The following is a 64243-nucleotide window of genomic DNA, read 5'->3' as shown; positions in this document are numbered from 1 at the left end:
GCAGATGCCATGTATACGGGATTATTCATTTGGCTTCGGGCATGTGTACAAAAATTCGAATTGTTCCAGAAATCTAATTTGCCATTTCCAATGGGATAACTACCCGCATGTATTACGTGTTTCCAGGGATTTCAAATAATCCATATCTTTAGCGCAGATATCGCTCGTATAACTGATATCAATATACTGAATTTGTCTTTTTAATGTGACAAGATATACCACTTAATCCCATCTAGGCCCGGAGTGGTGCCTGGAGTGTGTTTATGTTGAGTTCAAGTATACAAATAGAGTTTGTTTTCCTTTTCGGAGAAAATCTGAAAATAAGATTGAATGAAAACCGCACCTGCTAGCTCACCATGCATGTACATGGACAATAACTTGTTATTGCTCAGTGTTATGGGACCCCTCTTTTACGGTTTTATTTTCACGCTCTTGCCTGCTTGCCATTTTTGGTTCTATTGTCGACCGTTTACTTGCCCTTTTATCGCTAAGCAAGGCCAAACAAGCCATTTCAATGCACTTATGAGTTCATTTACTATCAACCGAGATAAGCAAATGTCAAACTACGTAATGCCATTCTTTGGTTGTTGTTTTTGGCCCATTAGCCTGGACCATGTTAAAGCTATGGGTGCTAATTGAACTCGCCACAGCGACCGAATCATCGGGATCTGTCTGAGTCTTACTGTTTTATTCTGTTGAAGTAAAACTCTTTATGTGTGCTTTGTAAATACAACCAAGTATGACCTTTATTTGTCCTTTAAAACCCAGGTAGCGTTACCTCTGGTATACAATTTTTATTCTTGATATGACATTCGTCAAATCAAGTTGCAAACGGTATGTTCGGCAGGTCTCTTGACACGGTTGATTCTGGTTTTTGTACTGCATATTTCAAAACAAATCGAACTCATAACGACTTCAGTAACAGATGTGGAATAGTCAAAATAAAATGGATATTTAGAAGGAATGGAGTTTGTTTTTATTCTGTTTAGTCAAGGGGTCATAAACCTTTTCAAAGATGAGAGCTTCTATTTTATTTTTTACTAATAAGTGCAAAGGGCGGTTAGTTTGATATGCATTTCTAAAATATGTTATTTCTATGTTAGCATTATGTGAGTTTACGGATCCTTTAACCACCTCGGCCATTTCCTGTGGTGTGTTCTGGGCAGGGTTGGGTAGGGGTACTTTAACTGGATTACTTTCAATTACTTTTGGATTACTCCAATACCAAATATGCTAATAAAAGACAAGAGAAACTAAATATGAATAAAATTACTAAATTTTGTGCAGGCTTGGGGAGTAACTGAATACATGGAACGGTAAAAATGATGTTGGCAAGCTGTTTGGATTTATTTTCATTTTGTTTCTGTCACATTTTATGTTAGTTTTGCCAGAGATCAAAGAGATCAAAGCCAGGAGAGAAAGTTTACCATGTGTTGTGAGTCATCATTTTATTCATATTTAGTTTCTTTTGTCTTTTATTAGCATATTTGGTATTGGAGTAATCCAAAAGTAATTGAAAGTAATCCAGTTAAAGTAACCCTACCCTACCCAACCCTGGTCCTGGGCAAGTCCAGCCTGGTGGTGCCCATCACTCTACAGGTTTTCAGGGGGTTTCTCACCCACATGAAACGGATAATTTTTATTTCCACAAGTTGGATTTTTAAAAAATCAGCGGTGAAATGTTTGACTAAGATACAGCACCCTCATCATCTGGTTGCTGTGGTTTTTACTTTGTAAATCATATTCTTCAGAGATGAGCCTGATCTTGTCATTGACAGGCAGCGGTCACTAGGGAAAAACTCTTCAGTTAAGAATTTATAGCAGGCCTGTTTTGGTCATATTCACAAAGTGGAGTACGCATTACATCACTTGTGGTTTTCATATTTTTGCTGAACAACTTTCTGTTTTTGTAACTCATTGAAGGCTCTTTGACTTTCCGTTTTCTATTATTTTGTTTTTATATTCAAAATATATTATTTAAATATTTTGTTGGGGTGTGGAGTGCCCTCTTCCACCAGAGGGCGCCTGATGGGTTTGGACCTAGGACAGGTGTATCCAATCACCATACAACTGTCCCGAATCACCCCAAGCCTTAATAAGGACGTTTTGGACAGAACCCGTGGTCTGGTCATCTTAATTTTTTATCATCAATTTCACTCCATACCACCATCACTGTTTCGCAGTTTATCCTGGTTTGTGAGGTTTGTTTTTTTTTGTTTCTGACTGTTTTATTGTTGTTTTTGACCATTTGTTTGTTACTTTGTTGCTGTGTTTTGTCATCCCTTTTTTTGAGCACCCCAGCCTCTGCTTTTACTTTCAATGACCGGTGGTCCTGACCCAGTCTGGCCTGAGTGTTCAGGGCACATGAGCATTCCAAAGGCGCCGGAGGAGGCGCGTCAGTGAGAAATGCCCAGCAGGAAGACTACCATTGAGTATTCCCATTTGTCCCTGCAATTGGGTCCACTGTAAAAACATAACATATATAACTGAATTGATAAAAATGAAATGGTCGTTAAAAAAAAAAAGATTTAAAATAAGGTACAAAATTGCACATACAAATATTTCAATTAAATGGTTCCATTGAAAATACAGTTCACGATATACCTATTAGAGAAAATATATATCTTTCATCTTCTTTCAAGACACCTAAAATGACGCACTTCACATTTAAACGTGGAGTGTGTAATATTTAACCAGTATAAGTGTATGGTGTTGTGCAACTGAAACGAGTGCAAAAAAGCACAAGGAATACAAACTACAGAGAATCCAAGTCACCAAAACAATCTTTTCCCTGACCTTTTGTCCAGATTTTTGTAATGAAAAAAGAAGGGAAAAGAAGAGAAATGCGTGAAAAAGAGAGAAGAATATAAAAAAAAGATATAGGTTAAAGAAAAAGGAAAAGGTAGAATGAAGAGAAATATGAAAAAATGAAAAACCCATCTATATTTATCAAAGCCATATCGCCCTATTGGGAGGTGGCTGAAAAGTAAAAATAAGAGAAAATGGAAAAGCGAAAAGGGGATGAAAAAAAAATTAAAATGAAGTAAAAAAGAAAAGAGAAACAAGGAAAAATAACAAGAATTACACTTAAAATGAGCAAAAATTATCTTAGGGAAAAAAAAATTGTTCCACTCTATGTTCTAAAAAAACACTAATTTTTTGGCCAAATGCATGATTACATAGTTCGTATATTTTTGGTGATTATTTAAATCAATATATATATATCTATATAGATTTTTTCAAATAAGGTTTTTAACCACCAGGAAGTATGAAAAAAACACACACTAAGCCTTTAACAAGACATTGTTACGAAAAAAGAAAAAAAAAGCCAGTGAGAGCAGACCAGCCCGACTAATTTTGTTTTTTCTTAATGTTATTATTTTTAATTATTATTCTTGTGGCATGTTGGTTGTTTGGTTGTAAATCCCTTAATAACTATGGTCATAGGGCACCATTTCTTGTGGTGTGTCTTGGGCAAATACGCCCTGGTGGCGCCTAACCCTCTCCAGGCCAACAAATGTTTCCACCTGGTCTCGAACCATAAAGTAAAAAAAAGTACTTAAATAAGTGGATCCCGTAACCACTTGGGTTGTCAGGGCAGCATATCCTGTGGTGTGTCTTGGGCAAGTGGACTCTGGTGGCGCCCATCCCTCTCCAGGCCATCATATGTTTCCAACCGGTCTCGAACCATAAATAAAGTAAAACACAAAAAGTACCTAATTAAGTACGTGGATCCTGTAACCACTAATATCGTAAGGGCAGCATCTACTGTGGTGTGTCTTGGGCAAGCGCACCCTGGTGGCGCCCGTCCCTCTCCAGGACATCATATGTTTCCAACCGGTCTCGAACCATAAATAAAGTAAAACAAAAAAAGTACTTAATTAAGCAAGTGGATCCCGTGACCCCAAGGGTCGTAGCGGCAGCATATCCTGTGGTGTGTCTTAGGTAAGTACCTGTACATCCTGGTGGCGCCATTGTCTCTCCAGACCAACATTTTTCCACCCGTTCTTTTATATAATATCCAGCAGGTGGCAGTGTGGCATCGGTTTAAACAAGCCCCTCCTTTTTACTTAGACTTTCCAATGCTTCTTTTGTGGCGTTCAAGGACACAACGGTGATAGAAAATCATAGGGTTAAGAGAGTGAAATAGAATTATAGTCGATAATAAACACTACACATTTTATGATACTTATATAATTATTTTAATGATTATTTTTTTTAATCAAGTAAAATATTGTCACCGTAATTTGTCAATAGTAGTGGTGATGTCTCCTACCTCTCCACTGCCGTGAACATATCAGCACTTCCTGTATCAAATCGCGCCTACCCCTCTCCTTTCGGCGGCTGAGGGGGTTGACCGTCGGGTTGGGGGGGGGGCGCGACTGCCCATCAAACAGCCATAAAAAATGTGTAGAAAAGGTGAATATAAAAGGCGACTTGACAGCCGACGGCGAGCTTAAAGCTATTTCCTTCGTCTCAAAGTTTGCTTTCGGAGCGAATGGACGAGAGCAGGAGCAGAACAGCCCGACCACCACCGAAGGTAACTTACCGGGTGAAGCTTCGCATTGTGTCCGCTCGTGTCAACTGCTACGCGGGGTAGAGAGAACCAGACTGCTCCGCTGACGAGAACGCTGCTGTCTTGCCAACTGTCAAAAGTGGAACATTTTGTAATTTCCACTTTTGGTGTTGATATATAATTGAGTCCGTTTTTAATCATTTGTGGTGCTTCAATAAATAGCACCCCCTTTTTATACACGCTACCTGAACAGTGACGGGGGAAAAGACGAGTTTTTGCTTAAATATTTCGTATTAAAAAAATATTCCTATTTTTTTGCCTTTTGCTTTTCTGATTATTCTATGTTTCGCTGAACACTTTCTTTTTCGTATTAAGAAAATATTCACACTACAATAAATCATGCACACCTCTCCTAAAGGGACAGTGTATATTTTTAGCGCCCCCTCGTGGGAACGAAACATTCATATAAATATTGTAATCCCTCGCTAAAACACGATTTACTTTTCACGTTTTCACAAGTTCACAGATTTGAATAGTGTGTTGGTTTCTTCATTCCGATTGGTTAAACGTACGAGGGGACACTGTAAACCAATATTGATTTAAATATTAAGCCAATATACATGAACGATCTTATCAACATGCATTTTTTGAAAAATACTCGTAGAAATATTTACATAACATAAGACTTACCTTCAAGAGGCTGATTTCTTGCTGCTATGGGTACCCCAAAACTTAAGAAATTATAATGAGGCGTAAAATGATGCGGTTTGGTCACTTTGAGACTCAATAGTTTGTATTGTTCCTTGTACTTTGTAACACTCATTTTCAGTGGCATTACATAACACTCCGACTTCTAGTGTTCCAATAATATACACTGTCCCTCAAAATGTCAATACCTTTAGTCATTGTACACAAAATCTCTTAAGTCACGCGGCATTTAGCATGCATGTGGGTATTGTTTTCTATATTTACTGATTTTGGACGTTGTGATTTAAAGATATGAGTGGTAGAGATGGACAAGTAGTAGATCTACATCTTGCAAAACAGGAACATATCTTGATAACAGGAGGACAAAGGCTTCATTTCAACTCAAGTGATTAGAATTGTAAAATTCAATTTTGATAATATTTTAAATAAATTATATTGCAAAACGCTTTTTATTTTAAATGGCCATTTTTGTCAATTAAATGATCGTTTTAAGGTAGTTTTCATGAATTATATCTTTGTTCTAAGGCTGTTTTTATTGATGGAACGCTCCTTTTTTCAATTGAATTATGGCACTGTTGGGCTTCCGTAATATCATACTCTTACTTAGCCTGCACAGACTCCGCCACTATGCCGTAAGGGACATTAGCCGAGCGAAAGAGGACCAGGGGTGGGGGCAAGGGTAATAGCGGTGCTCGGATTATAATGGACTGAACCATTTCAAGGCAGTGGAGGATTTCCGAAGCTGCCTTTTGACATTTTTGTTTCACTTTTTTTTTTTTTTTTTTACATTTTAGCGAGCGTGTTTTTCATTATATTTAAGCCTATCCTGTCTTTTATTAAGGAAAACCAGGGATGTGATTTTTCCGCTAATTCGCGGAATTCCGCTTTCGCTCCAAAAATAAAATTTTAAAATTTCCGATTCTTTTAAATGGTAAAAAAAACGATTTCGTCTCGACAGCGTTCCATTTTAGTGTTTCCGTAACTGAAATGAAACGTACTTGCGATTGGTTGAAGTCTCCGTGTTGACCAATAAACGCGCTCCTTATAAAGGCGTAGGAGTATGCCATTGTTCATTTCTCACACGTTTTTGCCGAGTGTTTAAAGAAAGATGTCCGAGATCGAACGCAAAGATGCTCCGCGAGTTAAAGAAATTGCTAAGATCGTAAAAAAACAAGTTTCGATCGGACTGGTTAGAGAAGGAATTATCTACAAATGTTGGTGACCCCGACGTGATCCAATGTAGCGAGCAGAGACGGGAGTCGTAAGCGGAGTGTCAAACAAAGGTGCCAACGAAAGCTGCTTTAATGACATTTAAACTGGCGATAACAAAACAAACACGAGAGTGGCTAGAACCGGCCGAATTAAGAGTCCCCCTAGGAACTCGCTAACTAAACAATGGTTCCGTGGGTGAATTATGTACAACCCACTACAGTACTTTCATTTATAGATAACATCTTCTTCTATAACAAAGACATTTATGGTATGTTCTAATATGAGTTACTTTTCATTTGGTCATGATACAATTATTTGTTCATGAAATTTGAACTCTTCAACATGATTTATGTGTTAACTTAGTAATCACATGAGTTAGATATGATGATATTCTCAGTGATAGTTTTTAATAGCAAAGGCAGTCCAATGTTTTTTAATGTGACTGATTTTGAGTTGACTTAAACTGTAATTTTATATGGGATAGTTCAAAATACATTGAAAATGTATGCTGTTGTTTTGTCTATTTCTTTGTCATCTGAGTGCATTGAAAGTACTTAAAAACACGGAAAACCCATGACCTCCGGGGGGCTTCGCCCCACTTCTCCCCCCACCAGGGCACTGCCCTGGACCTAGCTGGGTGCCCGCGGCCCCCAGACCCCCGCCTAATTTTCAGATAATTTCACTTTGGTCAAATCACATCCCTGGAAAACAGAGTTTTAAAAATTCTATAATTTTGGGGGGAGCAAAATGCTTCCAGTTTTATATGTATTTCCAAAATCAAAAAATATGATCTTACTATATTATAACCTGCTTATAAATATTAGAAACAGGGATAAAATAGGCTTATTCATACGCCATGAATGATTTAGAAAAATAAACTATGTGCAAATTAAAAAAAATAATTGTGGAAAAATGGATAGTTTTTAAATATACTAATCATCTCTCTCATGTTTTATGTCAGTTACAAATCAATTTTCCTAGAAAATCTCAATGACTGATCACTGGTGAGCTATTTTTAAAACCAGTCTGCAGGCACCTCGTGCCCGCCCGCACCATGTTGGTGACCCCTCGTCTAGTCAAATAAAAAAACGCAATGTTATTCCAGCTGACTGGGTGACTAGAGACTGAGAGGGAAAATAAACTTGAAAGTTGTGACCCCTGGTATAAAGTTACGAGTTGAACGAGAAAGACAACCAGATATACATCTTACAAAACTGGGAAATATTTTGAGAAAAGTAGTACAAAGTCATCATGATGACCAAACATGTAACGAGTGTCTTGGAGTCCTGGTAAAATTTTTGACATAAGTGATGGAACCAAAACAAGAATCTGCACACTACGAATCAAATGAAGGAGTTCTGGTCAACAGTAACATATTTGATTTCTTTGGAGATAATATTTATAAAAACTGTAATGATAATTAGATTTCGGGGAGTTTTTTTTGTCCCATTTTAGTTACAAGGTTCGCACGGGCGCTTGTAATCCTTGAGAATACTTAAATTTGAATGTTGTGTTTTAATAGATCAAAAGGTGATTGCATTCTGGGTGAAGTGCTTGTAAATACTTAAAATTGTTGCCATGTCTTCTTAAAAATGGCACAGACCCTGGTGGCTTATATTTGCCATTGTGTTTCTTCCCTCGTGATTAACTGCAGCTGGCATTCGTTTGTATGGCATTGTCCTTTAAGGCGTCATCGCCCCCTATGTGTCATGCCTAAGACGACAAGTGCATGCTACACCCAAAAAAGGCACTATGAAGTATTACGTATCAATTATGGATCTTTCTTATGGGCCATGCAACAAATCAAGGTAGCAGTTCCCAGTGGTAAATTTTTAACGGGAAGAACCTCCTGCTTTTGTAAATGTAACATGCATAGTACTGCAATAAGTCTGCTAAGAAATGACTCCCAACATTGCTCTCTGGTGGCTTTGCTATTGCATTTCTTCTTCCCTCATGATTTAAAATCTTTGGCATTGTCCTACGAAGCGTCATCGCCCCTTACGGCCACTATGAAATACGTGTTAGTGTGAAAAGAATGTCTTGCAACTGAAAATGTAGTAACATTCATTATTTCATTATCGGTACCGCTTATCCTCAGTAGGGTCGCGGTGGTGTAGGAGCCCATCCCAGCTATCTTTGGGCAGTGGGCAGGGGACACCTTGAACTGGTTGCCGGCCAGTCGCAGGGCACCCGGAGACAGAAAAATCACTCGCTCATTCACACCTAGGGACAATTTGGATTGGCCATTTAGCCTGACATGCATGTTTTTGGATTGTGGGAGGAAACCGGAGTGCCCGGAGGAAAGCCACACAAGCACGGGGAGAACATGCAAACTCCACACAGGAAGGTTTGATCTCATGACCTCAGAACTGTGCCGCACACGCGCATACCACTGTGCTGCCGTGCTGCCCATGTAGTAACATATTACTTTAAATTTTACTCTTTACTCTTTAACTCTTACTGTATACTAGGAGAGATTTGTCTATAAAAAACAATATATTCATAATTTACTCAGGATCTTAAACTTGCATGTTTAATTTAAATTGGTACTGGAAAAATGGCTTTGGAAGTCCTTAAAGGTGTTGTCCGTTACTCCAAAATATTCAATTTGATGTCACCATCATCTTGCTGAAATCATCATTGCAGCATCTGTCAAGCTGCTTCTGTGGCGCGTGCATGTACACGTCTATCTTGGATATGCTTGAACTAACTCTTATTTTTTCTTCTTTTTGGGGGATTGGGCTGGCATTTGGACTGTATTTGAAACCGTACTTTTCTTACTTTTACCATTTTCATGCTAAAATAAAATAAAACAACGAGCATGAGCATGAAATCACTCCCCCCTTTTCGCCCGCCTCCTTTCCCTCAGCCTAATGCTCTCTGTGGCCGTAACCTCGATGATGAAAGAAGGATAAAAGCAGATAGATGCTGTGACAAAATAATATATAAATCCTGTTTGAACTCAGTTGGGCATTGTTAACACACCAAATTTTTTAAACTTTTTATGGACACCATAAACCTCTTTAAAAAGTGCTTGAATTTGGTCATGAAAAAGGTAAACGAACCCTGTAGTAACTCATGGTTGACCGGTATGGTATGCCTTACCGATATCGACCTGGTAAGGTTAGCACTATTTTAACCATCAATTAATAAAATCCCGAAAGAAAAAAAGTTTACAGATTTCTTCCGGGAATAATCTGCTATTTTTAGCTTGACCCAAACCCTTTTGTCACTCAAGCTTGACAGTTAATAATAAGGCTGCACAAAAACACACGCAGCATCTGTATTTTGTCAAGCCAAATCGCGTTTGTTGGAAGGGAATCTGAGGAATGTCTGTCCCTCACATCTGTTTGATATTCAGTAGCAGGAAATCCATGAAGTTTTTGTGTGTGTGCCACGTCTAACAGGATGAGAAATAAGACTTGTTTTGTCTTGAACCTGAAAAGAACCAGCTCAGCTGTCTTAATTGTGAGGAATGCCTCAAATTCATGTGTGTTGTTGATGTACCTTTTACACAAAAACAACGATGACTGGATTAGAGGTGCAACAACTAATCAATCCTTTGTCATAATTTTATTTTGTAATATACCGAACTCTCGCTGTAACGCGAATCATCTTTTACGATCTTGCTACTTATCTGTTTCTTATCGTGCATTGTGTATTGCATTCTAATTGTCTAAAGAGTCCATCTCTTCTACCTTTAGGGCCGTAACGTTGCGATTAAATATGTACACGTATGTAAAACACCTTGACAAAAAAGGGTAATGACTAAGAGGCTCAGAGATAGTTTCTACCCAGGGCCATCACCACCCTAAACAAGCCTTCATTGTCGCCTTTCCTTTCTCTGCTGGTTACTTTGGAGACATAATGAAGGGTTTGAAAACCCCCAAAAAAGAAAAAACTCAAAGTAATAAAAACTTCACTTCATGTTGGATGCCTAACCAGAAAGAACGCAGTTCTTAAGCGTCGAAACCCGCAAGACACATGGTTTGGCTTTGAACGCTCTGGCTGCTCAATGCGGGCCATTTCAAAGCTGAAATTAAGTTTATAGTCAATGTGAAGGCAAATTTTTCACAGATTTTGGTCAAGGGTCATTAACAAAGAACAGAAAATCATCACCTGCTCTCTGCCCAGGATATTGCTGGCTCGCGATACCGCAGCAGGACCAATAACAATATAAAGCACACCTCCTAGCCACCACATTTTTGACCTGCTGCGCTCTGGTCGACTATACAAGGCCTCTTAAAACAAAGACTAACTGCTTTAGAGAGTATTTTTCCCCAGGAAGTAACATTTATTAGTCACAATTAGGTGTGATTACCTTTTTAAAAACTGTAAGCCTTCACTACTTCGTAGACTCGGTGAGCATCGCAGATTGAAACATATTTCTCTAGCCATTATCCCTGATTGCATATTGCTTTGAGGCAATTGTTAAGCCTATCAGTTCTTTTTTGCCCTCCTGTCCACCAAAAGGTTAACTGCCTTCTGTGCACCTGCGATCCATTATCCCTGATCGCAAATGGATGCAGGGACTGGCAGAGCACACGTTTGTCAAGCCTGGCAGTTCTTTTTTTGCCGTTAGTATATTCCCGCCTGAAACGAACTGCACTTGTTTGGCGCGCAATCCATTATTTCCAAATCGCGTAATGCCGCAAGCTAGGATCGGGAAATGGCATTTTTGTTGGGCTTGACAGCTCTCTTTTGGAGACCTGACAGACAAAAAGTTAATTGCACTTGTGCAGTTGTGATCCCTTATCTCTGATCCTATATTGATACGGGTGAGGATTGGGAGAGAGAAGTTTGTCGGGCCTGTTGGTCCTTTTGCCATAAGTATATTTCCACCTTAAATTAACTGCTCACGTGCGGCTGTGATCCATTAACCCTGTTTGCATAATGATTCGAGCGGGGACTGGCAGAGCGCATGTTTGTGGAGCCTTACTTTTTTTGTTTTTTGTTGCCTTTACTATATCTCTGCCTTAAATGAACTGCACTCGTGCAGCCGCAACCCACTCTCCCCGATTGCTGCAAGGTAGGACCAGCAAAGGGTATTTTCTTTGGGACTCACAGCGCTATTTTGCAGTCAAGTCCACCAAAAGCTAACTGCTCTTGTGCAACCCTGATTCATTATCCCTGATCACATATGGGTTCGACCTGGGACCTGCGGAAGGCACTTTTGTCTTGAGCCATTTAATTCTTACGCACCTGAATGAAATGCAAGGGTGTGGCCCTGATGCTTTATCCCTAGTAGACTATTGCTGACTCTGCTGACTTTCCCATATTGTGTGGGGTTCTGGTCCTCATTCACCATGATGAACTGGGTATTCAAATATCTTTGTTTGACTTACAAAGACATTTGTTTTGGGAGTTATGCCAAGTGCCATGTCATATCCTCAGCTTTTGTTCGTATGCACAGGTGTGTGACTTCTCTCACTACGTTAAATGCATATGCTGACGTGTGTGAGTTTTTCTCATTTTGTGCTACTTTTCCCCTTTTATGTTATATAAGCAATGCTGGATGTAGAGCACCGATGCCATCATAATGATTGGTGCCATCTGGTTCATGTGCTGACATACTTTCAGGAATGTTGTCATCGTCCGGTATTTATAACCACCTTTTGAACTTCGAACAAATAACAGCTAGTCAACAATTTAGGTGGTGATGTTTTTCATTAGAGTTTCTTGAAGACATGTTTCCAGGAAATGAGTGCATAATTGTTTCCAAATATATATTTTGGATGCATTTTACGCTTTACACGATTAGCTCATTTATAGTGGTCGTGGCAACCTGCCCCATGTTTCGGATTTAATAACCAAAATGACCCGTGCCCTTAGTGTAAAACTTCAGAGTTTTTTCTGTCTTTGCATCCTGTGGTTTATGTATTAATTCATGAGGTCTTTTATTGCCTTTTCCTCACTGTTGACCTTTTCTTTCAGACTTCTTTTTTTTACTTGCCTTCTCTTACATTTTATTTCACGCAGGGGATCCCCGGTTTACAGGTTACGAATGGCGCACGATAAACTAGTTTGCAATGCAGCTACAAACATTATTTATGTTATACAATTATAATGCCACAACATTTCCAGAATCAGCAACCTAATGTATTGATGTTTGCCAATTTTGAGGGACCTGCCGCTGGTATGTGGTCAACTAAAAGTGCGATACGTCTTTTGAAGTGTCTTTAAAGACTGAAAAGTAAAATATTCTCTCTAATAAGTATGTGTTAACAATGCCCAATTGAGTTTAAAGAATCTTTATACAATTTTTTTCCACCGTGCCTATCTGCTTTCATCTTACTTTTAGCTCTGCTGTTCCGCAACTCTAGTCAGCATAAAAGCGGGAAGGAGGAGGATCAGTGAAGAGTGATTTAATGCTGGTTCCACTTTTTTACAAATTTTTTGTTAGTGTAGCCTGAAAATGCTAAAAGTAATTAGGGCAGGTCTCAAATGCAGTCCAAATGCCAAAAAAAGATTTTTAAAAAATTAGAGATTATCAGTACTTGGGGAATGAGCTGACTGAGGCTGCGATCATGACTTTAAGCCAGGAGATGGCAGCAGACAGTAGCAACACTTCAAGTTGCGGACACCACCTTTATAACTCCCTGATGCTTTTTCTGTGGCTTTATTTTTTTCAAACGGTAATAAAGTAAAAACTGTTTCTTCCCTTCAAATGCGTTTAAGATCAGGGGCTATTTTTCAATATTTGTCACTTGTATACAAAGCCCTCTCAGACATGAGTATAAGTCAACTGCATTAATATCAATCCACTAACGTGAGGTCACAAATAGAGTAGCACCGATATGAAAACGTGGGGCTTAAACCGAAAATGTTTATCTTGTTAAATTTTCATAAAAGTACATTTAATTGCTTTGGAAAGAAAATCAATAACAAAGTGCAACAGATAAAATAAAACCGCTGAAAATATAAAATGCAAAGCAAGCAAGTTTATACTTTAATACTTTAAATAAAGTCTTTGGTTATATTATATAATACTGTGCTGTTTACAAGTACACACATTTCTTAGACAGGCTTGAATAAATTCTTCTTTTTTTTTTCAATTTTGGGGGGGGTTTGGGTTGACATTTGGACTGCGTTTGAGATGGTTTCGAGAGGGTAGGATATTTCGTCAAAACACCGGTTGTGCACCAACTCTTCCAGTAATAGCAGCTTTGCACAAGTCGCTTGACTTAAGATGTGATTAAGATGTGATTTCATCACATTGGTCTTTTGGAAGCTTGTTTTCGGTTTTATTTTATTTTTTTCAGCCAAAACCAAAAAATTACTTTTGGTAATAAGAACATCCCTAGTCACAACATCTGTCAGCATTCACTGACTCTTCCACATCCCCTATGCACATTTTATTTTGAAGTATTGCAATATATTTTTAATCTGCTTACCAAATGAATCATTAAAACATCTGTCATAATAACTCTGTCTACCCATAATGCTTTAGGCGTAAGAATTCGGAACATCTTCGAGGACAAACAGTACAGTTACTGCCGAAATGGCTGTTTTTCATTTCAGTGTTTTGTTTATGGTCTGCACATGTTTTTTTTAACACATGCAATTATTCAAATGACTTTTCAATGTGCCTTGACTACTAAGTTCTGACTTCAGCACCACCACATAACTGGAACTCATCTGCGTTTAGTCTTTACCCCCAAAAAAGCACATTTCCATCAGATGGGTTCAATCAGTGACATTGCACTCCCAAAAATGTGAACCGAATTAACTCTCGATGCAACACGATTGCAAAAAATGTTCCATGTTTTTTTTCTTCTTCTTTTTGCCACACTTTTCCAAATCTTTTCCAAAGCGCCTCAGTGACTCATTGATTCAAACACGTAACATCGAATGACTATTGCTTGTCTTGACCAGTGGTGGGCAAACTACGGCCACATGCAGCCCTCAGACTTTTTAATCCGTGCAGCAGAACGAATATGGTAAAACTATCACAATAATCTATATATAATAGTAGACAATGTATTGATAACAAAAAATGTTTGTTTTCATAGTTCCAGCTTTGGTCTTGACCATGTTTCTGATCCCCGTGTTTTTGTCTCCTTTCAGATAGCAGCAGACGTCCGCAGACGTAACTACCATGCCGATGAGTGATGGTCCAAGCCGCTTCCCAGTCTTTGCGGCTCCCCCCAAAGGCAACCACCTGCGCTCGCCGGGATACGTTCCCGGGCGAGTCGCTCCGGTGCGATCGCCTCCGCCGGCCAAATCACCACCGCCGCCTCCCATCAAACCTCACGGCCTGTCCCCGCAACAACAAGCCACCTTCAGTTTGTCGGAGGAGAGCCAACGCCGGGACCGTGCACAGAGCCTCCAGCTGAGAAAAAACACTCTCATCTGCTTCGGGGTGTCTATAGGAGCTTTATTCCTCAGCCTCATACTTATTCTTAGTCTCAGTAGTGGAGACATTTTAGATGGTAAGTAGATTCTCTGTACCACTAACCCGGTTCATTGGCTAACAATATTTTCACGACCTGGCTCAGGAGCGCAATTAGATTTTTTTACTTTTTCTAAAATAATAGTAACAATTGTAATATTCTTAATAATACCAACATTAATAATAATTAGTGTAAATGAGATGTAGTCATGTGGAACATTTAGACATCCCTGTGACATCACACCAAAATCATGTTTATTAATATTCTAAAGGGGGAGGAAACTGGAGTGCCCGAGGGCAGGGTGACAACATGCAAACCACACACAAGGAGGCTGGTACCTGGAATTTAACCCAGGATCTCTGAACTATGAGGCAGAGGTGCAACACACTCTGGTCACTGTTGTCGAATGCAAAACGTCCCGTCAATCCGCACGCCATGTCATTAAAAATAGAAACTCACCAATTTTACCAAAAGTTCTTGTACTAGGGATCCATGCATCATCCAACACCATTGCCAAAGGTTTTACAATAAAGCATGACATGGTTGACCATTCTCCACACTGATAGGCTATAAGCACAAAAGTTTGGTTTGATTCATCCTTCACCGTATCTTCAGCGGACAGGAATCCTTGTTTCCAACATGACAGTTGCACTAACCTGACAGGTAACTGTGCCTGCCCATGAATCCACACTGATTTTAATTCAAACGGACCACTGCAAAGTCCCGGATCAAGTTCAGTCAACCCATTGTCCAATACAGTCCATGGCCCGGTGGTTGCCGACCATATGCTTTTTTTATTATCGGTTCCACAATCACAAGTACCAAACACTCTAAATCCATACAAACATAGACCTACTTTTTGGAAAAAATGAAGTACAGGCTTTAATGTTGTGTGACGGTACAATGAATAGTTTGAACACAGATTGTGCTCTTACACATAAACCTGGGGTGATGAAATGGTTACAGAGTGTTGGATCTCAGATCTTCTCAGGTTTGGAGACTACTCAACCACCTGAGTCATTACACCCTTTTATAAGCATTGTAAATATGTAACTTAAAGTGTTATTGCAGTGGATTGCTATCTTTTTTGTGTGATGTACTGTTTCAAAGTATATATTTTTTAGTCAAATAATATAATCGAAATGTTTAGTTTGGAAGAGAAAAACATATATTCTGTATTTTTTTTACAGTGAATTATTAGCTACACTTAAAAAAGACAACCCCAAAAAACCCAAAACCCTTCATTTTAAAAAGCTGACCGATCAACTACTTGGATACATTTGATCCAACTTTCTGTTTTGTTTTTTTTTTGTAAAAAAAATAAATAAATAATAAAACTAAACTAAACATTTTGTGTTGATTGTTTTAAACAAAGTGACTGGATTTTATTAGTTGCTATAAACAAACAAGCAAAATATATTGTGTTTAAACAAAATGACCCAATTTTGGGGGTTGGTTTAGAATAATTTAATGAATAAATATTTATTTTAGAGCACATTTTTAAGTGTTCATTTTTTTTAATTAAAAAACAAAAATCCCAAAATGAACCCATTAAATTCTTGGGTTGTTTTTGACCCCACTCTTTTTAGAGCATTTTTTGTGCAACCTCCTCAAAAAAGGGTATCATTTAGAACTTTAAGTATTTAAAAATTCATGCTTACTTTTCTCATCAAATCTCCGAAATCGCCTTTTGAGAAGCACTGCGTTAACTGTGTGTTCTCTCCTTTTTCACCCAATTCTTTGCAGCAAATTGTCCCGATCACGACCTGTCTCTGAGTCACTGGAACCCGGGCCACCAGCCAGACAAGGCCATTGTTGTGAAAAGGGGAGATTTATTTCGATTGGAGTCTTCTGCTACTTTCCGTTCACTCACCATCCATTCAGGAGGTAAGGGGGAAATATAAAAAACATCAAAAGTCATTCAAAAGGAAACTGTTCCACACTCTTAAAAGTGTGACCCACAATAAAGCGGTCAGCCTTTAAAAGAATAATATACGATTTTGATTGAATACCAAATGTTTTCAGTGACCTGGAAAAGTACAAATTTTATACTGAATAGAATGTTTCCATGCTCCAGTTGTGGCATTGACCAGATTTGTGACCGCTGTTCTATGAAGTTACAATTCCGTCCTTTTGAAGACCACACAGACTATTATAAGAACATAACTTAAAGAACATGACACATCTTGATTGAAAATGGCGGGGCGTTTTACAACAGCCCACATAAATGTCGCCATTATTTCCCCCACTATTTGACTGACAGCATCCTTCAGTCGAACACAGTCGCGCCAACATTAAGTCACGCCCACCCAACACACAAAGCTCTTCCCAACCTGCTTCCGCTCAGAACACAATGCACGATACTTTGATATAAATGACAGTAAAAATGATTCAATTCAAAATCCACGAAGCAGTGCACCAGCAATAACTTAAGAAAAGTCCAAATTCTATACTGAATGGAATGTTCCCCTCTCTGGTGTATGAAGTTTGAATTCCAGCCCTTTGTTTTTTCATAGGTCGTGTAGTGTTTGCAGATAACCCTGATGGCTCTAAGAACATAACCTTGAGAACAGGGCACATCTTGATTGAAAATGGCGGAGCGTTTTACATCGGTGCACCCAAATGTCGCTATCGTTCCCACGCTGCCATCGCCCTCACTGGACGCTCAGACAGCAAAGACAATCCTGAAGTCCCTGATCTTGGCCGGAAGTTCATTGGCGTCATGAGTGGCGGAACGTTGGAGCTCCACGGCACAGAACGAGTCTCTTGGTCTTTCTTGACTAAAACCGTCCCTGCCTCTGGCTTGACCGCGGGGGGTGAGATTTTTCAGCGCAATTTTAGCAGAGGCATCAACCTGCGAGTGGTGGATCAGGACACGGCAGACATCCTTCTCAGGGAACGTTACGACACTCACGAGTCCCGCAACGATAGTCGGCGGCTTACACAGCTGCTCCGGTCTCTGCCCGCTGGTCGCATCGTCACGCTCGCTGTTGGAGACTCAGCTGTCAAAAGTCTTTTAGATGAAACTAAGAAGGCCATTGAAGAAATGCTCGGCAGCAGATACGTCTATGATCTCAAGTACAGGTGAGGGGCTCAATTTACTATCATCGATGTGAAATGTTTATTGCTGTGTCCAGGTTTGAGTTTGGCAACTAAAATCCAAATGTACAAAGCATAGCATAGCAAAGCATAATGCATAGCTATTGTGTTCTGAAGCCCCTGGTACACCAAGTAAGTACTCATTCACAGCTCACGGATCCCTTAACAACCTGTGCCGTAGGGGCACCAGTACTGCCTGGTGGCACCCATCCTCTTCCAGTCCTGTTTTTTTGGGGTAGGGGTTTGCTCCCCCACATGGTTAGCAGTAGCAGGATAAGCCTCTTGATCTGACTCAGATACAGCACTTTCATCATCCGTTGTTTTTCGATGCAGGGCGTCATCTGACTCTTGAAAGATGATGAGCTGGATCTCCGTATTGAGGGGCAGCAGCCTGTGACAATACAAATACTGGGGAAACAAAATTTCTTCCAAAATAATGAAAATCACATCGTACAATGCGCTTACATAAAAATAAATATTTGGTCGCACAAGAGGCCGAAATTTTGTCCGTCATTTTACTTCCTCCGTAAATCCAAACCAAAAACTTTGGCGGTTATTCTTGGACTTAATAGCTGGTTTGAACCCAAAACTTAATGAAGTACTCACCGTACCACTTTTTGGACGTGCGGGTGGTTATAGAAGAGTCCCAAGAGTCATTTTTGGCGGCTTGTCCTGTTCTCGCTTCTATAGATAAGCATCTCTTGCGAGCTTTTGTTGTAAGCGGCTATCTGATGTGTTTGTCGCCCGTCTGCTAACTTTGTCTTCAGTGACAATACTCTTCACCTCATTAGGTTTTTTTTGGGGGGGGGTTTTCACACGGGTGTCATTTAACTTTGGTCCACTCAGTACTTTACACATCTAATACAGTTTTATGTAAATACTACTTTTGTGTAATATACATGTTTATGATTAATGAATGATGAATGGCCTTTATGGCCTTTTCTGTCACACAGTAGTACAACAAAGTCAGAAGGCTTATCCTTACAGTGCATGTAAATCCAAATAAAGCGGGAAAAAATGTGCAAAAGGACTAAAACTTTAACAAATAATATATTAAAGATTTAGAATAAATATGTGCATGTTTACAGTGGCAGTAGTACTGTACATTGTGCTTATGAGCGCTGTAGATGGGTTGGTTCTGACATTGTCCAAAAGCAGACAGGCATTTTGGAGACTCCACTACAGACGTACAAACACCAAAGTTTGAATTTTATACCTCCCTGAGCATACTAAAATTATTTGTTCTTGATGGTAGAACCCATCCATCTCCAGGCCAAATGTTTAGGAAAATCACAGTGCAAGTGCTCCTTATTGTGCGTCATCGGGAAAGTTATTTTTCTTGATCCTTTGGGACTCAAATTTGTTAGTTTTACATTGACACTCTCACCTTTGACACCTCATTACGTAACAACCAGTGGCTATGCTTTGTTCTGTCTTTACTGTTTGGAATGGTCCTCCGAAAAGTCTCATTTGGGATTCTACCAGGGTATTACTCTTCCTGTTTTCTGTACATTTACGTTCTGCCAGGAAAGGAAGCACAAGAAGGTAGTAAAGTTTCCACTATTTGTTAAAAAACGTGACTCTTCAGGAAATATAGTGTCCATCACTTGTCTTTCTCTAAGAGAGGAAAAACGCAGTTATTTTGAAACGGCTCGATCGGGCCTCGGGTGTCTCCAAAAGCCACAAACGCATGTTTCCTCCAATACGAGTCTAGCATTACACTGGATTTATTTGTAGCCAGACTCTGCATGGAACTTGCTTGGCAGACAAGTCAAACTCTAAGCCAGATTCTCTCCAGTGTCACATTTCACGTCAGGGTACCAAGCCAGCACAGAGGTCTTCACAGAAATCCTCTCAAATCCACATCTTACCACTTCAATTGGCTCAAATGATGTACCGTGTATTTTAGAATGAGTGGTAATGTTTATAGAACTGCGCACGTGCACACATTCTAATCTTCCTCACTTATTTGATGGATTTCAGTTTAGCCTCTTGTAGATTTGCCCGATAGGAGACCTACAGCTGACTTTTATTATCGACGGTGAGTTGTTGAATGTCTCACTAGAACTGAAGAATATAAAATCAAGTTGGACATGAGCAGGACAATGGACACTTTCAGAAAGTGTCATGGCAGCACGACAGACGCGTACTCGGGTTAACTTAATAATCTATTTTGTGTAGGGCATTCTTTAAATGTGCTTATATAGAGTAATTCCAACAACAACAAAATTACATACAGTCCCTAGAAAAAGTATTTAACCCCCAATTAATGTTGATTATATTGCAACATTTCAGGCTTCAAACTTGAAGCTAAAAAACAACAAGTTAGAACCAACAACATGCGAGGCCCAATCGTGAAATGGAACCAAAGTATTTTACATTTTATATTATATTTACGAAAATAAACCCGCAAAAGTAGGTGTTGCAAAAATATTGGCCACCTGTTCTCTCAGATCAGCCAACTAAATCCAGAAGTTCCCTACAGGCTTCTGAATGATCCAATGTCGAACTAAATAAGTAACAATGACAGACATAATTAAGTGTAACACTAAGTGCCCCTGAACAAACAACATTGTGAAACATTATGACAGCATTATGAAGACCAAAAAGACCTCTCACAGAGCACAGTGCTATCAATAATATCAAAATGGAAAGGGAATAAAACCACTGCAAACCTAACAAGACCTGGCCGTCCCTCTAAACTTTCAGTCCAAATAAGGATAAAACTAATTACAGAAGCAACCAAGAGACCCATGATTACATTGGATGCCCTGCAGGCATACACAGTTGAGGTGGGAAAATCTGTTTATAAGACAACTTTTGTTTGTAACAAAAGGGAAAGCCCTTTCTGAAACAATACCATAAAAAGGCCCATTTGGCAATGCAAGAAGCCACATGGGACACAAAAATAACACGTGGAACAAGGTGCTCTGGTCAGATGAGAGCTTTTGCTGAATGCAAAGCAATATGTTTAGCATTAGAGTGACTCTGCACATCACCCTGAAAGCACCATCCCTATTGTTGAACATGGTGGTGGCAACATCATAGAGATGCTTTTTTTTCAGCGAGGACTGGGAAGAATGTTAGAGTTGATAGGAAGATGGATGGAGCCAAATACAGGGCAATTCTGGCAGAATTCTTCAAGAAACCTTAGAATGGGGCGAAGGTTTAATTTCCAACAGGATAATGACCCAAAACCTAGAGAAATATCTACAAATGAAGGATATAAATAACAATAAAGGTATAAGAAATGCAAAACCAAAACCCAGACCTAGATCTTTTTGAGCATTTTTGGAAAGATCTTAAAAGGCTGTGCATAAATAATCACATTCAAAACCTTTTGTAAGGACGAATGGACAAATATTTCTGTTTCAAGCTGTATAATACTTATCGAGACATACCCCGAAAGACTAGTGGTTGTGATTGCAGCAAAAGGAGGTTATGCACAGTATTAACTCATAGGAGGCAAACATTTTTGATAGCTTTTTTGATAACTTTTTATTTGTTGGCAAAATATAAAATGTTGAATACATTTTGTTTCTTTTCATGATATTGTCTCACATGTTGGTAATTTGAGTTTTTTACCTATAATTTTGAAGCATGAAATATGGAAATATCTCAAAACGTTTTTGGAGGGACTGTGGCCTCTCTAAACAACTATTCCAACAGGATGCGCCAGGCCACACAAAAAAGGGAAAACAAAATTTCTGGCATCGAAAGTGAGCTTTGACTTGTTATGGAATCTAAAGTAGATAGCATCAGTTGGCCCTTTTATATTTAATGTTTTAGTGTCCCAGGAGAGCACTTAGATACTCACACACACCCAGCAATAATAGGGTTGTTTAGAGGCTGTGAAGATCAACCAGTGGTCGAGGCTGAAGGGAAAAGTACGCCGTTTGCACTCTCACTGTGCTTCCTGCCTTGTGCCTTTATCATTACTTGCACAGCGGCCAAGGTGAAAGGTTTTTTCCCTTCGGGAAGATTTGGACTTGACGGTACAGTGTCATTCCCCAGATGGTTCCGGTTTGTGTGTCCTTGGGATGTATAGTATCCCTTTCGTTTATTATTCTACAACAATGATTACAAGCATTTACCTTTTAGTATTTTTTTTGTCAGATAGATACTGTTGATGGAATAAAAATCAGATTTGCATAGTTTAGGGATTAGTCCTCTGAAGAAGGTCACGGCCCAGTCCAGAGTCGGCGTTAACCATATTTGTACTTTTAAAAAATAAATAAAAATAATACTGTTAACCTTAATAATGACGAGGCATTTGGCATATGGTATATTTGCAATGTGATGTAGTGGGCTGCGTTTGATCATTCTCCCCGCTGATTAGCTATTACTGACACTGAAGCCCAGAATGTTGGTTTGATACATCCCCGCTGTCACTTCTTTCGGGCGGGCACGCTCCCTCTCAATGTGATTGTTGCATTGTCGAACAGGCTTACATTCAAACTCACCGCTTCGAACGCCATGCTCACATTCATTGTAAACCTAGCAATGTAAAACAAAAGAATCATAGATAAAAATAATATAACTTATTTCTTTTTGTGCTGATAAGTTTATAGTTTAACAGCCACTCAAAGTAAAGAAAGAAGACATTCATGAATTTTAAGCTTTAAGGAGGATAAGGACTGTACAAAATTCTCAAGATAGTCAAAACCAACCTTGGAATTATAAGCGTTTTTCTTTGCAAGTGTTTATATATTTAGCTTTTTTCATTGCACAAAAGATCAAAACAAATGCATTGACAAATCTATAATAAACATTACTACTTTTTACCAATAAACGTGTTCAATAGTCATAATAAACCAACCCTCGCATAATTCAAGTCAAGATTATGTGTATAACCCTTATTCACAAAAAGTCTCGCAGGGCTTTACAGACCCTTATTATACCATCTCCTGATCTGAAACCTACATGAGGGCAAGGAAAAAAATCATGAGTAAAACGAATGAAACATAAGAGGGTCTGGACGTGGGGTAATCCCCCCTCCAGCATTACCAAACTGCAATGGATGTTGCAAGGGTATCCACACACAATACATAGACATTATGAGCATGAAAATATAGGTAATAACAGAATGTCCAGTTGACAGCCGACTGTCGCAAAATCTCTTAAAATCAAGAAGCATTATTTTTTCAAATGTTTTAGTGATTTTTTTAATAAATTCATAAGTAGTATTGAGAACCCACATGCACTTCTTAAGCATCAGCAAGATTCCCCAAAGGTGACAGTGTTTTCTGCCATGTCAAAGAAAGCGGTCTACACACCATTCCCCTTTTAAAGCAAAACTGTCAATGGTGGGATGTACCTCAACATGCTGGAAAACTGGTCAATGGATACATTGAGTGAGAAAGCGTATGGTGACTTCATTTTCCAACAGGATTGGTGCCACAGCACTGGTGCCTCAGGGTTTGACAGTTTCTGAACAAAACACTCAACACTCCCAAACACATGGATCGGACTGTTTGGGCAGAAGGATCACCATCTCATGTCCTGGTCTGATATAAAGACATGGTCTTATTTGCCTGCTCAAGTTTCCTTCAGCAGATGTAGTTTCACCGAGGCCAGGGCCCATCTTCTGAAAAAAACTAACGGAGGGATGAGAATAAAATTAGCCTGTTAGTCACAGATACAAGTATCATCCAAATAATCTTAAAGGGGATTATTCTCCCAAATCGTGGTAAGAGATGGTAGAGCAGGGTTGGGCAAACTTTTTGAGTCGCGGGCCGCATTGGCTTAAACATTTTTTGAAAGGCCCAGGAGGAGAAAAAAATGTTGATTACATTTTTTGTATAAAGCTATACAATCACTAATACAAACCTCAGCAATACCTGAGTGTAGCTCCTATGCTGTTAGACAGAGGAAAGAAAAGCTACTGGACTTGTTCTAGGTTTGAGGAGTGGTAATATTTATTTTGTTAAATATGTTTAATTTCGGGCAGCATGGCAGGGCAGTGGTTAGCGCGTGTGCAGCACAGTTTTGAGGTCATGAGATCTAACATTCCTGTGTGGAGTTTGCATGTTCTCCCTGTGGGTTGCGTGGGTTTCCTCCGGGCACTTCGGCTTCCTCCCACATTCCCCAAAAAAAAGCCATATTCAACTATATTTTCAGATTTTTCTGCCGGCCAATAAAAAATACAGTTGGCCCGCGGGCCGTAGTTTGGACACCCCTGTGGTAGAGCATGCAAAAAAAATCCACATTGTAATCATATAGGGTGTAGGGCAGTATCCCCACCCCCCAGTGTCTAAACCTGCCAAATACTTTTGGAACATAGTAGTTCTAATTATTTTGATTTTTGATTTTCACCCATTCCTCACATTCCAATGGTTAATCCCTGGTCAATTGTTTTTCTTTGCATTTCTTGTACTTACTGTATGTTGGCTTAAAAACTGTGAACAATTTTCCACAAAATGACTTTTATATTTTCCGAATCGCTATAATGACTGATTTTCCCCCCTCAAACTCGGCAGACAAGCGTGGGCTTTGGTCTCCGTGGTAGGCGCTGGAAACGCGTCATGCTCAGAGGATGTCAGGGAACACGAGAACCACGACACAGGAGGGAGAGCAGTGGCCAAACGGAACTTTACCACTGTTCATGGCGTCCGCTTCTCTGTCTCTGCTTACAGCGAGTGGAAAAATGGTCAGTTATGAAAAATTGAATGATGTTGCAGAAAATATTCAACCCTAATAATCAAGCTTTTTGAAATAATTTGTGATCCTGTGCCAATGATAGTTAAAAAACAATACTGTTTGTTTCCTCTATATCATGATAAGGAAACAAGTATAAAACAGGTATTGGTGGATTTTTTTTTCATATTATGTAAGCAAAGGTGCAAAGGTAACACTTAAGGTGTGTCAGATGACCAAGTTGTAACCTGTTTTTGTGACAGTATCCTTTTGACAAGTACAAGCCCTTTTAAATCAAACATTATCTTAAAGCTGTTTGTTTCAGGTGAAAGTAAATGTCCATAACCTGAAAAACCTTTACATAGTTGAGTCAAGTCAATGCACAAGTGTGCTGTGTGCTTTATATTGGTAATAATAAAGTCAAAGTTCCTTATTTCCCCTACCAGGTTTCCCAATCTCAGGTTTTCAAGTGGATGCTGTGGACCAGGTGGTGCTGAATCTTCAAGATGAAGTGCAGCAGACCTGGAAACCCGGCAATCAAATAGTTATTGCCAGTACTGATTATTCGATGCATCAAGCTGAAGAGTTTACCCTTCTACCTTGCCCTCATTGCAACAGTCGGCAGGTCCGACTACAAGGTGAGGCATCCTGTTATTACAAAACTTGGATGTTTTATACAAAAACTTCAATGGTACAGTAAACCTCTCGTATATGACATTAATCCGTTCTGAGGTGGAGTTCGTAGAGTGAAATTGCCTTATAGCACTAGTCTGTACTTTAAAACATATGGGGATGTGTTTTTAACCCTCTGATACCCCAAATAAAAACCTTACAATAACATTATAGATAAATATAAATGTGAAACAAAAGTGACATTTTGTTGATGTGACATGACTTCCGTTGGTCGAGTGAAGTAGCAGGTGGATGCAGAGCGTGGAAGGAGAAAGCAATGACGGCGGATGAAAAATTACATTTGAAAATTTCCATATTTTCATGCCTGCTTTAATCACGTCCTTCTTTTTAGTAATAGTCCGAAGGTCAGCAACCTGTGGCTCTTAAGCACCGCCCTAGTGGCTTCCTAGAGCTTGTTTGTTTAAAGGGTTTGAAACAGGAAACCAAGAGGGAAGGAATTGTATTTTAAAATCTGGTTCCTATAGGAGGACAAACACAAATACAACCTTTTAGATATTTTTAAGGTTGTAAATATATTTCGAAACCATATTAAATGAGAAACTTTTATGTATGAATCCCTTTTTCATTTTAAAAAGGCTCATATGAGGCACTGATTTTTTTTTTTACAGCTTAAGACATTTTAGTTTTTTTTGTTTGCTTTTAAGTCTTTTATAGCTCATTCAACATTTTCGCATCCTCACCCCTGTAATAGTCCAAATCCTCGATTGCTTGTAGAATTGCAACTTAGTGAAGGTAGCAAGTCTTCATATTTTCTGATAACAACAATCAATTTTTCCATGGTCATCATGTTTTTGCTTTTCCCTTCACTGCAAGCATCACGGCCGATTTGCAATAAATACAGTGTTACCAAATCGCAAAGTCTTTACCAAGCACAGGATTCTGAACTGAAAAAGAGAGAGAGAAAGGCAATGCGGGAGGTAGTTCAGCCATAGGCATGTAAGCATTTTAATGATGCAGTGACCAGCATTTTATGTAACCTTGGCCAAATAAACATATTTTTCCACACCTAAATTGAAAACGCCATATCACTGGTCCTCTAAAGTTGCCCTAAATTAAATCTGTGATGCGGTTTAACAAAACTCTGACATCCAGTCTTTTTAGAGATATCGGTCCCAACCCCCAAACTGTCTGTATCATCCATCTATCACATGCATTTAATGGAATGTGGGAGGAATTGGGAGTATATCAGATCTCAGTGTTTGAGTGTTTACGCCCGACTTTTCATTTTGAAATACCTCGAGAAAACTGGGCTTTCCGCAATATTTATCACTAAAAAAGTTCCTCTTTTATCTTATTTACGACACGCCAAACTTCTTAAGCAAGGATCTTTGCCCATTTGAGTTTTGAGATCTATTTTTATATGTTATTACTCCAACTAAGACCAACTCCCTTCACTCCCTTCCTGTAGAGAAGGATGTGATAAAGCGCAGGTCTTGACTTTTGAGTTTTGTTAGAATCCAGCAGCTGCTCCGCATTATCATTGCCAGCAGCACCCTGCAGACATAAGCACTTTGGGAGCTGATTTATGTTTTTCTTAACGTTTCAGCAGTTTTCTCTTTCAAATGTATATTATTTTAGTGGGTTGGGTGTGAGGTGCGGCAGCGCTAAGTGTATTTCTTTGGTGGGCATTTATATGCTACTTTTGTGTTATTACTTTGGATTTTGAAGTTAAACACAGTAAGGTATTTGGTAGTGGTGATACAGAATAATTTATTCCCTTGGTAGTCAATATACTTTTAGACGACTTGCTTTTGGCTCAGTGTTATGCTAATTCCCTGTAAAGGTTATGTATTAGGCAACATTTGAACATTTTTAGCTGTCACTACTTTAAAACTTGGGTCAAACAAACAGCTAAGCAGCCGGCAGACCCAATAAAAGTGCTCTAGTGATGGGTCATTGTGGTTTTCTAGTCAATTTGATTGCTAACTGGCATGAAAATCATTGACATGATCAGTGTATTTAAATAAATGATCAATTCTTATAAAATTATCTTATAAATCAACCTATGACTTATATAAGTAACTACCCAGTGCCATCATATAAGGCAGATGTTTAGTGGTCGACTGAGATTATTTTAACTCCTAATTCATAAAACCTGATACTAACATATTAACAAAGTAACAACATAGTAATAACATGCATGATAAGTTGGTTTCTTAGAAATGCATATTAAACTGGTAGCCCTAAAGCTAATCAGGTAAAATAAATTAGCTCTCCGCTTCAAAAAGGTTTGTGATTCCTAATCTACTAGTTGTCTTTATCTTCCCCTACTAGCGTATGCCATGATGGCAAAGAATTGTATAAAACACATGAGAAAATCTTATAGGTTGACATGTAAGAATGGCCATGAGGTGTCATCAAAGATACATTCACAGTCTCACAAAAAACGTTAAACTGCAAGCATCCTAAACACAAAAGGCTCAATACAGTTCTTATGATTTGTAAGATGTGCACGATGACATCAACATCAGATGTTGAAAATAATAACATGGTGACACCATAGTAATAATATTTTATTTTAGAACTGCTTATTAAATTGGTTGCTCTCGCGCTAATACATAAGAAAAAAAGCACCTTTCCGTTTAAAAAAGTCGGTGACCATCCTCGAAAGAAAAATACTTGGTTTATTACACAAATAAATTAGAATAGCTTACATTTAATGACCATGACAGACATTGCGGATGTTGGCCTTTTTTAGTGGTCAAGTTAGCAATTGCATTTTTAAAAAAACTTGCAGAACTTGCAGCTTTTCAAAAGTGTAACTGTAGCTGTGTTTATCTTATTGTATTTAGCAGTTCGACAGGGTGCTTAAAATCCTTGAAATTGCTTACATTTTAATGTTATCTTTTCAAGGATTGAAAAGTGATTGAATTTTGGATGAGGTGCCTGTAAATTCTTGAATAATGTGCCATATTCACAAAGACTGTGCTTAAAAATGACACCGATACTGCCATCTGGTACATTCGCTTGGCCTGTGCATTTCTTCCTTTGTGATTACCGGCAGCTAGCATTAGTTGTTATGGCATTACCCTGTTTAGTGTCACGCCCAAGAGGACAGGTGCATGCTACACCTTAACACGGCACTATGAAATGCTTATTGGTGCAAGGATTATGTATCGTAAACTGAAGGAAGCGTTTCCAGGTGGTAAATTGTAATGGGAAGAACTTCCTTGCCACTGTAAATGTAAGCTACATATTATGGTCCTTTTACTCAACACCTATAAGGGAAGAGATTTGGCTCCAAAATATTTGCATACGTATTGTTCAGTTTTTACTCAAGATCTTAAAAATCAGATGTCTTGAAAAATGCACATGCAAGACTTAAAATGGAATCTTTAGATCACAGATATATGTATCTATCTGCAGATATATGATTCACACTGGATATCTTTTCATGGTACAGGAGAAATGGGAACATTGGCTTTGAAAGCTCAGATTGGAGATCGCAACACCGACAGGAGAAGATATATTTTTCTGTTGTTGTCATCAAAAAAAGGCTTTGGAAGTTCTTAAAAAGTGCTTGAATTTGGCCTTGATAAAGGTGTATGAACCCTGTATTTCTCAAATGCATTGAATTCCAATTTCTCTCCTGGAGCTGTTTTCACGCTTCAACATTTCTCTCCAGTCGTAAAAAATCTCCTCATGGTTACCGCATCTGTGTTCTTCACAGGGAAGCCGCTTTACAACCACGTTGGCGAGATCGTGGATGGAGTCGACATGCGCGCCGAAGTGGCACTGCTTTCCAGGAACATTCTCATTTACGGAGAAATGGAAAACGCCTGTTACGGAAACAATTTGTGTCAGTTTTACAACCATGACACCTACGGTGGCCACATTAAGGTGTAACATTTAAGTTCAGCCCCAAGATTACGTTTCTATTTGCGTCCTTTACTTGACTTTGCTTCACTTAGAGGGATAGTGTGTATTATTTAGCGCCTCTTGGTGGTAAAAAAAATACTTCATTTGAAAAATCTAAAGCAATATCGATTAAAGTGCTTATAAAAAAAATACGAAGTATCGTGTAACATGCATTTTTTTTAAAATACTTGGCGGTTGAGAAATTAGCATTTATTTGACACAAGATGATCCTCATATACGTTTTCCTGATTTTATACGTTTTTTGATCGTTTCCTCATGTAGAGATTTTCGAGTTTTTCCTTGCCCTTATGTAGGTTTTAGATCAGGGGGTGGTGTAATCATGTGTGGTCTGTGCAGCCCTTTGAGACTCCTTGTGATTAAGTGCTATACAAATAAACATGACTTGACTCATCTAGAGGGAGCTGACATGTTTTGGTGCCATTTTGCTGCCCAGGCTACTCTCAAAACCCGACTCTTTTTAAATTTTCTTTTGAACAACATTTTATAAAAAAAATAGAACGTAGTAAAAATAGTATATCCAATTGTTGGATAATGCTCGTTTTAAGTAATTTTTTTGTTATTTATTTCCTGTTTACTTTTTCCTGTTTACTTCTTTTACTTGCTCTTATTTTCCCCTTTTCTTCCTGTTTTCTCTCTTTTTTTTACCTTTTTCCTGGATGGTTTCTGATTTCCTTTTCATTTTTTCACCTTTTTTTAAATTCACATTTTACCTTTTTTTTTGCTTTTACTATTTTCTTTTTTTAGTTTTTTTTCATATTTTTCTCATTTCTCCACCTTTTCTTTCTTTTTCCTTTTTCTTATTTTGCAATATTATGAGCAAAAATGTAAGGGGGATATAATGTTATGTTTTGGTCACCTCAAGTCTCAAGTGTAGTTTGTATTCTTCCTTGCACTACACCATACAGAGACATCTAGTGGTCTAATATTACACACTATCCTTTTAAGGTAATGCGCTTTGACTATTAAATGGTATTCCTTGTTTGATTTAGCAGACTGAAAATCTGTGGATGTGGTGTTTTTATCTTATGCCTATGTGAATTGTTAATAATGTTCTGTGCTTGTATCTTGATGTTAACAACTTCTGTCCTTGGCAAATATATTTATATGCCTGAATTTTCCGTTAGGCATGCTTCATCTGGAAATATCCAGTGAGCTCCTCGTTTTAATGTTTTCTCCTTATTCACCTGAATTCCCAGGGGTTCTGTATAATTTGAAACTCTTTCTTTCAAAATTTAATTTCCTCCATTCGCTGCTCAATTTAGGGTATGACAGGATGAAAAGTCAGTGGCAAATAAGACAAAAATGTGAGAATATGGTTATCAACCTCAGCAGTTAAGTAACATTTCAAATTTGCAATAACAAAATAAAACTATGTTGACCATAAAAGATGTGCTGCATTACTAATTAAGAGAAATGAATCTTGTTTCGCTAATAAAATAAGAAAACTATGTAAAAAATAAGGAAAAATTACAATATCCTGGAGTTTATGAATATCCTCATTTGAATAAATATTTCCTACAAATACCGGTACTTGAAAGGACAAAACAATCCACCATCTAGGTGAGGCAATTTAATAATTTTTAAGAATGACTATTCTTCTTTTACTAGAAAAAAAAGGCATAATATCTCAAAAATATAAAAATACGGTTAAAATAACCAAACTTATCTCAACCAGGTAATAGTCGATAATTTTGCTGGTTTGAGTAAATATTTCTACATGGTCCCTCCCCCAAAAATCCTTAAAATGAGCAAAAGAACCTACTAGATGAGATAATTAGGCTTAATTTAAGTACAACTATTCTTAATTTATCAGAAAACATGTTCTAATATTTCAACATTCGATAACATACTTTTGAAATAAGCGCAATTGTCCTTACTAGGAGATTTTGCCCATTTGAATAAATATGTTTTACAAGATTTTCCCCAAATACACACTTTACCTAAAATGACCATAACAAGCTACCCTCGGTGAGATTAGACTATTTAGCTTTATTTAACCATAAATATTATTATTTTACAAGAAAAACAAGTTAGAATACCTCAATATTAGAAAAATGCGCAACTTGTCTTTTAAATTGGATTTTTTTCGCAGTGTATAAGAACTCATAGTAAATTATTTTTAGTTAAAAATGTCTCCTTTTGCCTTAGATCAGTGGTCACCAACCTTTTCTGTACCTTGTCGCGGCCCGGCCCATCAGTAACGTTAGTAACAATAATCATAATAATGATAAGCCCAATATTGCTGTATTATCATTAGATTACCAGGGATCTAAATGACATGGGCACTAGATATGTTTCCTCGTCACACTATTGTTACTCACAGTTACATTGTCTCACGTTTTATATTTTGAAGGCACACAGTCAATCGTTTTACAACAGTTGTTTTGGCTTAACTCGTTCCCATTATGATCCATTACGGTACCACGGTGTAATACTAGTCTTGGAAAATGACTGATTGACCATTCGGTACGCCTAAGATAAAAAAGGCGAGACATTGTGGTACCGTGAATAAAAACAGTGTGATGATAAGATGTAATCTAATGCCTTTTCCTATGTCATCACATGTTCTCATTGCCGTGATCTGGGCTTGAATCACACCACATCCAATGGTGAGGTCATGTGATCGGTGGCAGATGTCAGTTGATTAACGTTGTCGAAATGCTATAATTTCCCACCACAAAACCTCACAAATTCAGGTTATCGCTAATATAAATGATATTGCTTGCGTACACCAAATACAATATAAGAAAGGACAACTTTTCCTTTTTCTGTGCGGCCCAATACCAAACAACCCATGGCCTGGTACCAGTCTGCATGCCGACCACTGCCTTAGATGACTAAATGAAGTAGTGATGTGGGATCCCTTAACCACTTTGGTCATAGGGGCACCATTTCCTGTGCTGTGTCTTGGGCAAATACAGCCTGGTGGCCCGCATCCCTCTCCAGACCTACCTTTGTTTCCACCCGGTCTCAAACCGCCGCACTACATTATAAGTGATGTACTATAATATAAAAGACAAATATTGGTTGTGATTGTAGCATTGAACACCACAGTCTGCCATCTACTAGTACATAGCTCTAAGATCTTCCTTTTACAGAAGCACATTATCCAGTAACGGTACATAGACCAAAGACCTCCTAGAGCGTATATTTGTTCATCATTATTCCTCTCATGTGGTTTATGCTTTTGTGCTTTGCTGTATCTAATATTAATAATGGACCCTTGTGAGAGCCAACATGCTTTCCACTTTATAACAGAAAATATTCTCATTGGCCCCCTGTTTTCCCCCGCCATGCCAGATTTCTGGAAACTTCTCTTCAGTGCATTTGTCTTACGTGGAGCTGAAAAATATGGGCCAACAGAGAGAGAGGAGTCGCTACCCCATCCATTTCCACATGTGTGGCGACGTGGACCGGAAGGGGGGCTACTGGGAGCCCACTTATGTCGAAGGACTCTCCATTCACCATTCCTTTTCTCGTTGTGTCACCATCCATGCGACCAATGGCTTGCTGGTCAGTATTTCTGCTTTGAGGGATAAATGGGAAACAGTCTGTTTTGACGGCTTGCACAAGTGAGTCATTCTCTGTCGCTGCTTTTATATCTCAATAATTAATTTCGTAGAAGTTTCCTCATCTAACTGGGCTGATGCATTTCGAAGGGAATTTTTTTTTATGAAACTGGGCAATGTGTTCTTCCTAATTTGATCCAACACAAGAGCTGTAATAGAATGATTTGGAATGGCACACTGACAATTAAACTAATCAAAATATTTATGCTTTTGTTTAGCCAAGTCAATAGAATTAGAATTGTCTCTATTCTCATTGATTACAGCGTGTAGTGTACATTGTTTACAACAAGATTAGACATGACACTCTAAGTATAATTGCACTAACACACAAAAAAAGCCTTTAAAGCAGGGGTCCCCAAACTTTTTCTATATAGGCCACATAAATTGTCCCTTCTCTGATAGGGGTTGTGGTAAATTTGTAACAGAAAAAGTGTGAAGATTGCAGGAGATCCTAAATATATTAATGTATTGTTTTCAGAAAGCCACGTTAAAATAACCCTTCTCTATATCTCTTACAGAACAAAAATCATAAAATAAGTCAGTGGAACATAAACTTTCTGTCGTACCGTGTGAAAAGCGCAAGAAAATTAACATTCGTCACTGGTACTGACTAAAGTGCGATAATGAGATAAAACTCAAAGCCTTAACTTAAACGTAAACTTAAACTTAAAACTCACTTCTACTCCATTGCATACGAATAACCTACTCCTCTTGTCGGTTGAAAATAGTTTGTGTAATATAGTGTAACAATCTGTGAAGCCCTTTGAGACTCTTCGTGATTTAGGGCTATACAAATAAAAATGACTTGACTTGACTTGACTTTTCATATCACTGGTGGTCCAGTGATAAGAGTTCAGCAATGTCATTGCCGTGACCCCGGTACGAATCCCGCCACAGAAGAAGCGCGCTTCTAAACTTTGAATTTTTTTTTTTTTTAGGTAAAAAAAAAAAGTTCAGGGTCCTGTATGTGGCCAGCAATTTGGGGATCCCTATTTTAAAGGGGAAAAACATATTTAAAAAAAGAAAGACAATATTAGGATTGATAATAAATATTTGAATTAAATTGAATTTGTTGTCTTTAGTGACGTTGATATCAACGTTGTGAAACATTGTATGCAAGGAGATTAGACAAAGCACTTCAGGTTAAACATGTAATAAAGACTTTAAAAAAAGTAGCAATTTTTGACTGGCTAAAAATCAATGAAAACGGTGCAATGATATTGAGCAGCAACATAGTTTACAAATAAGAATAAAGCACAAGATTGATTAATACAAGAAGGTATTCTAAATGTACCACACACATGCTCAATTTTCTAATAATCTATATTTTCTAATTAATATATATTAATAAAAAAATCTCAATCCAATTTGAAAAAAAATATCTCTGGATCCTTTCTTGATTGAGATCAAGTATTCAAAACTCTTCCATTTTCTTCCCAACAAGGCAGTCAATGACGTCAATGGGTCATTATCTTTGTCTTTTGTCCTCGATGCTATAGAGTTGGCATCAAGGAAATGGAAAGTACAAAAGTGTTTAGTGCACAAAAATGCCAATAGAAGGGCTTTCCCATGTCCAATGCAGTCATGGAGCTTTCCTGTCAACATTCTGCCCTTCAATTGCCAGACGATTTCCCTCACCACTAATCAGTAAACACTTTGTGGGAACTCGCCAGTCATCTGTGAAGCGTTTCCCAGCACTTTGTTTGTTCAAAAGAGGAAGCCAGACACGATTAGTAACGCACTAAAACACCTCAATATGAACCTTGAAGAAGACAGTAGTGGATAATGGCTTCCTAAAAGAAAGGAACCCTAAGGCTGTGCATTTTTTTATTCGCCACCTGGCTTCAGTTGGATTTTAGGGATAGGCCTAGGGTCTTATTTCGTTATTGGATTTAGATGAAAAGGGTAGAGTATGTGAATCATTCGTTCTCTGAGATTTGTTGACAATTTCATTAAGGTAATCCATTCCGTACCTAGCTAATCCTGTCTTTTGTATTTTGTTACCAGGTGAAGAACACAGTAGGCTATGATACTTTGGGACACTGCTTCTTCTTGGAGGACGGCATTGAGCAGCGGAATACTTTCTACCGCAACTTAGGGCTCCTGACAAGACCAGGCACTCTTCTGCCCACCGACCGCAATGAGACCCTCTGCCTCAGCATCAAAGACAAAGTCTACAAGGGCTACACTCCGTCCCCCAGCACAGAGTGCAAGTAAGACACTTAACCCCAATCCCATTTTTTATCTTTCCCCTCAATAATGAACCTTATTATCGCAAAGCATTTAAGTTCAGAAAGTCAGATTCCTCCGCAAAGTGTGGAAGAGTGACGTACATAAACCCCTTTGCATCAAGTCAGCTCGGGATCGCCCTAGCTTCTGCACCCCTTCTGGCATTACTGATCAGCTGGAAGCAATCATTAGTGGAAATGAAGCAGTTATATCGATATGCTGTGTTATTTTATAGTACCTACAGAGATGCCAGTGTAAGACAAGTAATAAAACAGGTGGTTTCTATGAAAATGGGGAAGAATAACAAGAGTTAACTCTATCACTCATCTGGCGGTGTACAGTACTTTAACACTACAGTTTAACACTAGTTTTGAGCTGAATTAAAGCAAAAGAGTAATGGACTATCGTTGCATGTGTCTTGTCACAACAAAATCGGCTCAAAAAAAGTGAAGGTGTGGTAAGCCAGAAGTACTTTCCTAGTTTCTAGGGAGAAAAGGGTGGGAGCAGAAAGATAAACAAGACTAAATGGTTAGAGGAAAGAGGAAGTAATGGGTTTGCACCCCAGTTGTTGTACGGTGAATTCCCATGAATAGCAGATACATTTGTAACTGTAATAATGTGAAAAAATCATAAGTTCTGTAAAACAGCTTTAAAGATGGTCCTCGTAATGTCATGTTGTTCTTCAAAGGGGAGAAACATTTTCTCCAAACACTTAAAAGCTGTTTCAATGTCAGCAATGGTAGTCAAGCCTAACTGTTTTTGCCCCTCCCCAGCTTTATAAATGCTCAAACAGCCATTTCAATAAATTATAAAAGATGCACATGGCTGAACTCAATTCAGGGAGTCGGTGTGAGAAAAGATGGTCCGGCCGCACACTGAAGTTCCAGTTCCACATGAGAAAAACTCCTTTTATCTGTGAAAAAACATCCACTCATAGACCGGATGTTTTCTGTCGCGGCTAGAAGAGTGCTTCTGTGATAGAACCTCTGCATATCGTGTATGTGTGGACATCTGTGTGTGTTTTAGTTGGGGCGATCACGTCCAAGGTTGATCGATTTTGAATAGCTACATTATTGGGGAATAAATGGGAGATATCACTTATTTCACAGTCTGGTTGTCTCCCACAGGTACTGTCCTTTTAATATCCTCTGTGTAATTTTTCATTTTCCAGGGCGGTTTCGACCTTCTGGATCGCTAACCCTAACAACAATCTTATCGGCAATGCTGCTGCTGGCTCTCAGGTAATAACATCTGGATCCTTATGTAAATACAAACATCACTGTGGTGAATTATGTCGTGCGTGCAACAAATGGATGTGACAATAAAAAGAGACTTAAGAGTCTTTTTAGGATTTGATTTAATTATGTTGTTGAGAGTTTTAATTTAATATTGGCTCGTAATGTGCAGAGGTATGTCATTTTGTCCAAGGTAGGAAATATCTGAGCATCATCAGTGATCCAGCACTTCATCTCATCTACAATACTGCGTTGTTATTGAGCCTTTTTTTTTCGGTTTACTAAATCAGTGATTCTCAACTGGTGGGCCGCGGACCTATTTTTAGCGGGTCACGGTTCTTTGCCTCGGCCAAAATGGTTAAGAAAACAAAAATGACCAAAGGTGAGTGACCTTATTTAATAGTGGATGGTGATAATGTTCCGCAAATTTGAGTTGAGCCCTGCCATTTTACACCACAAATAAGGACAGGTAAAGTTTGTCTACATAGATACTGTCATCTGTTTATCGCAGTAAATGAGTACCACAACCCCAGTATTATGCTAAAATCTACCAAGGAGTCTCCCCCCAACCGCCCCCTTTGCACACATTTTTAACATGTCCTCTGACAGAACCCCGCTCACAGTAATAGTCGACTGGGGAAAATGAACCGCGGCGGCCACAAGGTTGCTGTTCATTTTAGGTGGAAACAACAGAAAAAAGCCGTATCGTACGGCACACATTTGCTCTCCAGGCCCCAGCTCTATGCAATAGTTGATAATATTTGGGGATAATGGTTTGCATTTCATAATTGGGCTGGTCAAAATAGTACTTCTCTTGACAAAAGGGCCTTGTGGAGGTCCCAACTCGCAGCAATATGGGATCGGGGATAATGGGTTGTGGCCGCACGAGTGCAGTTCAATTTAGACAGTAATACAGTAGAGTGGTACCTCTACTTATGAATGTCTCTACATACAAATATTTCAGGTTATTAAGTACCTGAATTGGAAAACATTGCCTCTAGTTACGAAGTCAAAAATACAGTATAGTACGCGCTGCTATTAGCTGCTCCGAGAGTGTCCCGAACGTAAACATACTGGCTATCGTTTCAACCCTGCCTGGCAACCAGTACGCATGCATGCTCCCAGCATGTTCTTCGTGTCACCATCACAGTTCAGAGTTCACAGACCAGCAGAAGGACAGTTTCAGGCAAGACGCAGCCATCATTCTATCAGCCCAAATAAATATGTTTTAGCAAAATTCCATGAAGTCTCGGAATTTGTCTAAAGGAATCACCCGGAAATGGTGTTGACAAGCTGGGCTATTGGTACGTCTGCCTCGCGCATTTCCGACAGATTGTCAAAAGCTGGCAGTTGGATCAGTTTTTCAAAAAACTAGGATTAAAAAGGTAAATGAATATTTTGATTTCCTTTAACCTTTGTTATAAATGCCTCTCGTTTTATGTTCATTTTGCAGTAATCTAATTTTAACATGGATTTGTTTTGTAGTCTGATGCTCTTTTATTGTTTATTAAAAAAAAAAAAATCATACTGTACTTCTGCGTGGCTTGGATTGGATTAGGATATTTACATACAGAATACGTCTCTACTTACTGAAATTTTTAGGTTACGAAGCTACTCCCAGAACAAATTGAATTTGTAAGTAGAGGTACCACTGTATTGGCAAAAATAGAGCCACCAGGCCCAGTAAAAGTGTGCTTCCGCCAGTCCCTGCTCGGAATAATATACAATCGGGGACAATGGATCGCGGCCGTACTTTTTGATGGACAGAACAGCAGAAGAGCTGCGGAGCCCAACAAAAATGTTGAATTTTCATTTCATATTTGTGCATCCTGAGTTTGTTAAATGTGGTGTCTGTAACTCTATCTCTATCTCCGCTCGCCTTCTTTCCGCGAGCCTATTGCGCTGAGTGGCCGGAACGCTGATGATAAAAGTAAGATAAGAGCAAATAGTCATGGTGAGAAAGATGTATAAAGGTCCTTTGAACTCTGTTGGGCAATGTTAACTCATACTTGAAACAGAAAATATTAAAAGGACCCTTCAAACTGCGCACCCCCATCTTAAAAAAGGGCTCAAGGTACTAAAGTGAAACATTGAGGATTTCATCAAAAATTGAGCTCATTCAGCATTATAGGGAATGTTATGACTTGAAGTCGTTTTGGTTTTTCTGCTCATTTTATTTGAAATAAAACTTTACAACAACTAAATATATTCCACTTATCTCTAGTTTAAACTTATAATACATTTAAAAAGTGGAATTTTGCTCTTGATTCGGTTCACGGCTAGTCAATCGGATGATATGGTGTATCCTCAAGTCAGACCAGTTGAGAACCACTGTGCTAAAGCCCAATTGATATCAGCTACAAATGTTATTAATATGATCATCTTTGTTTGTTCCAGGATGCCGGTATATGGTTTGTGTTCCACAGCTCCTCCACAGGAGACTCTCATGGCCTAGTCCCAGAGACCAAAGCAGAACTCACCCAGCTAGGGATTTTCTACAACAACCGCGTTCACTCTAACTTCAAGGTAGTGCAACCAAAACATAATTAGTAATTGGGTCAACTTTACTACAAACTGCACAGTCATGAAAATGTTGCTGGATGATAAAACTGGATTGCATACATATATTTGTTCTTTACATTAAGAATTTTTATGTTTATGGTTGTGTACTCCGTTTTATTGATATTCATTATTTTTTATGGCTCCATAACTTTACTGTGAATATAACTTTGTTCAAGACTGTCTTTTGGATGTAATTACATGTTATTATTGCTGCTAATTATAAAGTTTGTACAGTAGACCTCTAGGATACGGCATGTATTCGTTCTGAGGTGGGTCTCGCAAAGTGAAATTGCCGTTTAGCAGGAGATAGGAACCTACAGTAATTAGCTAAGTGCACGAGAAAAAATATTAAAATAACAAAGTAGTATATAATAAGCACTAATTATTTGTAATATGTATGTATATGATGAAAATAATATATAAATAAATATGAATGTTAAGAGGCGGCACGGTGGCTGCCGCAGCCCCACGGTGCGGAAGTTCAGGTTCAAGTCCAGCTACCGCAGCCTCCTCGTGTGGAGTTTGCATGTTCTCTCCGTGCTTGCGTGGGTTTCCTCCGGACACTCTGGTTTCCTCCCCCATTCCAAGAACATGCATGTCAGGTCAATTAGCCGGTTTAAATTGTCCCTAGGTGTGGATGAGCGAGTGAATGGTTGTCTGTTTCTGTGTGCCCCTGCGACTCGCTGGCATCCAGTTGAGGGTGTCCCCTGCCCACTGCCCGAGGATAGCTGGGCTGGTCTCCAGCACCCTCGCGACCTTACTGAGGATAAGCGGTTCAGATAATGAATGAATGTTAAGGAAAAATGAAATTTAATATACGTTTTGGTAACATGACAAGCTCATAAAGTAGAGTAGTGGGCGGATTCAGAGGGTACGGGAGAAATGGTGACGGCGGAGGAAAAAAATAAACTTAATCTAAACCTTCAACTGGCGAGGATTCTACTAACCATTGAAGATTTTCTTGCTTTAATCTCCTCTTTATATTTTTTAATAGTCCCAAACGTCGATTGATTACGGCCTTGCAACTGGGTGTGGCCACTCAGTATTTTTCAATTATAATTTCCATGGTTATCATGTTTTTGCTTTATTATTTAGGACCACTGCGAGCCTTGTATCTGATGGCAAGTGAATACAGAACAAAAAATACAGTATTCTGTCGTCGACTTAGAAAGTCTTTACAAAGCTCACAGGGTCCTGAACTGAATTATATCAGAGAAGGGCATTATGGGACATAATTCAGCCATTAGCATATCTCTATTTTTGTGATGCTATAATGCAAACCAATAGCAAACCGGCTTTTTATACGACGTTGACCGGCAATTAATGACAGGCTCTTAATACCCACTAATACTGCAAAGTTTGAATTGGATACGTTTTTGGACATTTAAAATAATTTATTGTTGATTTCAAATAGTGGGTAAAACGGTAAAAAGTGGGGCTGAAAGTGTTTTATTCCTCACCTTAATGATAAATTTTCACAAGGTAAGGAGGCCTTATGTATCTCTATTTTTGGCCTTTTATTATGATTATTCTTTGCATTTTTTTACTTTTTTCACTGTAAATACTGGTATGTCGTTTTAGAATAGTAGCAATGCAGTTTTTACATGCAACATTCAACCCTCTACTGACTTGTGTGTTTGTTGTGCGCATGTGTTGTGCACACACACTGAAACTGGCTGCAGAACAAGCCTCTCTGTTGTGTAATGACAGCGGTCGTCAGGTGAACTGTGAGTTCTTTGTCCACTCTGAGAGCTAGAGCGAGGGAGCGAAAGAAGGCAACCCAACTATACTTTGCCCAGACCACAGAAAAGACACACAGCATGCTTTCTTATACCTGACACATACATTCAAATACATTTAAACCAAATAAAACTAATTATCTTATTAAGCATGTATATAAATACTCATATCCCGCAACTCACAGGGGTGTTGTGTGTACTCTGGAAGTCAAATGTCTTGAGCACTTACGACCAAAAAAATGTTCCTTAGGGAAACTTAGATCCATCATTTTTTTCATGCTTTGTCAATAATTGCCGTTTTCTTGTCACCTTGCAGGCTGGGCTGTTCATTGATAAAGGCGTCAAGACCTCAAATGCAAGTGCTGCTGACCCCAGAGAATACCTGTGTCTGGACAATAATGCCAGGTAAATGGTAAATGGTCTGCATTTATATAGCGCTTTTCAAGTAAATGAAGACCTCCCAAAGCGCTTTACAATGTGCTTCACACTTACCCATTCACACACACACACTCACACACCAATGGAGAGTCAGCCTTGCAAGGCGTCTCCCTGCTTTTTGGGGGCATTAGGGATTCAGTGTCTTGCCCAAGGACACTTTGACATACGTGTGTTTTGTTTGTTTGGGGTGCTGGAGCCTATTCCAGCTATCTTCAGCCAGTCACAGCCCTTTTTTCCTAAAAACAGTAAAATATCTCACAGTAAAATGAGCAAAATTAACTGCCAGAATTTGACTTTCAACTTGTTTTTTGAGTAAATTCAAAATGTTTATCCCTAAAACAGGCAAAATTGCCTCGTCGGGAAAATTGAAGATATTTTTTGCTTATTTTAATTTATTTTTCTAATCTGCAAAAAAAACATGAGCAAAAATATCAACCATCCGAAAGTAAGACAATTTTTGTGAATTTAAAAGATTTTTTCCTCCCTTCTTTTCAAGAAACAAAACAAAGTATTGTAAAAGAAGAAAAATTGTACTTATTATGAGCAAGATCATCTGCCAATGAGTAAGATATAATTATTTTCGTTGCATGTTGCTCATTTTTAACTTAATCTAATTACAATTGTTGTAGTTTTAGATTTTTACCTTATTTTTCAAGTAAATAAAAATGATTTATACTTAAAATAAGCAAAATTGTCTCAGTTTTACTAATTTAAGCATTTTTATCCATATCTGCTATTTAAGACAAATTTTCCTATTTTAAGGATGTTTTCTCCCTTTTCTCAAAAACAAGATCAAATATCATAAAACAGAAGATGAAAAATCCCAAAACAAGAAAACTTTTACTTAAAATCGGCAAAGTTATCTGCCAATGGGTACGGTTTTAGTTTTTGCAGTGCATGCCAATCAGTTTGAAGACCAGCATTTAACTGTTCCACTTCACTGAGAGTTTTTGCCTTACTTAATTTGAAGGTATGTTTAGTTCACGCAAAAGTAATGAATGTTATACCCCATGACCTTAGGTGCAGGTATATGTATCATATTACTCCAGTGTTGCGTTTTAAAGGAGGTCCTGACAGGTTGGTGTTGACAGAAATAACAAGGTCTCACACATACAGTATCCTCTTTTCCAAAACCCCGGCTTCGCTTCCACGGAAAAACCCTACCCATCCACTGGGACTAATGGCTGAATTTATCCTAAATTGTATGTACAGTGAAAAAGAGCGTGGTTTGTGACACCAGAAAACAAAAATATGGTGAACAGTGCTGCAAACCAATTATTGTGGTCAGTATTTGTGCGTTCTTATGGAGTCTATACCGTCAAAATCATATCCTGCAAAAAGAAATATGATAGAGTCAGAGACAAAGAGCCCCGTTTTTGTTGATGCCTGCTGTCCTTGCCAAAATAATCGCTCGTTATCTTGTTTGGCATTTGCTACCAAATCTATGAATATCCTACCCACACGTTTTGAGTGAAGAAATATGACCTCTCATGCCACCCAGAGGACACACAGTCAATGGATGCTAGCGGACAGAAGTGTTCACGGTTCATAAAAGCTTTATAACCACATTATATTGGCTCAATTATGCATGATAAGTTTTATAGAATGGTTATTGGGCATTTATTTTTCTCAATGGCTAGTTTCAAATGTGTTCTTAAATGAAAATTACAGGAGAAGCGCTTTGTAGACAATGTCTTGTAATGCAGATAATTGGGTTCATTTATAGAATTACAGTTAGAATTGTTTTTATTGTCATTAAAAACGTTGTTTAGAATGATAATAGACGTGGCACTCCAGGATAAACGTGTAGTAAAATAAAAGAATCGTAGGATAAGCAATGCTTACAAGGTATTGCTTGTAGACTGGCCACAATTGTAGAAAATCGGGCAATGAAAATACTGTCATGACATTGGTGGATCAAGTTTATTGTAAACAGACTTGCAGCTGAGTGAGAGCACCCTCAGGCCATGTTTGAATTTAATTTGAAATAAGCTTCGTTTTCAACTGCAAGGTGGTATATTTAGAGGTCAGAGAAAGATAAAGGTAATCATATTCTTCCAGGTGAATTTTTACACTACTGTGAAGTAATAGATGGATTAATACAAATAATACAAACAAAATCAGCTGTTAAAACAGAAACCAAAAGTCTTCTGGAGTCTCATGAGAAAGGACGCTTCTCACACTTGCTTTGTGTACATTCCCTCCTCGGGCTATCGCTTTGTTTCAACAAACTTCAATACCAACTAAAAACAGAAAATGTCTTAAGCAAGGAAAGCAGATGAAGGGACTTGATAAAGTCAGCTTGTGAAGGATTGAAAGAAGTAATGAATGAAATGAAAGGAGGATTCCAAAATATGGACTACTGAATGGAGAAAATATTGAACAAAAACGAAACAATAAAATTAGCTACAAGATGTGCCAAAAAACCCCAACAATAATTAAGAAAGATTTGTTCTGAAAAGACAGTCTTTCAAATCAATTTAATAAATAAATTTTGTTTTTGTAGAATGTCAAACTCTTTCAAGCTTGGGGGCCACATGGTAGAAAAAAACTGGTCTATTAGAATAAAGAGAAAGAAAGAGAGAGATGGAGAAGAAGAAAGTGAGAGAAAAAACGATAAAAACAGAACAAGAGGAAAAGAAAGAATGAGAGAGAGAGAAAAAAGAGAATGAAAGAAAAGCAAAATATATAGAAGAAGAGAAAGAGAAAGAAATCCAACGAGAGAAAGAGAATGTGAGAGAATGAGAGAAACAACATGAGAGAAATTAAGAGAGAGAGAAAAAGGAGGAAAAGAAAATCAGAAAGAAAAGGGAAAGACAGAATAAATAGAGAAATAAAGATGAAAAAAGAGAGAAATTACGGCAGAAATATAGAGAGAAAGAAAGAAATTGTTAAAGAGAGAGGGGGAAAGAGAACTGAAGAGATAGAGAGAAAAAAAGATAAAGAAACAGATCGAAGAAAAAGGTAGAGGGAGAAAGAAGGAGAGTGAGAAAGACAAAGAAATTCAGCTCTAGATGCTTTGAGAGGAGCTGGCTTTGGCGACATCATGTGGTCATTTAAAACTGCATGTCGTTTTTTTTCCTTGGGCTTTAACACAATTACTGCCATTGATGGCTGTAGATTTTATTTGTACTAATTCATTCATAGCTTTTAATAGGTTTTGACATAAATGTTATAAATAAAGGCAGCTTAATTTCCAAAAAGAGTCGATGAAGGGATGTAACACAAGTTTCTGTTCCTCAGATTTCGACCTCACCAAAACTCCGATCCCAAACAACCTCGGGTGGCTGCGCTAATCGACACGCTTATCTCCTTCAAGAACAACGACATGGGGGCGTGGATACGTGGCGGTGACATCGTAATCCAGAATTCAGGGTGAGACGAGCACAGCAGAAATTTTGATTCGTATTAAATACAGTGCCTTGCAAAAGTATTACGACTATTCCCCCCCTGAGCTGAGAGAACAGTGTGGCAATATTTTTGCAACACATACTTTTCAGGTTTTTTGTTGTAAATGTAACATAAAATGTTCAAATAGTTTGGTCCCACTGTAAGATTGTGTCTCAGTATAATTTTTAGAAAATATTTTCTTTTTTTTTTTTTTTAGCTTTAAGTTTTGAAGCCTGAAAATGTGACAATAGGACAAAAAGTTTTTGGGGGCCCTATTCTTTCGCTAGGCACTGTCCATTTCTGGAATGCCAAAAATCAGACTTATCAGGTCATTTGTTTTGTCTTTGTGAACAGTTTTGCAGACAACGGAGTAGGATTATCCTTTGCCAGGTGCGTACATAGGGGAGCACTGAGGTCATATACTTTATGCAGCTGTTTTCTTCACTTCCTCACCACTAATTCATTCATCTTCCTTCAAGACCGTTGAGACTTATAGTATTGTGGTTGTATTATTTTCTCGAGAGAAATGTGCAAGAATTACTGAATGTAATCAAATTAAACTTATTACTCCTTTTCGCATAACTTGGTATGGCTGGGTCGAAAAATCAGTGCTGCAAACGAAAGCTGTAAATGTGATCTTTAATATTTTTTACTTTGTGTTTTTCCAGTGATGGCAGCTACCCAAAAGACGAGGGGTCCAGCCAGGAAGTGACACAATCTCTGTTTGTGGGGGAAAGTCGAAACCGGGGCACCAACGGAGGACAGAATAAGTACTGGGGCTTAGGAGGGACAGACGGGAAGATGAGGACTCTCCCTAGAAACAGGTGAGGGAAAACATAATTTTGTCGTGGTGAAAACCGGGAGATTTTTGTGTTTTCATGGTTTGACAAGTACCTAAATTTTGGGTGAAGTGCTAGTAAATGCCTGAAATTGTTGCAGTGTTTCTCAGCAATCTGAATCCATTGACCTTGTATTAAATGAAGAAACGTAAAAGTAGTCTTCTTCAAAATGACAGTGACACTGCTCTCGGGTGGCTTCGCTTTGCCATTGCATTTCTTCTTCCCTCGTGATTAACGGAAGCTGGCATTAGTTTGTGTGGCATTGTCCCTTATGCGTTGCGCCCAAACAGGTGCATGGTACAACTAAACAGGGCTTTATAAAATGGGTATTGGTGCAAGGATGACGTATCAATTGTGGATATTTATTATGGGCATGGGAAAAAGTAAGGTTGCATTTCCTAGTGATAATTGTAATGGAAATAACTCCTTGCAACTAATAAATGTACGCAACCTTTAACTTCATAATTTCTCCCCCAATTATATACACCCATGCATATGCAATTGACTAAAGATCTAAAAATAATATGCAGACACAGATCTGTAAATTGCAGATATATTTGTGGCTCCGCAAAATACCTTCTATTAATAGAGAAATGGGGAATTTAGTTTTGAAAGTCATTAAAAAGTGCTTGAATTTGGCAATGAATAAGTTGTATAAACCTTGTAAAAAGGATAACCACGTAGGTATTGGAAGAGAAGGTCTGGCGAATGAGATAAAGAGGTAGTCGGAGATAAGCGCTGGGTTGGATGAGGATGAGAAAAGGAAATTCTTGGCTGGGAAAAGCTAGTTTCTTTGGTCACGCACACGGTTTACTTGAGTGACATGACTCATGGTTGCCTTTTTATGACTTCATCACAAATGCCTCTTTTTGTAAGAAAATACTTCCTAACTCAGTTGATGTCACTGTTTCCCTCCATTATTCCTGGTAGGGAACTGAGGGGCATCCAAATTATAACCCTTAGTTTTGGATATTACTTGGCCTTCCCTTCAAAAAACGTCTTTATCCTAGTATATTTTTTGGTTTAACTGTTGAAATTGTGTTGTTTATATGCTCATACTCCCAAAATGTTTTTTCATTAAAACAAACAAATAGAATATACATAATAGAACAAATGTGATGAATAATACATACAAATTGTGAGTATTTAGCCTTAAACTGCAAAAAGTTTTAAAATATGATATAAGATCTCTTTTTAAGGAAGGCAACTGTAGGTTTAGTTTAATTTTGAGTGCATTTAAAATTTTATCAATGAGAGTGCAAAAAAAGCACAATTTAATTTGTTCTAACTAGGGTTGCACAAAAAACAGGGGGGGGGGGCAGAGTACTAGAACTATACATACAGTAGAGTTTTTGAAGAGAGGCAAGTATTGATACTTTATGGTTTTATATAAAAGGACAGTGCCCCATATTCTGGGGGCACACGTTGAAAATGTTGTGAACAGGGAAAGATGCCTTTAGATAAGAAAGTCTGACCTGTCTACAATCTATTAAATCGTTAAGGTTACAAAAAAAAAAACCGATTAGCCCAAAGGGGTGTGGACATCAGAGAAAAGCAAAATAATTGGCTAATAGTAAAAATTATGTAAACAACACATAATAATCAAAATAACAAACCACAGTGCAAACAAATAGTCAAAACAAGGAACATTGAGCCAAAACAATGAACAATTTTGCACAGTGATAATAGAAAAATTACAAAACAGCATGGGTCACACAAGATGTAAATCCCCCTTCCAGGATGACCAGGTTGCAATGGATAATGCAAGGGCACTAACAGAAAATACTCTCTCTACATCAACAGTCAGGTCAAGTCAAGTTATGCTTATTTGTATAGCCCTTAATCACAAGGATTCTTAAAGGGCTGCACAGACCAAAGATTTTTGCAAACTACAGACTATTATTACACCATCCCCTGATCTAAAACCAACATGAGGGCAAGGAAAAGCTCAAAAACCTCAATCTGAGGAAAATGAAAAAGTCTTGAGAAGGGACCACACATGCGGTTATCACCCTTCCGGGATGACCACTCTGCATCGGATGTTGCAATAACAGATAATACACAGATATTGTCAACATGAAATATAAGTCATTCATAAGCTATATAATATAAATGTGTTTTAAGTCTAGATTTAAACAGTTCACCTAAGGTTGCAGATTGAATCTCAAGGGCAGAGCACCAGGGCCCAAATGGAGAACGCTCTACAACCTGCGGATCTCTGCTTGGCTCTTGGAATCTTTAGTAGACCAGCATTTTCAGAGCAAAGGCTCCGGACCGGAACATAGGGGGAGTAAATATAGGTGTAACAGACAAGCCTGAGTTGTATGTGCATCAGTAAATATTGCAATTAGAAATAGTTCAATGACATTAGCAGCAACATTTTACAAAACTAGCTAGAAAAAAAAAAAACATTGACAGTTGACAACTCCCATCTTTTTCCATAACAGAACATTCCCAATCCGAGGCTTCCAAATCTACGACGGGCCCGTCCGGCTGACCAGCAGCACATTTCGCAGTTTCGTGCCCACGTCTGAGCGTTACACTAGTGCAGTGGGCTTCAGCCTGAAGAACACTTGGCAGCTCACCCCACGAAACAACCTGTCCCACCTTCACTTCCATTCCAATGTAAGTCTCATCCACTAGGGCTGCACCTAACAATTCAATAGTCGACTAGTCACTGACTATTGAAACGATTAGTCGAATTATTAGATGACTATTGATTTTTTCCTAAAGGTGGTGTCAGCACCTTGAAATTTGGCTACTCTTTGCCTCCATCTCCTGGCGTAAACCCATGATCGTAGACTCAGTTCGCTCATTCCTCAAGCACTAATACACACTTATTTTTTCATCTTTTTTCAGGTTTGGGTTGGCTTTTAAAACAAGCCTTTTTTTACTTTTAATTTTTTCAGGCTACACTAACAAAAAAAACCCTGGGGACAAGCATGAAATAACCCTTCGACTCCATTTCCAAGAGCCGGCTCATAGAGCCCGCGAACGACACAAGTCTGTTGACAACAGCACTGATAAACAAAGGGCTCACATTTTTTTGCGACGTAGCTCTTATTTTTCTTTTCTTTTGGCACATTAGTAAATACGCTATTTGTTATTGTTACCTGACTATATGTTAGTCGCTGTTTTGACTGGTGCTATGATTCGAAAATATGTGACGTAAAAAAAAACTAAGAAGAGCGGAGAACCGCGCCACTGAAAACCGCGGCTGGTGTGCAGTGGCATGTTGCCGTTCGCATTGATGTCAAGTTCCCCACGTCATCGGAACAGCCATGATAAAAGTAAGATAAAGTCAGATAGGTGCGGTGGAAAAAATATAAAGGTTCTGTGAGCTCAGTTTGGATTGTTAACACATAAATAATAGAAAATATCTTAGTGTCCACTTTTTAAGGACAAATTACGGCGCACCCTAATTTTGAATTCAGATTCAGATTCAGATCTACTTTATTGTCATTCTAGTACACGTGTATACAGAACGAAATGTCGATACATCTGACCCGCACAGTTTCCTCGAATGTACAGATATAAGTAAAAGTTGTATTGTATTATGGCTACGTATAGTATTTTACCATAGTGCCGATAGTGCAAGAGGAGTAGCTAACCAGATGTGCAAAATGGGCAGTCAGGTTAACAAGTCAGGTAAACAGTAACATTAACACTGTAACAATAACGCTGTAAGTACAATAGTGCATAGAGCAAATGTGCAAGGAGTGGCAAGCTATAAAGAACTGCCAGTAGTGCAAAAAGTCAGATTAGCAGCTGTTTAGATTTAGGTTAACTATATGTTAGATTGACCATTTAACAGTCTAATGGCCAGGGGGACTAGACTACTGCGGAACCTGGTGGTCCTGCACCGCACACTGCAGTACCTCTTCCCAGAGGCTAGCAGAGTGAACAGTCCATGATGGGGGTGAGAGGGGTCCCCGATAATGTTCTTAGCATGGGATAGGCAGCGCTTCTGGCCAATGTCCTGAATGGAGGGAAGTGTAGTCCCGATTATTTTCTCTGCTGTCCTCGTTACCCTCCTCACACTACCCCAGTCGGTAGCGCTGCAGCATTCAGCATGAAGTTGATTTCATTATGTGGAAATGACAATTTAAAAAAAGCAAAAGGGGAATGCAGTTGTTCTATCTGTCCCAAAGTTTTGAGTTACTTGTAAGTCAAGTTTGTGCTGCGCTGATTTTCTCTACAAGTCCAAGGATTTATTCCTTCAGATAGGGCAGCATTCAATCAAACCGCATACACGTCCTCAGTAGCCATTAAGGCACCTACTTATGTATTGACAGCTACGTGTGCCTGTGAGGCACATCCACGTTACCATGCTTAATGCAATCATATATATATATAAAATACATATTGTATATGCATTGTATACAAATACATGGCACATGTAGAGATGCCTCGTTCTGTTGGAAAGAAGAGTCTGGCAACAGTAGTCGACAATGAAATTAATTTTTGACTTATTCTATGATCGAAATTTCTCGTCATCCGTCAACTCATCGTTGCAGCACTATCATCCACTTTCCATTACTTCAAAAACTCTCCCAAATGACATTTGTATGCTGTCCTCAGGTGGGTCTGCGGTCCTTTTTTGGTCGTCCTGGGCAGTGGTTTGAGGAGAACGACCTAGACGGAGACAAGAACTCAATCTTCCATGATCTGGACGGCTCAGTGACGGGCTATAAGGACACTTTCGTAGGCAGGGCTGACAACTACGTAATACAACATCCTACCTGTGTTAATAAGCCCTCGTGGAATGCTGTTGTATGTAGTGGCCGCTACTCTCAGGTACAGCAAAGGACACTCCTGCCTTTAATGTTAAATGCATGAGCTGTTTTATAATAGGCTCTCTTCCTCATTCTTTTTCAGGTATATATCCAAACCCAAGGTGCACCGAGCCTTACCCTGTCCATCAACAGAGACGAGTACCCTGCAGCTCCTCTGCTTCTGAGGGGAATTAACAACCACGGTGCGGCGTCACAGCAGTATCAGCCTGTGTTAATGATGAGCAAGAGTTACACTCTGCACTGGAATGGACCTGCACCCAGAGAGGTTGTCCTCTCCCTCATCAACTTTGACAAGTGAGACCACAAGTTCATTTCAGTTCAGAAGATTAAAAAAATGCATTATTTTAGTAATTCAGGCAACTGAAAATGTAAGCTACATATTACTTTTATTTTTCTCAACAAATATACTTGCTATTTACTCAAGATCTAAAAATCATACACCTTAGAAAATGCACATTGCAGATATATTTGTGGCTCTGCAAAATACATGATTCATACCAGAACTTCCTGCAACTGAAAATGGAAGCTACATATTAACCAACACTTATAAAGAGAAAGAGTTCTCCCAAAAATAAATATATTCTCGATCTACTCAAGATCTAAAAATTAAATGTCTTGACAAATGCCCACGCAAGATTAAAAATGGCACATTTGTAAATCGTAGATATATTTGTGGCTCTGCTAAACAGATGATTTAAACAGGCTTTTTTAATAAAATGGTACTTGTGAATTTAGAAAATTTGGCTTTGAAAGTCCTTTAAAAGTGCTTGAAATTGGCCCTGATGTACGTGTTGCAAACCTGTAAATGTCCTTTCTGGTATTTAGAAAATGTTTACACCAGAAGAATTGCATACTTATCTTTAAGAACAAAGCACTATTTAGCACTTTTTAGTTAAAAAAACAAACAAACAAAACATCATTCATTAAAAATAAATATAATATTGATTTGAATAATAAACAAAGATAGATGGACTATGGTAATAACTTGCGTTTTTTAACACACATAGGTCGAGAAATTTGGATTTAATATACATAACATGAGCATAACCTTGACATCATTGTCCGCCATTTTGCTGATACCATTACCCCAAAATCCCAAACCTGAAGAAATTAAAAGTTAGTTTTCTTTGCTCCCCTCTAAAGGTCTGCTCAGCACAGTCCCAGGGGTACAATTATCTATGCTTAGAAAGTACACAGTTGGTCCATGACCCCAATGAGAAAAACTGTTAGAGAAAATGGCCGGAACTGGGAAATAGGACGGAAAATAATAATCCAAATGTGTAATTATTCTCTCAGACCAGCATCTAACTTACAATCTCAAAGACACCCCGGGGGGCTATGAGCAGCAACACTCGGCAAGTTAGTTTCTGAATCGCTAATGATGATACAGATATTTTCTTTCGTGGAAAAACAAAACTCTTTAGGGAGAGGTTTTATGAAAGTGTTATTTTAGATTGTCATTCCGGTTTTAATGTCACACACCCTCTTGAGGCACGCAAGCACCATCCCGAGTGAATGCATGATATTATTTTTAATCTGGAAGCTCAATGGAATATTGCAAGTTTAGAAATATTCTTTTGGATGAATGAAGGGATTAGGGACACTTGCTAACCATGCCTTTTTGTGTGCTCTGACGGCTCCTAACATACATCAATGAATACGATTTTCAGGGAACTGAATTATTTATTTTAAACCAAATACACTGGACACATTCTAAGCCCGTGGTTTCGGAATCACTTCTGCAGATACCAAATGTTTTGTTTTTCCATACAGTGTGTTTCAAAGCAGAACTGTCTCTCTTTTCCATTAGAGATGACTGGGTGCTGTTCGGACTGTGCTACCCAACGGACGCCACCTTCCAGATTGTGGCCGACATCAATGACAGGCAGAGCAACACTTTTGATGATATCACCGACTACGGCCCCGTCTTCTCTCTGGCTGATTTAGAGTCGAGACCACTGGATAGGAAGTACTTTTTCGACCAACATGTTGGGTGAGAAGAGCCAAATTTGTTGTTTTTATCAAACTGATAAATCTAGCAAAACATAAACCTGGCGTCACCAACCTGGTGACATTCGAACATTTTTTACAGCCTTAACATCACATGAATATTAATTCAGGTTTTATATCCTTTACCTTATTTAGGCACATATTTTAAGTTTAACATAAATCACAGCATAGCAACAAGCAAAAATGTCACAAGAAATACTGAGATACTGTATGATCAAATCTTAAATGATCAACAATTTACTGACTCGAAATTGTGGACTACTTAAATCCCTCATTTATAGTGATAAAACCTCATTTCAGCGGCCCGAACACAAAAGAAATGCGCTATGCCGGTTGCTGCTGTCAGCAATATTTGACTGGGGATAACAGATAGCGGTTAACACAGAGCAGTTCATTTCAGCAATATGGAATTGAGATAATGGATCGTGGCGGCAAGAGTGCAGATCGTTTTATCTGGAGAATACAGTAATGGCGTAATGGCAAAAACGGACAACAGTGCGCTCAGTGGCCACATGAGGGCAGTTTACTTTTTGGTGGATAGAACGGTAATAAAAGCCACCACTCCTGACAAAAATTTGCTTTGCTAGCGCCCACTCACAGCGATATCCGTTTGGAGATAATGAATCATGGAATATTTTCCAAACCATGATGCACTGAGGCCACAAAGTATGATGCACAAAGTAGCGAGGGATTGTCATATTTTAGCTCTACCTCTAGTAATTACAACCTGGTGATGACCTAATCATATACTTACAACAAGCAAAAACTTAAGTTATTTTGAAACTGCATATCAAAAAATTAGCTTTCTTAGTCAATAAGGTTCGTGACGCCTGACATATACTATATATTGCAGCTTTTCAGTAAAGTTAATTTCACTTTGATTACATTTTAACCTAGTGTTTTCCAACAGTTTATTATGGCTGTACCTGCGAGCCCGCCACGGTCGCGATGGTCACGAGTACTGCTCGGTCAAAGGCTGCGAAAGAGTGAAAGTCATGGCCACTACATCCTCCCAGATGAAATGCAACTGCACTAGCAAAGCCTACCCCAAGTACACCAAAACCCCTTCTGCCGTCCTGCCCATGCCAACTCCCGGCACGCAACCCTGCATGAACTGTGGAGCTAAACAGGTTGGTTTTCATTCAAAGGATCTGCCAAATTCAATAAAATCAAGTCCGAACATATCGTAAACTGTAAATCTGTACGATTTAACATGAATTTAATTGTGTCGGAAATGTGACGTTTATTTTTCCGCAGCGTGTGTTTACTAGTGAGCCATGGACGTCCTACCTCCAGACCCAAATCAAATCTCTCAGTGTAGAGGAGCAGAAAAGAGGGGACAACACATCCTTCATTGCGGTGAGTATATGGTCAATGTTTGGCACACATATTGAACTTCCTGCTAAACGAAACATTCTCAGATGTTAAACTGGGCAATTTGGGAAAACCCAGAAAAAATGTAAACGTTTTTGTCATACTTAGAACGAGGTTTTAACAGGTGCTTGAAATCATTTAAAATCTTGAATTTAAATAATTTTAAAAGGATTGAAAACTGCTTGAATGTTGGGTGAGGTGCTTGTAAATGCTTGAAATTGTTTGTCTGCTTAAAAATGACTTCAACACTGCCATTGCATTTCTTCCCTGGTAATAAACTGCAGCTGGCATTAGTCTGTATTGAATTGTCCTATGAAGCGTCATCGCCACCTATGGGTCGCGCCCAAGAGGACAAGTGTATGCTACAAATAAACAGGGCACTATTAAATGTGTATTAGTGCAAGGATTACTTATTAATGATGGGTATTTATTTCAGGCCAAGCAAAAAAGTAAGGTAGCGTTTCCCAGTGGTAAATTGTAACCGGAAGAACTTCCTCCAGCTGAAATAGTCATTTTTACCCAAGATTTAGCTAAATGATCTTTACTCGTGTTTTGTTCAGATCCACAAATCTATTTGCGATTTACTCAAAATCCAAAATTCATTTGTCTTGATAAATACACACGCAAGATTAAAAATAGAATGTGTAAAATCACAGATATATTTATGACTCTGCAAAATACTTGATTCAAGCTGTATTTCTTCTTTTAATGGTATTGCAGAAATTGGAAAATTGGCCTTGAAAGTCTTCACAAACTTGCTTGAATTTGGCCATTAAAAAGGGTACGAATCCTTTTTGGAGGAGCTCACAATTTGAGCTGCCAATTATTACTACCGAAACCCGAATGGCCATTTTGCTAAGGTTGCTTGTGTTGTTGTTGATTTTAGCACTTAACGGCCACTTAACTTCCATAGCTGAGCCTGGCATGTGATAGTCAACTTGATTCAGGTGTCTTCTACTTTCTACTGTTTTATTATTTAGTCACTCATATCGGCAAGCTATGGCTCACCGCTAACCACTATTGATATTGTTTGTTCCTGCATGTAAATAAAGATTGCTCCGTTCTTTAGTGTCACACGCCAGCATCTGGTTTACTGTCCAACAGGTAAATGAGAAGATGATGCCCTTAACTCAGCCTGGCTATTTGGTGGTGTCCGTAGACGCCTGCTCTGGCAAAGTCATCAAGGAGGTGTCATTTGCTAAGATGGACACCAAGATGAAACATCACCTAACAACCGGAATCCCAAAGAGGCGAGTGCAGGAACTTAACGTTGACTTTAATTTGCAGGGAATGTTGCTGATTTTTTTTTCCCATCTTGGCCAACAGGTCTATCGTGCTGATGACAACACGGGGTCAGCCTGAGGGTTTGGCTGATGTTGCACGCTATCTTATCCCATTTGGTTTGGCTAAGGAGGCCGATTTGCACAATAAAGGTTTGTAGGAAGGATTACTACAGTAGACCTCCAGGGATGCAACATTAATAATTTCTGAGGTGGAGATCGCAAAGTAAAATTGCCGTTTAGTGGGGTTAAAAACCTATGCTAATGCGTTCCAAACCACTAGTACTCCTGATAAAAACATTAAAATAACAAAAGTACTACTCATGTATAAAATTGTTGTACATGATTTAAAAATATTGGAATTTATCCATCCATCCATTCTCTGCACCACTTATTCTCAGTAAGGTTGCAGGTTGATGGAGCCCATCACCGCCATCTCTGAGTGGGCAGGGAACAGTCTGAACTGATTGCCAGCCAGTTGCAGGGCACACAGAGACAGACAACTCACTCGGTCATTCACACCTAGGAACAATTTGGACCGGCCACTTTACCTGACATGCATGTTTTTTGGAATGTGGGAGGAAACCGGAGTGACCAGAGGAAACCCACAAAGGCACAGGGAGAACATGCAAACTCAGCACAGGAAGGCTGGTTGCTGGATTTGATCCTATGACCTCAGAACTGTGCTGCGGACGCGCTAACCACTCAGCCGCCGTGCCGCTCATTGAAATCCATACAAATGTAAATGAAAAAGGAAATTTTATGCAAATGCAAAAGGGAACTGGCGGCAGTGGATTAGAAATTAAACTGGTTTCAAAACTTCCACTTGAGAGGATTATCAAAACCCTTACGAAGATTTCCTTGCTTTAATCACCTCCTCAGCGTCAATTGGTTACAGCCATGCAAATAAGTGAGGGGAGCGATTCACTTTGTCTCCACTGGCCCCTGGTGTGTCTAGAACAAAAATACTACTACAGAAAGACTACAAACTTACTACAAAACTAAATATCAAAGTGCTTAAAAAACCTAAACCTAAAATATTTTTGGGGGTGTCATACCAATATTAAGAGATACCATGGAAATACTACTGCAGTAATACTAGAATACAGAATATCCAGAAATGCTAAATCTACAAAACTACGATAGAAATACTTCATAAATAATTCTAGATAAATACTACAAAAATACTACTACAGTAATACTATTGTATAATACAATCATACGACTACAGAATACTACAAAAATACTACCACAGTAATACAGTACTACAAAATACTACCCATATACTACAAAAAATAAATCCTACAAAAATACTACAATACTACTATGGAAGTATTGCAAAGAATACTACTACATAAGTACTACAAAAATAAAACTACAATAATACAAAAAAATATAACTTTAGTAATACTAAAAAACTAAATATCAAATGTAATGCTTCAAACAGAGGCCTATTACATTATTTTCCTTTAATTGTTAGCATTTCAAAACCAATTTGATGAGAGTAATTATTTTTTAAAACAAATACAAAGACACGATCTACAAATATTTGGGCTTTAGTGACGACGGGTCGGAAAATAAGGACGACGGATGGTAAACTGACCATTTTACATCATTGATGGATTTTTTTAAGAGTTTATGGGAACATTTTAAGGCTTTCTGGCACTTTAAAAGAGATAGGCAAAGAGACAAAGAACAATGACAGGTGGATAGAAAAAAGGCAGCGAAAGGGGAGCCGCGCCCGGCCCAACCTGAACGTAATGATTGATAGGTCGAGCTCGGGCTGAAGATCTTAACTCTAATCCCCGGGGTCTACAGTACTTTGAATATCACCCTTGTGGCATCACAAAACCCTAAACAATTCTCCCCTTCCCTGCAGAGAGTATGGCGCTTTGGGCTTTCCAGGGAAATGTCTCTCCGCCACCGTGGGTATGTCTCCAGGTGGGCCAAGGGGACCGCTCGGTTCTGGGCTTACAGGAGCGTTTTTTGCCGCTCGCTCTCCAAATGTACGGCTGTCCAAATGCAGCGGCTCAGCAGAAACGCAAATACCTGGAGCTGCTCAAACAAGCCACAGGACTCCAATGACTTAATAGAATAGAATGTGAACTTGACAAAACACACACATGGTTGATGAATGTGAACTGCTGAATTTTTAATTTATTAACAAAGGCATATATGTTGTGTTCGGGAGTGTGTGTGAGGATACCGGGCCAATAATTTCAATGCACTTTTATTTAGAGACGAAAAGAGAAGCCGAAGTCACCTTTTTGGAATAAGACTAGGAGAAATGAAATCAAGCGATTATACAGTAATCCCTCGGTTATCCAGGTTAATGGGGAAGCAAAACGCGAAAGTTAGTCAGTTAGTTAGTCATAAAAGCCCCCTAAGGATCAAACCCCCCTCACGATGAAGTGCTTACTGACTGAAAGTATATAAATGTAACAAAATAACAACTATAGATCTATTTATAAAACACAGAATTGCAATTGAATGAATGGTCTTTATTGCCACCACACAAAAGAACAAGAAAATTGGAGGGCTTTTCCCTTCAGTGTAAGAAAGCGATTTAGAGAGTGTCTGGCTAGCTGCACGCTAGCATTGTGTATCCTCGGATTGAGCCAGGTCTCCGTCATAATTATAGTACAACCGTTCTGAATGTAGCTGTTTCTCACGAGTTGTAACTCCAGTCATCCGTCTTTATGGGTAATGGATCTGGCGTTAGTGGGATACAGGCTCGGCAGGGGTTGCTTGTTACATACCTGTAGCAGTAGGCCGCAACTCCGCTCTTGTTTCCTCTCCCGACGCCGCCCAGTCCATTCCTTGATAACAAACCATGGAGCACCATTTCGTTGCGCTCGCCTGAAATTCCTCAGTGTCAGATTTATTGATGTATTCCTTTTTTGATGTAACGAGCCGCTACAAGCTAGTTGTCGTCATGTTTCTCGGTTTGTTATGGTGGCCTTATTGACTTGACAGTTTTTACCAGATTATCACAGTCAAGCACACAGGCAGTCACACCCAGCTGACACACAGACACACATCCAACCTGCCCTCTTAATAGCATTTGCTCTGTGCTGTCTGGTGCAGAACACTACGCACAATACATTGATATCAACGCCCCCAAAAAATGCCATTAAAAATCTGCAAAGCAGTGGAACAGCGATAACCGAAGTGCGAAGTAGCGAGGGATTACTGTATTATTTTTATGGTTTCTTAAATGAAAAGAGGGATCCAATTATAGGGAAGCTCTTGGTGCGTTAGTCACAAATTGATATCATATCGAATGGGGACCTAAACTGGAACAGGATGGACTTTGGGTAAATCGATTCATAGCATAACGACCACAAGCACCTCATGTAATAAATAAACAAAACCAATGGGGATACGCGTGCAACGCAATAAGCCATATTTGTGTGATTTTCACAAAATCGAATCCGAGGATAATCCCTTTTGATAGTCCTCCCTTTCAACTTTTAATGCTTAAATGGAAAAAAAAATCTAGGATTATAGCAGGGGTCACCAACCGACTTATTTTGTTACTGATTTGGCGCACAAGACTATATGCATTTCTGAAATATCTATTTAGCAAGTTTTTACTATGTTATTATTATGTTATTATCTGGTTGAAATGATTAAAAGTAGAGTTAAATCAGACTCAATTAACCACAAAAAAGCTGCATTGTTTAAAGGTACAGATTAAGTGACATACTTAAATGTTATATTTGAAAATCAATTTCAAAGAATTGAACATGTTCTTAAAGGGACAGCGTGTATTATTTGAGCACTAGATGGCCCTGTATTGTTTTCTAACTACAGGGGGAACATGCATTCTTGCTTAATTGAATCAATATTGTTTTTTTAATATGTTTTTTTACCACTAGGAGGCGCTAAATAATATACACTGTCCCTTAATGACACCAAACATCAATAATCCCTCTAATCTTCCACGGCTGATTCACTGGCAATGTTCAATTTATTTTTCACATTTTAATGAATTAGCTAAAGTACTATTGGAAAGGTTGCATGGCCCACAAAACGCCAGTTGTTTTTACAACAAATTTACATGAGATTTACATCTTTTGTTACATATGACTAACATCCTCTGGATTTATTTAGTTTGTTGTACAGTACAGAACTGTATCTAATCATACTTTTTTAGTGGAAGTACAGCGTTAGCAAAAAGATTGACTTGATATATTTGCAAATGATTTGAATGCAACACTTACAACCCAAGTAAATGTTGTAGGGTTTTTTCTAGCTTTAAGTTTGAAAATCGTTTGGATTGAAATGAATTATTCTTTACTGCAATCAGTAAACAAATTTGCCTCTAGGTGTTGCTTGTGCTCCACCATAAATGTTTTTTTTTCTCTGAAGGATGCTAGAATTTACACTGATAAGAAAAATTGAATTACGTTATGACTTTAAGTTCCTTGGAGTTCTGATATGAATTACTATTCCCAAGAAGATGGATTTAATGAACCAGGCCGATTAAAATAGCACACATACAGTAAATTATTAACAAGGAGAATTAATGATAGGGAAATGGAAAAGGAGGGGTAGGCGCCGGCGATTATGGGAGTTTTCAAATGCTGAAAGTTACTTGCTCAGAAAGCTATAATGCTCGCTGATTTGGGGCGATTCCCTTGTCCAGAAAAAAACCCTATTCCCAAGAACCAGCAAACATGGTGTTAAATTTGAAACCGTCGTCGTCTGTTGTTGTGGAGAGATTTGATCTTGTGCGCGGTATAGTCACAACGTGTGGCACACGCACTTCTTAAGGCCGCAGTGCAGACACGCACGACCGCGCCAAGTGGTCTACTTGCAATGAAGCAAGGAGGAGAAAAAGAGCGAGTTATCGATCAGCACCTCTTTTTATATGGACCAGGGATGTTTGACCTGGTCATGCCTCTTTGAGCGTTGTCTTAGATATTTGAGACCACCAGAATTCGGATCAAGGTGTTCGAAGTTGCTGAACTTGTTAGAAAGCCAAAGGAGTGGAAAATTTGCGCAATGTTCTGTACTTTAGAATGCCCCTCCAATCGACATAATTACGTACGGTGAGGACATCATTTTATCAATACATAGCCTTGGGTGTTTTAATTACATTCAAACTTCATGTTATTAGATATCATAACAGTACATGGGGAATTGGTCCGTTCGGGAACAGTCCAAAAGGGGACGCCGTCGTTCCATCCATTCCAAAGCGAGCCACCCGAAACAAAGAAGGTAGAAGTCAATTTTGTGCTGGTCTTATTTGCTCTACAATGTTCACTTGTGACGTTTGACAACACGACAGAGGCAAAAAATGTTGTTTTATAGCCAAGGTCAAGCAGAAAGAAACATGTTTTAGACTGGCAGAAAATTAGTGAAAGGTATTGTAAAAGATCCATTGTGGCCAAATTTTGTAATGAATTTTTGGAATTTTACGCCCTTATTTTTATGCGTTGGATAGATTTTCTCTTGCGCTGGGAAGGTCTGGGCAGTTTGCAATTGTTTATTATGTCACTTTTTTCTCATCCGGGCTGAGAAAATCACAATAACTGGTGTGCAATTTACACAACCGGTCCGCGGGATAACAGGGACTGGCGAGCACTACGTTGGTGACCCCTGGGTTATACTGTAGTGCAGCCGAATGAGGAGAGGAACAACTTTCAGGTTTTGTGTTGCAGGCTGAGAGAGCAGTCAATATGCCTTATCCAAAACGTTTACACAAACAGTTGGACATTTCGGAATCTAGGTCAGTACAGACCTTTTTTGGACCTATTTTTTCTTTTGAGTGTATCCCTCTATATATGTAAATCTTTGCGAGGCCTTTTTGGATGTGAGCAGGGCTCCCCCACTGAACATTGATGCTGGCCAGCGAGTGAGTGAGGATAAAGTGTGCGCAAATGTGTCTATATGTGGCCTTGTAACCACTGTGTATAAATGTAAACCCAGGAGAGAGTCAAGAGATGTTTTATGTAATTATAGTGTATAGGTATTCATCTACTGAGTTTTTTATAATAGTTTTTTTTTGTGTCACGTGGATTTTTTATGGAGATGTTGCTGTAATAAACATGTATGCTTTGTTTTATGTGACTCAGTTTTCTATCCATCTATCTATCTGCGTAGCTTATCCTTAGTAGGGTCGCGGGGGTCCTGGAGCCCATCCCAGCTATCTTCAGGCAGGGGACACACAGGGACAGACAACTCACTCGCTCATTCACACCTAGGGACAATTTGGACCAGCCAGTTAACCTGACATGCATGTTTTTGGAATGTGGGAGGAAACCGGAGTGCCCGGAGGAAACCCACGCAAGCACGGGCAGAACATGCAAACTCCACACAGGAAGGTTCGATCTCATGACCTCAGAACTGTGCTGCACACGCGCTAACCACTGCGCCGCCGAGCAGCCGTGGCCCAGTTTTATTCTACCCAAAAGGAGCAACTATAAAAATCAATCGACTAAACATAATCCTTATAACATTTCCATGAGCGTTTTGTTTCACAAATTACATTTATTACCTCAAATTTTATTTAAAGAACATTTGTGCATTACTCTTGAAAGTGTATTTAACTTTTTACCGCCTTATTCCTTATATAATACTTTAGGGCAGGGTTCTCAAACTGGGAGCCTCCGGAGTTGGGGTCTGGTTCAGGTGGGTTAAATGAGGTTTTTCAAAATGAAATCCTAGATAAGAGATTTCTGTGTTTTAAAATATATTTGTTTCTCTACATAAAATAAGTTATAAAAATGAAAAGTATTAAAATTGGTAGGAAAATTCAGCAAGTAATTAATTAAGTACATTTTCCATCTGATTAATATGAAAAAAAAAAATCAAACTAACATTTTATATTGAGGCATGCCCCTCAAACTATCATTCCGGGGGCTGCAAACTTGCTTTTGCGTAATGTTCATCTTACAGTAGTTTATATCTAATCACTTGCTGTTAAGCGATCTGTACTTAGCGGCATTGGTGCATAAAATTTCTGCGATCCATTATTCCTGATCACATATTGCTGACAGCGGTGCCTGGCGGCTCTTATTTTGCTGTTCTGTCCTCTTTAAAATGAACTGCACTGATGCGGCCGCAAATTTATCACCAATCCCATATTGCTGCAAGTGGGGACCAGTAGAAGGCACTTTAGTAGGGCCTGGCGGCTCTTTTTCTGCTGTTCTGCTGGGCTTAAAAAAGTAATCCATCCATTATCTGCACCGTTTCTCCACAGTAGGGTCGTGGGGGTGCTGGGGCCCAGCCCAGCAATCCTCGGGGAGTGGGCAGGGGACACCCTGAACTGGTTTCCAGCAAGTCACAGGGAACACAGAGACAACTCACTCGCTCATTCACACCTAGGGACAATGTGCCAATTAACCTGACGTGCGTTTTTGAATTGTGGGAGGAAACCCATGCAGGCACGGGGAGAACATGCAAACTCCACCCGGGGTAGGCTGTGGTAGCTGGACTTGAACCCTGAACCTCTTCACTGTGAAGCTGCACGCTAACCACCCTGCCGCCCTGTTGCTAATCTTTTTCTAACTCTGTCAAATTTCAATGTGCCATTACTTCATGTAAAAAAAAAAGAAGTATGGTAATAATCTATTCATCCTTCTGAATTTTTGTTGTTGTTGCGATGCCTTTTTACACATGGCAATTTGCACATTTGTATAGATAGTGCCAAACTGCAATAAATAAAAACAAAATGCGAGTGGGGACTGGAAGAAGGCACTTTTATCAGACATTGTGCCATTGTGGCCTGTCTGAACTGCACTGTTTTGCCTGAGATCCATTATTCCCAGTCAGTCGACGACTGGAGGGAGCAGGAGCCGAAAGAGCAGGTTTGTGTCATGCCTATTCTGTCTTTTCCTCTTAAAATAATCAGCACATGTGTAGCCGTGATCTATTATCTCCATTCTACAAGCGGGGGTGAGCAGAGTGCTTGTTAAAGATGGGGAAACGGGGATTTCACAGGTTTTCGCATATTGCAGGGTGTTCTTGTCCCCAATAACTGCAGTAAATGCGTAATTACAGTATATAATGCTAAGAGCATTATGTACGAGCTACATTTTTGTTACTCATTATTATTAGTTTGATATAAATTCCTAAAATAACTTGTATTATTACTACACTGTTACTATGTTTTTACCAAGCTGTATATACCATACCAGAAGCAGTGGTTAGCACATTCGCCTAACCCACGAAAGGTCCCCAGTTAGAGACCGGCTGGAAACATGTGGACCTGAAGAGTTACTGGTGCCAACAGGATGTACACCACAGGAAATGGTGCTACTCCGACCCTAGTGGTTCAGGGATCCAACCAACCCAACCCGGGTGAAAAAAGGATGAGCTAATCACCATTATTCCAGTTAGAAATACAATTTCCTATAAAACAATGACCCATCAATGGTGAGCTAGTTTTAAAACCTGCCTGCGGGATACTCAAGTGTTCTTAGTGCACTTTGTGTTGTTAGTGCACTTTGATAGAAATGCTTGTACATCATTAAAGGGACAGTGTGTAATATGTTGTGCCTCCTAATAATACATAAAAGCTTTCATTCAGTAATTAAAAAGAAAACATTGATTTGAATACAAAGCATAAATACATGAACTACCATACAATTTTTACAAGAGTTATAGGTCAAGAAATGTGTGTACCTTTTACATGGTGGAATCCCTACCTAGAAGTCGCCGTCATGTTTGCCTTGCATCTTGCTGCATTTGGCACTGTTTTTTTGTTTGCTTTAGACGATACAGTGCCATCAAGAGTTCAAATATTAAGCACTGGGGCTTTAAACTCAACAGAAATCAAATCCAAATAATATCATCTCATTAGCTACACCGCTTATCCTCAGTAGGGTCGCGGGGGTGCTGGAGCCCATCCCAGCAATCAGGGGACACCCTGAACTGGTTGCCAGCCAATCGCAGGGCACACAGGGACAGACAACTCACTCGCTCATTCACACCTAGGGACAATTTGGACCGACCAAATGCATGTTTTTGGAATGTGGGAGGAAACCGGAGTGCCCGGACGAAACCCACGCAAGCACGTGGAGAACATACAAACTCCGCACAGGAAGTCTGGAGCTGGATTTGAACCCACGCAGGAGGTTCCCAAGACATGAACTGTGCCGCACATGCGCTAATCACTGCGCCGCCGTGCTGCGTAATCCAAATAATAGATTATAAATGAAATACATTCAATATTAACGTATTTCAGGCTGAAACTAATCTCAAACCAATAAATCATACATAAAGTATGTTTTGAGTGATTATAACATGCATGTTTTGAAAGAATAATGTATTTTCGTAACATAGGTTTTAAAAAAAGAGTTTAGATCTGTGTTTCAACATATTAATCAATATCGGGGAGACGCACCTGTGCTTGGGTCACTTAAGTGTTCGTGTTATCTAAGCAATACAGTGATAGCTAAGCCAGTTACCTACTTATCTACCTACTTTATTTTTCGAAAATACATTTCCTTTCGAATTTTTAACATTTAAACCACTGCCGCGTGTAAACAATTCCCCCACAGGACGAGCTTGATATTGCCATTCTTTGTCAAGAGTTGAGCCTCACAAGCCTGTTAGCTGACATGCTAGCTGGTGGCTAACATTCGGCGTCGTCACACAATTACGGGCGCCATGTTTAGTAGCATTTTTAATGGGT

The 64243-nt window shown here is 38.9% G+C and overlaps 1 protein-coding gene across 1 annotated transcript; it reads left to right on the top strand.

Annotated features, from left to right (window-relative positions):
• The first annotated feature begins 4413 nt into the window (after positions 1-4413).
• On the top strand, positions 4414-60675 carry cemip2 (cell migration inducing hyaluronidase 2). Its single transcript, XM_088336429.1, has 24 exons — positions 4414-4540; positions 14504-14868; positions 16576-16716; positions 17346-17913; positions 24408-24577; positions 25011-25202; positions 28928-29097; positions 32437-32649; positions 34713-34918; positions 36106-36175; positions 38567-38695; positions 40787-40875; positions 44152-44283; positions 44653-44688; positions 44967-45122; positions 47585-47762; positions 49719-49934; positions 50016-50227; positions 51744-51926; positions 52854-53073; positions 53201-53302; positions 54422-54567; positions 54644-54750; positions 56477-60675. The coding sequence occupies exons 2-24, from the start codon at positions 14535-14537 to the stop codon at positions 56680-56682; spliced, it is 4176 nt and encodes a 1391-aa protein (XP_088192555.1). The 5' UTR covers positions 4414-4540; positions 14504-14534; the 3' UTR covers positions 56683-60675.
• Positions 60676-64243: the final 3568 nt, after the last annotated feature.

The sequence above is a fragment of the Urocampus carinirostris genome, chromosome 5 (assembly GCF_059441175.1).
Source record: "Urocampus carinirostris isolate Australia breed hairy pipefish chromosome 5, RoL_Ucar_1.0, whole genome shotgun sequence".
In the NCBI taxonomy this organism is placed as follows: Eukaryota; Metazoa; Chordata; class Actinopteri; order Syngnathiformes; family Syngnathidae; genus Urocampus; species Urocampus carinirostris.
The sequence above is the reverse complement of the archived record's forward strand: the minus strand, read 5'-3'. Positions and strand labels throughout refer to the sequence as shown.

Bases quoted from the DNA above. Each gene is read 5' to 3' on its own strand.
- cemip2 (XM_088336429.1), top strand. From the start codon at position 14,535: ATGCCGATGAGTGATGGTCCAAGCCGCTTCCCAGTCTTTGCGGCTCCC. The intron at 44,689-44,966 runs GTGCGTACATAG...GTGTTTTTCCAG, and splicing joins GTAGGATTATCCTTTGCCAG to TGATGGCAGCTACCCAAAAG. The intron at 51,927-52,853 runs GTGAGAAGAGCC...GTTTTCCAACAG, and splicing joins TTTTTCGACCAACATGTTGG to TTTATTATGGCTGTACCTGC.